The 71,246-nt window shown below is 38.7% G+C and overlaps 6 protein-coding genes, 1 long non-coding RNA gene and 1 other non-coding gene across 9 annotated transcripts in view; 3 read left to right on the forward strand and 5 right to left on the reverse strand.

The window, feature by feature from the left end:
- The first annotated feature begins 4,343 nt into the window (after positions 1-4,343).
- LOC140838932 (cellulose synthase A catalytic subunit 8 [UDP-forming]) lies at positions 4,344-13,625 on the forward strand. Its single transcript, XM_073205559.1, has 25 exons — positions 4,344-4,512; positions 4,710-4,809; positions 5,409-5,470; positions 5,796-5,852; positions 6,186-6,245; positions 6,349-6,405; positions 6,674-6,716; positions 7,057-7,134; positions 7,233-7,539; positions 7,631-7,784; positions 7,882-7,982; positions 8,616-8,674; positions 8,982-9,170; positions 9,401-9,480; positions 9,637-9,688; positions 9,781-9,922; positions 10,014-10,280; positions 10,472-10,817; positions 10,943-11,080; positions 11,278-11,403; positions 11,481-11,693; positions 11,778-12,045; positions 12,138-12,337; positions 12,431-12,784; positions 12,879-13,625. Exons 1-25 carry the CDS (start codon positions 4,420-4,422, stop codon positions 13,464-13,466), a joined length of 4,134 nt encoding a protein of 1,377 aa, XP_073061660.1. The 5' UTR covers positions 4,344-4,419; the 3' UTR covers positions 13,467-13,625.
- A 1,276-nt stretch (positions 13,626-14,901) lies between these two features.
- LOC140838741 (receptor-like protein 51) lies at positions 14,902-16,519 on the forward strand. Its single transcript, XM_073205263.1, has one exon. It carries the CDS (start codon positions 14,948-14,950, stop codon positions 16,238-16,240), a length of 1,293 nt encoding a protein of 430 aa, XP_073061364.1. The 5' UTR covers positions 14,902-14,947; the 3' UTR covers positions 16,241-16,519.
- Positions 16,520-18,486: 1,967 nt separating this feature from the next.
- TRNAE-CUC (transfer RNA glutamic acid (anticodon CUC)) lies at positions 18,487-18,559 on the reverse strand. Its single transcript has one exon. It is a non-coding gene; the product is annotated as a tRNA-Glu (tRNA).
- An 891-nt stretch (positions 18,560-19,450) lies between these two features.
- LOC140837740 (uncharacterized) lies at positions 19,451-21,599 on the reverse strand. Its single transcript, XM_073203852.1, has 2 exons — positions 20,905-21,599; positions 19,451-19,914 (listed from the first exon to the last, which is right to left on the reverse strand). The coding sequence occupies exons 1-2, from the start codon at positions 21,306-21,308 to the stop codon at positions 19,695-19,697; spliced, it is 624 nt and encodes a 207-aa protein (XP_073059953.1). The 5' UTR covers positions 21,309-21,599; the 3' UTR covers positions 19,451-19,694.
- Positions 21,600-46,240: 24,641 nt separating this feature from the next.
- Positions 46,241-46,696, reverse strand: LOC140838933 (uncharacterized). The gene has a single exon (XM_073205560.1). The coding sequence runs from the start codon at positions 46,694-46,696 to the stop codon at positions 46,241-46,243; it is 456 nt and encodes a 151-aa protein (XP_073061661.1).
- Positions 46,697-52,535: 5,839 nt separating this feature from the next.
- Positions 52,536-57,197, reverse strand: LOC140838934 (uncharacterized). Its single transcript, XM_073205561.1, has 8 exons — positions 56,303-57,197; positions 55,771-56,158; positions 55,406-55,464; positions 54,781-55,321; positions 54,549-54,600; positions 53,565-54,122; positions 53,073-53,456; positions 52,536-52,673 (listed from the first exon to the last, which is right to left on the reverse strand). Exons 1-8 carry the CDS (start codon positions 57,195-57,197, stop codon positions 52,536-52,538), a joined length of 3,015 nt encoding a protein of 1,004 aa, XP_073061662.1.
- Positions 57,198-66,404: 9,207 nt separating this feature from the next.
- Positions 66,405-67,504, forward strand: LOC140838743 (uncharacterized). The gene is made up of 2 exons (XR_012119652.1): positions 66,405-66,835; positions 66,924-67,504. It is a non-coding gene; the product is annotated as an uncharacterized lncRNA (long non-coding RNA).
- A 71-nt stretch (positions 67,505-67,575) lies between these two features.
- The window catches only part of LOC140838742 (probable LRR receptor-like serine/threonine-protein kinase At5g45780), a 4,411-nt gene continuing 740 nt past the window's right edge, over positions 67,576-71,246 (reverse strand). Inside the window, exons 4-12 of one of the 2 annotated variants that reach the window (XM_073205265.1) lie at positions 70,968-71,111; positions 70,802-70,873; positions 70,659-70,718; positions 70,007-70,077; positions 69,785-69,928; positions 69,345-69,683; positions 68,798-69,189; positions 67,921-68,236; positions 67,576-67,770 (exon numbers count right to left, since the gene is read on the reverse strand). In XM_073205265.1, the coding sequence (XP_073061366.1) occupies positions 67,925-68,236; positions 68,798-69,189; positions 69,345-69,683; positions 69,785-69,928; positions 70,007-70,077; positions 70,659-70,718; positions 70,802-70,873; positions 70,968-71,111 (1,534 nt within the window). In that variant the 3' untranslated portion in view covers positions 67,576-67,770; positions 67,921-67,924. Of the gene's footprint in view, positions 68,237-68,797; positions 69,190-69,344; positions 69,684-69,784; positions 69,929-70,006; positions 70,078-70,658; positions 70,719-70,801; positions 70,874-70,967; positions 71,112-71,246 lie in introns of both variants that reach the window. The other variant, XM_073205264.1, reaches the window with a different exon arrangement.

Here is a 71,246-nt window from a genome sequence, read left to right on the forward strand (position 1 = left end):
AAGCTCTATATGGGAGACGATGTAGATCACCGTTATTCTGGGATGAGATTGGTGAGAGACAATTGACTGGACCTGAAATGATACAGGAAATGAACGATAAGGTTCAGTTGATTCGGCAGCGGATGAAAGCTGCTCAGGATCGTCAAACGAGTTATGCGAATAAACGAAGACGACCCTTGGAATTCCAGAAAGGTGACAGAGTATTTTTGAAAATATCTCCCTTTAGAGGCACTGTTCGATTTGGTATGCGAGGAAAGTTATCTCCTCGATATGTTGGGCCATACGAGATTCTGGATCGAGTTGGTGATCTTGCGTATCGATTGGCATTGCCACCAGCTCTATCTGCTATTCACGATGTGTTTCATGTTTCTATGCTGAGGAAATATGAACCGGATCCATCACATGTACTTGCACCTGATGAGGTTGAACTTGATCCTTCTCTTTCCTATGTTGAACAACCTGTTCGCATTATGGATCAAAAGGAAAAGATATTGCGAAATAAATCGATTCCTCTAGTACGAGTGCAATGGACACGACATGGTGTTGAAGAATCAACGTGGGAATTGGAGAGCAAGATACGAGATTCGTATCCGCATTTGTTTGATTCTATGACATCTGTTCCATTGTATTCGATGTATTTTGATCCTTTTACTGATTTTAGTTTTGATATGTACTATAACTGGTAACATATGTATGTTTGCCCAGGTTATGTATATAATGATGTTTGAGATTTCGAGGACGAAATCTTTTAAGAGGGGGAGAAATGTAAGGACCGTGTATCGTATTATCGTAAATCTTAAATGATTATCGATAATTAATGAAATTGTCATGGATTGTGTATTCGATGTATATCGTGACAATGAATTGAGAAATGAATATTGTATATGAATTGACGTTGTACGAATTTGATTTGAGAAGCCGGACGCCAATATAGTACAAAAACTAATGTATTGTACAGAACATGTGGCGCCCGAGCGGTAGAAAATTACCGCCCGAGCGCCAGGGTAAGTGACATTTATGTGCGGGCAGAACATGCCGCGCCCGAGCGGTAACTTTTGACCGCCCGAGCGCGGTACAAACGAAGTTCGGGGGCAGAGTGTCTCGCGCTCGGGCGCGAGAATTCTACCGCCCGAGCGCGAGGGCGGTAAGGATAAGAATCAGAATTTGGTTCTTTCTCATTTCATTTCACCGATAGTAACTTCGAGAAAGTTGAGAGAATTTCGAGTTCTTTCGTCCGAATCGACTTCGAAACGCTGTCTAAACGCGAAACAAATTATATATTTGTGATCTTCGCGTCGAGGTCTTTTGACTGAGGTAATTTTCTTCTAGTTCCAGCAGCTTGAAATATCAAAGTGCTGGAATAGCATGTATTTGAAGTTGAATTTCTGATATGTAGTAGAATAACCGACAATAAACTCGTATTCGAAGTCGGTATTGAATTATGATATGATTTTGATTTGATATGAATTTTTGAAGTTTCAAATAATATTTGAAACTCATATTAATGATTTTGGAGTATGTTATTGATTGAAAGGAATATGTAATTGATGTAGATAAAGTGTATCTTCCAGCTACATCAATTGGAACGAAGAATTGAGGTATGTTGCGACCGGGTAACATACGACAGGTATCTGTATTATATGATATATGATTGGATTGATTGGATTGGATTGCAATACGTGTCTATGTGCCTATTTGATGATTTGATGTGGCATACATGACATTGAGATTTGAGTATCGATGTACAAAATAAATGTTTTGTTAACACACATCATTTTATGCATACATCGATACATGACATGCACGTTGAGCTATGATCCTTGGATATCCTGATATGATTGAATTGGATTCCGGGGTTTGTGAACACAATCGCTATGCCGGTATTATATGACCCGTAAAACATAGACAATTGTGGCCCCATATGATTGGATATGAGATGTTGGATTGATGGCGCTTCGTCGACGCTATCATATGTGTATTCCCATATCGGCCGGTGTGCCAGCTCGAGCATTGATTTGATTTGATAGCGATTCGATTGATTCTGACATGTGCTCAGTGGATGGGCATTTGACCTGATACCTCCACGACATACATGCATTGCATACCATATATCATTGTTTAGATATCTGTGGTATATATGATTGGTTGTTCCATACGGAGCTTTGCTCACCCCCAAGGGGGGCTGTTGTTGTCTTTGTGTGTGGACAATGGCAGGTACTCCAGGATATCAGGAGACCAGAGAGGGTACTTCTGGTGGGAGCCACAGCTTGGGCTGAGGTTTATGTTTATGTCTTGTTCCCAGTATATATGTGTATGTATCTATATACCGGGGCATGTCCCGAGGATATGAGATATTTGTATGTGATTGGTTGTGATTACGTGTGGGCATGATTATGACGTGAGATGAGATACTATTTTTTAGTATTAAAATAAAATGACTTGGGCTCATTGTAAAGAAAATTTAAACTTGTTTTCCGCTGTGATTAATTAACCCTAATCAGATTGCATAGTAATAACGATTAGGAGCTAAGGGCCCCACATTTATAATTCATTGTTTCAAGTTGAAAAATCCAAATACACATGGAGAACACACTGATTGATTTCACCATGCATGGCCGTGTGCAATGCATTTTAAAAAGAGAAATAAATAGTCTATGAATGTAATCAAATTATCAAAATGGTAATTTATTACATTTTTTTTTGATAAGAGTAATTTCAGAGTATTTCTAGTTTCTTCGTTTAGAAATAAAATATTAAAATAAAAAATTTAATATACAAGTTTTTGAATAAATAAAAATTGTAAAATAGTTAATTTCGGGAATCCATTGTTGGAATATCAAAGTTTATTGGAATTTTTATATTTTTATTTTTAAAATATAAAGATGTACGTTGTCTTAAAATAAATTAGATGATCTATTTTTTCAAATAATTTGTTCTATTATAGGTGTATTCAATCTAAACTTTTAATGACTTTTATGGAATTTGAAAATCTAGAGGTATTCAATCTAAACTTTTAATGACTCTATATATGTTTAGTGGTATTCAACATGGATTTTGGTAGAGTTTTAAAAAGTCACGTGGTATTCAAACTTGACTTTTTAAAACTCTCCGTAAGTCAAGAGGTATCCAAAAAATCCATAGATTTTCAAGGATTCTTATTTTATTATTCATGTACAAACCTTGAAGCCTTATGTACAATTACAGAAAATCTAAAATATTCTTCCACCTATACCAAAGATTTTGATGGACTTTTTTTTTCTGAAAAATACGCCATCTCTCCTCTATCTCCAGCCATCTCTAGGGTTCTTCACTTTCCCAAAAAAATTCTTCTATTCAAAGGTATGATTGGTCATTCTTGAATTTATTATATTACCAATATTTATGTGTAAAAATAGATGAATTGTTGCTTTTTTCTTGAATCATTATGATTATTGTATTTCATAAATTTTCTTTCATCTCATAAAAACGATGAATGATCTGACATGTGATGAATTGTGTTTTTTCTTGAATCATTATGATTATTGTATACCAAAGGAGTGTCGATTTGAAATTCAAGATGGCCCCTCCATTTCCATATACGACCCAAACAGAGCTTGTATTGGCTTGTGCTGGATTACACAATTTTCTTCGAAAGGAGTGTCGATGTGATTAATTTCAAATTGAACCAGATAATGAACTCAATTGTCTTCATCGGCACAAGTTTATGAAGATGACAACTTTGATCAGTTATTTGATACTCAAGAACAACAACGAGCAAGAGCTAATGTATGGAGGGATACCATAGCCAATAGAATGTGGAGCGATGTTGATTAAATTGTCAATAATGATTAGATTTTTTTTTTATGTAAAAAAGTCTACTTATTATTTTGATTGTTCATTTTAATAATTTTTTTTTATGAACTTATAAAAATATTGTTCATTAATATGTTGAATTGACATAAAGAATTGGAATTTTGATTTCAATAAATTGAATAGTTCATTTGTCGTTTTTCACAAATTAAATTTATTTAACTTTTAAGTAAGTAAAATTTATTTACATTTTCATAAATAAAAAAAATTTAAAATTGAATAGGTCATACATGTCCAATAATTATTTAAAAGAAATTAATAAAAAAAATAAATCACAATTATAAAAGTTTTCAAAAGCCTACAAAAATCTTGAAAAAAGTTTATAAAAGTCTATGAAATATGTTTTACAATTCCATGAGATTCTATAAAAGTCAATCAAAATTCATCAAGTCCACCTTTAAAAAAAATCATTAAAAATTAGAATGAATACATCCTCTTATAATTTTTTTATTTTTTAAACCAAAATTTTGTTATTTTACAAACCCTAAAACAGATTAAACAATTAACTTCTAATCCCAAGTCACGAAATAGGAATACAAGGGAGGTTCAGGGGCTGGGAGACTCGTAGTGATGGAACCAAGAAGATTGCGAGGCCACTCCGCTGCTGCGACTTCATGTATCGCTTCTCGCCTCCGCCCTGGAATTATAGCCACCGCCGGGGAGGTCTCCCTCCTGCTTTCTCTACTCGTAAACTAATTGGAATCATGCGTGTTATTCTGTGTTTATTTTTTAATTTTGTTGAGAAGGATGCAGAAAGTTTTGATTTTGAGGAATCTATTAGCGTTTTTGGATCTATTTTCCTTTCTTGATTATATATAGAGTTTTTAGTCTCTTGATTGGTTTTGTATGTGCAACAACAGGATGGTTTCGTCTGCTGGTTTGATTTACGGTGCAAAGATGTGTTATTTAAGATGGATGTAGCGAATGGAGTTCCTGTTTCATCGTTATGTTTCAAACCAGGTTAGTACTTTCCTTCCGTTTTTCCTTTTGTATACTAGTTTCAACGACCTTTCTATTTCTGCATCCTTAATATTCTTTCGTGATCCATGCTTATACTTTAGTGCAAAGCTAGTTGACATGGTTGATAGAGCAGGAAGTCTGTGTTTGTTGTGGCTTTTTTCAGAGACTAGTTTATTCTGTATCACTATTAAGTATCTGATGGCTCCATATGATTTTTCATCGTTTCTTGCGAACTTCAACTAGATGCAGGGAATATTTTTGTGAGATTTTGATCGGGAAATTTCCCTATTTAATTTCTGCACTTATAATGGGCTATGTTTTGGTCAATGAATTTTTGAAGAATTTCATTGATTTAATGTTTGTAAGGACAGGTTGGGAGGAAAATTTCAATTGATGATGTACATTTGAGACTGTTTTCCTTTCCTGATAAAGTTCACTATCTATACTTCATCTGCGTAATGAGTACTTGAGGTGACCTTTTCTATAGATCAGCAAAACGAAAAATATGTTTTTCAGCACAGATTATGAGAAATACGTTTTGTTGGAGAATTTCCGTGCAGCCTTCTTGGTAGTGTGATATGTCTTTTTTGCATGCGCAGGGAATGAAGATATCGTCTATATTTCTGCTGGCAATGAAGTCAAGTGTTTTGATCTCCATATGGTATGCTGTATGCATTGATTTGACCTTGTTAAATTGTTTTTGGAATGTTTTCTCAAAAGTTTACAAATTAATTTATCTGATTTTTGAGCAATATCTCTTCTGTTTGTGTTCTGGCTTGTTCATAAATGCCCTAAGATGTTTGCATACATTCTCTTTTCCAAAGGTAAATTTTTTGAACTGTCCCTTGTGCTTTCTACTAATAATATGCATTTGATTTTAATATACTAGTCATGCGAGTTGCTTGATTTGCTTTCTAAAACTTTTATATGTTGTTGCATGCCTGATGTTAACAATGACACTAATCCGTCGACTGTTACAATTAAAGACAGATTCATCGAAGCAAATCGAATGCTACGACTATAACAAGGATGAGATAAATCAGGTATAAAATCTAAATGTTTGTATTATTTGAATTTTTTGTCATGACATTGTTTGTTTGTTGGCGTGAAATTTTTCTGCATTTCTGTTACGAGGATAAACTATACACTGGTTTTGAAGTGAAAGATAATCGAAAGAACTGAATTTCATGATTGGGTTATGTTTAGCTTTACTTATGTCTCAGGATAGGCTGCATCTTCGTAGTAAACCTTCAGCTTTCTTATCTGAATTTTTTTATCTATCCATATTGATGTAGACAATCAATATTTTTCCCTAGTGCATGAAACTAAAACATAAATATGAACATGTTACTGATATGTCATTTACACAATTGCAGATTGCTTTCCATTCAAAGTCACCGTTCCTTGCTGCGGCAGATGATACTGGAGATGTGAAGGTATTTTTATTTGACAGAGAGGTTTTACATCCATCACAGGAGTATGCCACTTGCAATGTTTAGGGAGCTGTAGCTGAGACAATGACTCTTGTCTTTGTTGTAGATCATCGACACCCAACAACGATGTATGTTCAAAACTCTAAGAGCTGGCCACAAGAGTGTATGCTTCTTTTCATAAGATATTTTGTAATGTATTTCTTTAGGAAGATTACAGTTTATTTGGTCGTATTTTATGGGATTTTTATTTTCCCTTCAAACGTTAGATGCAGCGTTCTGATCTCTTGATCTTATGGAAAGCTTGTTGACCTTAAACTTCTCTCAAGGTTGATGTCCCTTAGATTCGATATATATTATTACATTACTTAACGGTTTTAATTTTTTTTTTCATATTATTTGCTAACTTTTGTAACATTTACTCTCATCTTCAGATTTGCAGCACTGTTCAGTTTCTTCCTTGGAAGAATTGGGAAGGTAAATTTTGTTTATATGCATGAGATGATGTCAAGTTCATTTGGTCATTTGTTCAACCTTTTTAACACCTGTGTGGGCAGGAAAAATCCTAGTGATAAAGTATCTCACAATCATTTGTCTAGTTGATAAAGAAAGTTGTATTTTCAGTAGTATTCTATGTGTCGATATCTGTTTTGCATCATTCTAGACTATCAACTGTCTTGAATATTTTTTGAGTTAAATAATATGATATTCTGGCTGTTAAGTATTCATGTTTTAGTTGCTATGCTATGTGCCTATGTCTAATACATCAGTGTTTTCTGTTATTTCATTTTAATTTTGTTTGTGGTGGTTGTTGCAGTCATATCTGGGGGTCTTGATTCAAAACTTGTGATATGGGACTTCTCCAAAGGACGACCAAATAAAATCATGGACATGGGTATAAATTCATCCTATATGTTCTCCTCATCTGTTCTCCACGTTCTTCCGTTATATTCTTTTTTTCATTAACATTTGTTATTGAAATACCTGATACAGGCAACAAAGGTGATGCAGGACAATGTCTAAACCCAGCTTTTATCCATAGTCTAGCAGTTCCTGAAGTAGACATGGTTGATGAAGTTGGAAAGATCTGTGTAGTGGCTAGGGGTGATGGTGACATCAGTATACTCAATGTGGATACTGCCCCACTTAAATCCAAAACTGTAAAACCTAAGCTAGGAACCAAATCTAAGTCGACATCAAAAGATGCTGAAGCTTTTGGTTCCCAGGATCAAGATCGAATTGATAGAGGACTGCATTTAGACTACTCAATTGGTGGACACACTGCTGCAGTATCCTCCGTGTAAGTTATGCTGTGGTGTTGTGCTTGTTTGTTGAAATCTAATTGTTGTAAAGGATTTTGTATTCGTAGTTGATAAATAACATTCTACCAGGGCCTTTTCTATGTTTGGAGAGAAAGGGAAGTTTATCATTTCAGGTGGGAATGATAAGTCTATAAAATTGTGGGATTGGTCAAAAGCTTACGAGGACGGTCTGGCTGGCCATGGCGACCAACCTCTACGCTTGAACATTAATCTGAAAAAAAAGGTGGGTGAACACAATCTTCTCCTTGGTTATTTGATTGCCAAGGATCTTATTTTTCCGGTTGTCATTGGATTGTTCTGATTGTTTTTTACTTTCTTAGGTCAATTGGCTCTGCACCACTCCCTCTGATTCAGAAAACCTTATTGTTTGCGACACATCCAGCGCAGTGAAGGTTTATACCGTAGGGTGTATCAGTGCGCAGCCTTAGGGTCTGTGTGCAGCTATTGGAAAGCTTGAGACGGGCCTTTTTGCACATGAAATTTTCTAGGCTGTGTTTGCTAATGTTTTAGTTTGCGGGTTTGAAATGTATTTGATGTCCCCTTTAACGGGTGTACTTTATGATTTATAAGATCGTTGAAACTAAAATTACTGGTTGACTATTTTCCGCAAGATATTGTGAGATTGCGTTGCATAGCTTTTTGATGGTGTCACTGGGCTTTGGTCTATCATTTGTGTGAATGATTTGTATTCGCAACTATATCTGCATCTCTAAAATGGTGCTTAATGTGGGGATGAATATATCAATGCGGTACCGTCATATTTTTTACCTTCTTGGCCTAAAACACAAATATAACTACAAAGTCATTTTCCCGCAGCAAGTATTTTACTAATCGTAGAAGGCATATATGTTCAGTACTCGCGTTGTATGCTGCTGGAGTCCGAAATGTGCATAAAGAATATTAAAATACCTAGATAACCAAAAAAAACCTAGAAAGAAACCAAAATAGTTAAGTTTTCGAGCTCAGAGCAATATTTCCGCGAACATTGCTTGAGTTTGATTGTAAAAATGTGGGTGATATAATTGCTCAACACTTTAGTCAGCCTTATTTTCAGCATTTCTGTGTATTTTGGTTTGGTCCAAAGTAGCTTAAACCTTAAGGATTGTTGGTTGGGTGAGTTGAGATGTAGCAAATCCCAACTGCAATTTTACTTCAAATTCCCGCAAATTTTTAAATCTTACTGTCAAGAAAACGACATTGCTTCCTTCTTTCCCTCCGGGTTTACAAATACGTGACACCAACACCTCAACCCACATCTGATTCAACATCCCTTTTCCATCTTTCGAATTCCAATACAAAAAAAGCTCATACTTCGCACTGATTTCATATCAAGCAATACGTTTACTTTTTATAAAGTAGCAAAACAAAAATTTGGATTTCAAGTGCAGAGGAATTCAGTAAAATTACAACCGGAGGTGAGAAGTGAAGATGATGGAGCCTGGGGTTCTTTCATGCAGCACTTGTGGTGAAAAACTGGGATTGAGTTCAAATGGTCGATTGTTTGTGGCTTGTCACGAGTGCAATGATCCCATCTGTAGGTACTGTGTGGACTACGAAATCAAGCAAGGACGCAACACGTGCATGCGGTGCGGCACTCCTTATAATAATGGTACTAAATCTTGAACATTATTTCTCCGTGCTTAATTGTGTCTCCGACCCTTCATGTCAAAGGGCTCTGATCAGTCCCTGCAGAAGTTCAAAGTTAATGATATGCTTCCTTGTAACTTCTCTTCGATTGCGGCAAAAATCTGCCCACTGTTTGGACCTCTAAAGAAAAAGAATCTCACTTTTATCTCAAATTTGTAAAAACATTAACTTGTTGAGCGATGAAATGAACAGATGGCAAGGAGGAGACTGATAGTGGAGAAAAAGAATCTGGAAATCATATGAAAATGGCATCACGTCTTGATACAGTGGAGGTATTGTTCACCAAAATCGTTCAAACTGTTTTGAAGTTAAAAGACCAATATATTTACTTGTAAGATGAGGAATCGGTGTATTTCATTGTTTGTTAAATTGGCGAAGACGATTAAGCTTAACGCATAAAATCTTTTTATGGGTTTGATGTTTTGCAGGATACTGGAATTCATGCTAGAAATATTAGTACTGTTTCTACAGTTGACAGTGGTGTGTAAAATATTTTTTTCATGATAGTATGAATTCTCCATTTATATTAGTGAGTAAAATTTTATTGAAGTAGTCTTTTCTCATCTATGTAGAATACATAGATGATTCTGGGAATCCAATATGGAAGAATCGTGTGGAAAGTTGGAAAGACAAGAAAAACAAAAAGAAACATGCAACAAAGGAGAAAACAGAAGCACAAATTCCATCCGAGCAACAAATGGAAGAAAAGCCGCAGTAAGTATACTGATACAAGGTTGTGAACTTCTTGAAAAAAGCCGTGGATTTTGGATTTTTTTACTTGGGATAAAACACAAACTTATTGCAGATCAATCGACGCTTCACAACCACTTTCAAGAGTGGTTCCACTACCCAAATCCCAACTCACACCATACAGAATTGTAATCATTATGCGACTGATTATTCTGGCCTTTTTCTTCAATTATCGAGTAACAAACCCTGTCGATAGTGCATTTGGGCTGTGGCTCACTTCAGTAGTTTGTGAGATCTGGTTTGCCTTTTCGTGGGTGCTGGATCAGTTCCCTAAGTGGTCTCCAGTTAACAGGGACACATACATTGATAGGCTATCTGCCAGGTGTGCTCTCTTTTGATCCTTGATGCTTTTATTTGTCTTTGCTAACATAATATTTCTCTTCTTTTCATCCATTCCTTTTGTTATAAGTGGCTGAACTATCACAAATTAGGGATTTTGATCAAAGGTCGAAGCAAATATTTCTTGAATATATAATCTTTATGAAATATAAATTTTATTAACTGCTTGTCTAGGTACGAGCGAGAGGGGGAACCCTCTGAGCTTGCTGCAGTTGATTTTTTCGTCAGCACAGTTGATCCATTGAAAGAACCTCCTTTGATTACTTCAAACACTGTTCTTTCAATTCTGGCCATTGATTATCCTGTCGATAAAGTCTCTTGCTATGTATCTGATGATGGTGCTGCTATGCTAACTTTTGAATCTCTTGCGGAAACTGCCGATTTCGCAAGGAAATGGGTGCCTTTCTGCAAGAAGTATTCCATTGAACCAAGAGCACCTGAGTTTTACTTCTCACAGAGGATCGATTACTTGAAGGATAAAATACAACCTTCTTTTGTCAAGGAACGCAGAGCAATGAAAGTAAGTACAAATCTACATCTGTACACAGCCTCCAAGATCTAGTTAACAATGAGATTGTTTTTATTTGTCGATAAGATCAACTTAGCTGAATAGTCTTTTTGCGGTTTCTGATTTTTGGATTTTAGAGAGACTATGAAGAGTATAAGGTCAGGGTCAATGCTTTGGTAGCAAAGGCTCAGAAAACGCCAGATGATGGCTGGACCATGGCCGATGGAACAAGTTGGCCTGGAAATAACACACGTGACCATCCGGGAATGATCCAGGTTCAATATAATGGTTTAAACTCAGGATTTTGTTGTTGAAGTTATTTATGAATTAACACCAACATTTTTTCTCTTACATGTATCGTTGTTGACACTGTAATCTAGATTTGTGCTTCTTCACAGGAGCTTCTGTTGGGAAAAGTAAGCCTGACTGAAAACTAACCTAATGATCACAGCCTTTCCTGTTTCACCTTCAGGTGTTTTTAGGGAATACTGGCGCACATGATATAGAGGGTAATGAGCTTCCTCGGCTAGTTTATGTCTCGCGGGAGAAGAGACCCGGCTATCAACATCATAAAAAAGCCGGTGCTGAAAATGCTCTGGTACTGATAGTTTTTAATTTTTTTTATGTGTTTTATTTCATGCTTTTAATAATGACATTTGGTCTCTTTTCTTTAAGGTGAGAGTATCTGCCGTTCTTACTAATGCACCTTATATCCTCAATCTTGATTGTGATCACTATGTTAACAATAGCAAGGCAATTCGTGAGGCAATGTGTTTTCTAATGGATCCCCAAGTTGGTCCAGATGTATGTTACGTGCAGTTTCCTCAGAGGTTTGATGGGATAGACAAGAGTGATCGTTATGCCAACCGAAACACAGTTTTCTTTGATGTAAAGACTCTTGAGCTATTATATCTAGACCTGTTAGTAGAAACTAGAAAATATTAAGGCAGCTGGTAAATATGTTTCTCACAGGTTAACATGAAAGGGCTGGATGGAATTCAAGGACCGGTTTATGTGGGAACAGGATGTGTTTTTAACAGACAAGCTCTCTATGGCTATGGACCTTTGTCTCTTCCCACGATACCAAAGGCCTCTTCTTCATCTTGCTCCTGGTGTGGCAGTTGTTGCTGTTGCTGCCGTGGAAAGAAGTCTGTAAAAGAAAAGAATCTCTCAGAAGTCCATCGTGATGAAAGAAGGGAAGACCTTAATGCTGCCATTTTTAACCTCAGAGAGATCGAAAGTAAGTTTCTTGAATCTTGATGTACCGGATTATTAGGCATCAAATGTGGAATCTTCAAATAGTAAAGTGCATCTATTTGGTCAAATCTGTAGGTTATGACGAGCATGAAAGGTCATTACTCATCTCTCAAATGAGCTTTGAGAAAACTTTTGGCTTATCTCCGGTTTTTATCGAGTCTACATTGATGGAAAACGGAGGAGTAGCCGAATCGGCTAATCCATCAACACTGATCAAAGAAGCGATCCATGTCATAAGCTGTGGGTATGAAGAAAAGACTGCTTGGGGTAAAGAGGTAAGAAATTTAAATCTTTTTAGTATCTGAATTATCTTCCTCACGTGCTGATAATTCACTGGCTTGAATATGCCAAACGTTATGTGTTTGTAGATTGGTTGGATATACGGGTCAGTCACTGAGGACATATTAACCGGTTTCAAGATGCATTGCCGTGGATGGAGATCGATCTACTGCATGCCCTTAAGGCCAGCGTTCAAGGGATCAGCACCAATCAACTTATCTGATAGACTGCACCAGGTTCTAAGGTGGGCTCTAGGATCTGTCGAAATTTTCTTGAGTCGACACTGCCCTTTGTGGTATGGATTTGGAGGCGGTCGCCTCAAATGGCTCCAACGCCTTGCGTACATCAACACCATTGTCTATCCTTTCACATCCCTCCCACTTGTCGCATACTGCTCATTGCCTGCCATTTGCCTTCTGACCGGGAAATTCATCATACCAACGGTAAAAATCTCACCTTAATCTTTCAAGCTAGATTCAAACATCTGCCATTTTTTTCCGTGTTTTTAACTGATCTTAGGCGTGTTCCTTGGTTTAGCTCTCCAACCTGGCTAGCATCCTATTTCTTGGGCTCTTCCTTTCCATCATTGTCACTAGTGTGCTCGAATTGAGATGGAGTGGCGTAAGCATTGAAGCATTGTGGCGTAACGAGCAATTTTGGGTCATAGGAGGCGTCTCAGCTCATCTTTTTGCAGTCTTCCAAGGATTCTTGAAAATGCTTGCTGGAATTGACACAAATTTCACCGTGACAGCAAAAGCAGCAGACGATGCAGATTTTGGTGAGCTCTATGTATTCAAATGGACGACAGTTTTGATCCCTCCAACGACTATTCTAATTGTGAACTTGGTCGGGGTCGTTGCTGGATTTTCGGATGCATTAAACAGTGGATATGAATCTTGGGGCCCTCTATTTGGTAAGGTTTTCTTTGCATTTTGGGTTATTCTTCATCTCTATCCTTTCCTCAAGGGTCTGATGGGTCGACAGAACCGGACTCCGACCATTGTTGTGTTGTGGTCTGTTCTTTTAGCATCTGTTTTCTCTCTGGTTTGGGTAAAGATAAACCCATTCGTAAGCACAAATGACGCTTCCACAGTTGCTCAAAACTGCATTGATATTGATTGTTGAGTTTAAGATGATGTAAGGGTAAAATTTAGCAGCCAAGAATGCTTGTTTTTTTAGGTTAATGTTGTAATAAGTTGGTTTTGGTTTGGGATTTCAAATCTCGATTTGATACTAAAAAAATGTGCCAATGCAAAATTCACATGCACATGCGTTACCGTTGAATCCGGTCGTTTATAAGTTTTTATTTTATTACCCCTCTGGAGTCTTACAAGTGCCTGAGTAACAGACATCGCGTAGAACTTTATTTGAATACATCATTTTAGTCGAGAAGCAAAATTTAAAATTTAGGGTATAGATTATATTCAATTTTTAATAAAACCATGATATATTGAAATTTAACGATTCTTTTAACTGAGAAATATTGTAACGATCACGGGTTATAATCTGACCTGACATGAGACTTAGCTCATATTCATACACCATTGCTGGTCATGGCCCATAGATTGGTGCAGCATAGGCCGTATCTCATACCATATACCATCACTCATAGAATATCTTCCTCTGGAAATTTCTTTTGACTCTCTCAACACGTTAAAACAAGACTTCTTAGAGTGAGATATTCTATGAATGACCGTACATAAAATGAACTACGATTCATGCTGGACTAACCTATGACCCATGACAAGTAATTATACATGAACATAAGTTGAGCCTCATGTTAGCTCCGCCTACTACCATAATCATTACAAATATAAGGCACCGCTTAGTGCCAAATATGATGTATGAGTTAATTACATATATTTATGTTATTCAATAATGGACTCAAATATTAAATAATTAAAATTTTAAATCATTACATTAATTTATATCATATCATCTCACGAATATATAATTTGTAACTAAATAAAAATAGTCCATTCGTAGGGTCAAAACTATGGCGTAAAATTAAACCCAAAGTCTCAAAATCTCTACTCAAAGTAGTTTATATAATTGTTGCATAAAGAAAAATAATTATGAAACAGCCTTCTATATGAGGATCATATCTTATAACATAATATCATATTTTTACAACTTTAATTAATTAATGAAAAATCTCTGCTTCTGCATTTTCTTTATTTTTAAAAACAAAAATTTGTGTGAGACGGATCTCTTATTTAGGTCACCCATGAAAAAGTATTACTTTTTATGCTAAGAGTATTACTTTTTATTGTGAATATGGATAGGGTTGACCCGTCTCACAGATTTTGATCCGTGAGACGGTCTCACATGAGACTCGCTCATTTTTAAATACCCCTCTGAATCTTACATTTGACCCTTTGACTTATGTTACTGTAATTCTATGATCATTGAATTACTTTTATGCCCCTTTTTGAAAGGCAAATCCTTACCCTTACCCGTCACTCGAGATTGAGATTTGTGTAAATATATCAAAATCTAAGGGTTAAAAGATGTCCATCCAACTGTCACACACCTTCTTTAAATATGCATATATTATAAAGTAGCCTGCCAGAGCTCAGCTCACGGTATACTGAATCTCAGCAAGAATGTCCCTATATCCTCCCCTCCTCTCCTTGTTCCTCCTCATCTCCTCTACAGTCTCCGCCACCGCCGCCGCGACGGCGGCCGTCTCCCCTGTTTCATCTCCTTCCGCCTCTCCGACCCCAAAACTGCCCTCCCCCTCCCCTATTTCCACTTCTACCCTTGACCCAGAACAACGAACAGCACTCGATTCCCTCAATATCCCAACGCCCAAGGACCCCTGCTCCCCGCAGCCTCACCTCTCCTTCGCCGCCACCTGTGACTCCTCCTCCCCCTACCGACACATCCTCTCACTGTCACTCTTCAACTGCTCAGACGACGTAGCTCTGTCCTCCACCGCCCTCAAGTCGCTCTCCACAGTCACTTCGCTCAGCTTCCTTAACTGCCCCATTCCCGTCATTCGTCTCCCCACTGAGTTCGCCTTGAATCTTCGGTCATTCACTTGCATCAACAGCCTGAAGAAGCTCACAGGGGTCTGGCTCAGCAGGCTGGAGAATGTTACTGAGTTAACTGTTTCAAAAGCTATTGTAACTGCTAGTGGCCCTTCTATCATACTCAACAATATGAGATTCTTGCATTCTGTTACTCTCTCACATGCAAATCTCTCCGGTTTTCTCCCTAAACATTGGCATCCGAATCTTACTTTTGTCGATTTATCTGCAAACAGTCTGAAAGGAGAGATACCCCTTTCCTTAACCCGCCTTGAAAATCTTGTGCACCTGAATCTTTCATCTAATTCCCTTGATGACACGCTTCCCAGCACAATTGGAGACTTAAGCGCCTTGCAGAATCTTTCTCTGGGGTCAAACTCGTTATCAGGTCCAATCCCGCAGTCTCTAGCTGAATTGTCAGGGCTGATGCACCTTGATCTGGGTTCTAATCAGCTGAATGGGACGATCCCGAATTTCATACGAGATATGAAGAGTTTGAAATACTTAAATCTTGAAAGGAATAATTTTCATGGGGTATTGCCTTTCAATGCAACATTCATACAGAAATTGGAGGAGCTCAAGGTTGGTGAAAATTCCAATCTTTGTTACAACCACACAACATTGGGATCAAAGTTGAAGCTTGGTATTGCTCCTTGTGATAAACACGGGTTGCCTGTGTCTCCTCCGCCGGCTAAGGATTCTTCTGATGATTCGAGTGATAATTCTGATGAATCAGATTATAGTGATGTAGAGGACAAGAAGCATCACCATGGACCTAGTAAGATTGTTCTCGGTGTTGCAATTGGGCTTTCTTCCATTGTCTTTCTCATTGTTTTCTTGATTCTTTTATCTAGATGCTGCAAATGAGTTTGTGACAAAAGATTGTTCGGTTGTTCATTTAGCTTAGGAGATTTGTTGGTTCAACGTCATAATTGTTCAATTCATTCCTTATTTATGTAAAAGAAATTTCAGAAAGAGACGAGGGGGAAAGAAAAGGAGGATTTTTTTGAGCCTGATTAATTTCACTTTTATTTTTTAATGGTATGGGTATTTGATTTATCACATGGCGAAAATCGTGTTGATTATGTAGAAACATGCTTCTCTTGAGATGTAAGAAATTGCCTACTCTCATTTTTGAACACTTTCTCCTCGGCCTTTGATTTTGCCTTTTTGTTCTTTGCTTTTCTGGATCTGCCATGTTTTGATTCCACCATGCACGGAGTGTATTTACATTTTGATTGAAGCCAAATGAACTATCAAGTTGTTTCTGGTCATGTGTACGACACCGCCGTTGATTATAGTATCAGGCTTGGGGAAAGATTTAGCATGGCACTACAGATGCAGAGTGCTCGAATCTGATTGTAACTTCATAGCTAAAATCAATGCTCTTGTTGAGATGCAAATGTCATGATTTTCATCCTATTAAAACTTTCATAACCCAAAATTAATGATTTTGTTGAGACTTGAGACACAAATATCATTGCTATTCATGATGCTATGAATATGCTATAAGAGCTACTGATGCTCAAGTGCTTGAATCTGATCACGTCATTCGCATGTGACGATCGCGATGGTATGATGTTTTACATCATAATATATTAAACGCCTCTTCTCCGAGGATAAATGTATAGTTGAGATGCAAACCTTGTTATCCTTCTTGCTTGTATGACTGTGAGACGTCTGCTTAACAACTCACTAGTCCGCTTAGCTTACATTAGATCGCTAGGCTTCTTAGCATGGATCTGCTTACTAGTTCTGTAGGAAAGGGTCGATTTGACATATTTTGGGGTTGCATTTTGGTACTTTCGATTTCTTTTCCTTTTCCATGGACATGTTTTACCTACTTAAACATTCTTGTTCTTAAAAAAATGGAAGTCCCTTCAAAGGCAATTCATGGTACGGCATTGGAATTGCATTCCAATAAAGTAAACATGATGTAGGTTGTTTGTTAGAATTGATACTTTTCATGTTCAAAATCATAAATACTTCTAAAGGTTTTTGCATTATATCCTTATGAGGAATTCATCCATTTGTTTCTCACTCGAACCCTCGTAGTTCCTCGAGTTCATGTAAACTTGATATAATTAAAATTATAATGAAATGAAATGGAAAAATGATTTTTTCATGCTTAGTCTCAAGCCTTGCTATTAGTTTTTGGTGGTGGGAAGTTGTTATCATTAGTTACATGTAATAATCAATATTGAATTCTAAAAAGAATAATAATAATCAATTTTGATTACTTTTACATGTTAAACATAATTATTAGTGTTACGGATTCATAATAATACCAAGAAAGTTGATGACATTGATTTGCATTAACAGTAGAACGTTTGGGTATGGGTTTGGTTGGTTAAGGGATCAATTTTCTAGTTTGTCTCTCACATTGGAAAACTACATCTGATCAACCACTGAATTAAAGATCGAAATACGAGTAGGTCTCATGTGAAATCGTCTCACGGATCTTAATCTGTGAGACGGGTCAACCCTACCCATTTTCACAATAAGAAGTGATACTTTTAGCATAAAAAATTATACTTTTTCATGGATGATCCAAATAAGAGATCCGTCTCACAACTACGACCCGTGAGACCGTCTCACACAAGTTTTTGCCTCGAAATACAGTTTCATGCCAGATAAGATTATTGTTATATCTTAATTATTGTTATCTTTCTTATTTTACTAACATAATATATATATTGTAATCATGAACCCAATAATGGAGTTGATGTAGAAACTTGTACATCTTTAGATGCCGACGACCCCTTGCTGGCTGCCGTAACTCTTTTAACTTTTGCATCTTAAGTTATGCACCTTTACCTGCCTGATAACTACATCTTAATTGGAGTTCTATGTTTGGTCATTAGTTTTAAATTTTGAATTGAATTTTCTGAGAGAGAAAACAATAGGCAAGAAAGGGAGTAAATTTCCATCTCCACAAAAAGAAGAAAAAACAGCACAACACAAGATTCATTAACAATGAGCTTGGACTCATCAGAGGACGGGCTTCTGTGCTTTTGGTCGCTCATTAATGAGCTTGGACTCATCAGAGGACGGGCTTCTGTGCTTTTGGTCGCTCTGTGTGAGCGACCAAAAGGGAATGAAAAAATAATAAATTCCGTTGCCGGGACTTGAACCCGGGTCTCTCGGGTGAGAGCCGAGTATCCTAACCAACTAGACTACAACGGATTTGTTGGGGAACCATGACTTATAAAATTAATAAACCATTAAAAACGTTTTTTTTAATTTAAATTCTTTCTTTGTAGTTGAATAAATGGTCCTTAAAAAAATATAGATTTAATGTCATATTATCCAGTTTCTTGTGAGATTTTACATCCAGAGTTGCAAGAGTGTGTGTGTGTGTGTGTGTGTGTGTTTTAAAGAAAAATGAAACCTCTTTCATTAAATTAAGCCAACTTTGATGAGAAATATCACATGAAATCAACATTTTTATATGAATAATTATTGAAAGAAAAGTGATTTATTTCCTTTATTTAAACATTTAACGGCTTCGAGTTCTTAAATACTTAGACATGATATCTTTTGTCTCCAAGTTTTTTTTTAAAAATGTAAATCTAATATAATCATCCTTAAATTTCCGGTTAAGTATATAAGATGATAAAGACAGAAAGAAGTCCATATTTTATATGAAACTGCTAGTTTGGTCCTATAGTCTATATCAAGCCTTTAGCATAAATTTATGAAAAATCAATCAATTTAAAATAAAAGGAAATTTTTAGTTTTTGGGATTTGAATTTTTTTAATGGATTTTAAAAATAATATTTCCTATATTTTATTATCTCCACTATATACTTAATATGCATAGCATTTATCATCTTAATTTAATTTTGTTCATTTTTAAAAATTATATTTTAATAATTTTTTAGAGTATTACATTAGTTTTGATACGTTGTCTGCCCACTGTCCATCTCTACTTCTATATTCAATAGATGAGTGTCACCTCACTTGTGAGGACGATCGAAGATGAACAATGTGGATGGACATCATAATATTACAAATAACAAATTTGGTCACATTGGTCTATACATACAACTAACACGACCATCGATTGCTCTTGCATGGGCATGTCAAAGAACGATTTTGTATGTTTGTTTGACCATTTCATCAGTGAATATTCAAGATATTCTATTTTAACACTGTAATACTTCAAACAGTCAGCAAATAATGTCTCCACCATCTACATAGGTGAACTTACTCTTTTGTTGATCTCTGAGACTCAGCTGAAGACTGCGAATGCAATGGCGGCTGAACCGTCCACAACGAGAGTGTAATTAATGTTTTTCTTTTATTTTTAGTCGCCTCGCTAAAACATATTTACACGAAAAAACCAAGGGACGACGAATGCAATCACCAAGCATGCCATCAAGAAGTTACATACTTGTTGACCTCGCAAACATCTTCTGCTGCCCTCTGATGAAACACGACTAGGATCTGTGGAGCTCCTATCGTTCCATGCTTCCATGAATCCATAATCACTGACACCTTTGATATTTTTTGCAGTGTCGCCGCAGATTTCACATAATCTGTAAACACATATCAAAACAATCATATACAATGAAAGTGAGGAAAATGAAAAGTGCCTCTCTAAGAAAAGTACGTTTAAAACTCATATTTAGCAGAAGAGAGTACTATGATTTACAATTGGAAGCTTTACACTATGGCAAAAAAACTTGTGTGAGACGGTCTCACGGATTGTAATTGTGAGACGGATCTCTTATTTGGGTCACCCATGAAAAAGTATTACTTTTTATGCTAAGAGTATTACTTTTTATTGTGAATATGGGTAGGGTTGACCCGTCTCACGGATTATGATCCGTGAGACGGTCTCACATAAGACTCACTCTTACACTATAAGACCTGTGGAAGGACTCAAAATATTTGAGAAGGATCTTGGCTTCCGTTTGTACTCCTAATCAGGGGGCGGAGACACATGCTTGTTTACCCGGGTTTTAGTCGGGATGGCCCAATTTTTTTAAAAAGAATGTATATGTAAATTTTGTATAATTTTGAAATAATATGATATTAGGCCGGGTAGATCAGTTTAAAATATTAAAAGATTCTAGAGTATAAAATTTCAGCCCGACAAAACCACATTTCTGGCTTCGTCACTGCTCCTAGTAAAACTGAATTTTCATTTTAAGATTTCTCCCCATATGAAGAGCTGTTGCACATTAAAGTTGAAAATTCTCAGATTTTACAATTCATGTTTTCACATAGATGCTTCCTTTTGGACTATGGGTGTTTTGCTTGTAGTTTTCCGAGAATTTCAAGCCTGACCAGTCCTCTTTCACCATATCCTAAAGTAAATTCTTATACACTTCAATTCATATAAACAATTGAGTCACAATTTTAAACAAGGACAAGAAATTATCATCCTAAAGAAATATGAACAAACACAAGATCACCTACCTCAGGGAGAACAGAGATCTCCATTGATTTGACAGACGTGAAATTAAACAAGAAACGAATTTCCCACATAAATCAGTAAAAATATAAAGAAAAATCAAGATTACCTATTTCCTCGGACTCTAAACCAAGCCTTGGCACAATCCAAATGCGCAACTCCAATATCACCTGTACATCTACAACCAAGCTCGATCAACCCCGTCAAGCTCTTCCCACTAAATTCCTTCGCACTCAAATGACATATTCTACAAACCCTTTGGTTATAATCCCCCATAGCATCGTTGCAATTAACATCAATGACAAAAGACGAACGCTTATCTTCCATTTTTTCCGTCTCATCCACTGGTGCTGCATTATTCACCGTCGTCCCATTTACCTTCGAATCTGGATCTGCAATTTCATGTTCTCCCACTTTGATTACATCCCCCAGATTAGCTGAATTACTCGACTCATCACCGCTTGCAGTATCAATATGCACGCTTCGATTGATTTCTCTCAACTCAGGATCCATCAACGTTCACACAGCAGTTCACAAATCAAACCCAATACTTCAAAATGACAACCCACATAATCCCGTAACAAGGAACAAGAAAATATGTAACCCGGAGATGAAGGTAAGAGGGGGAATACTTATACCGAATACGGTTGACTCAAAGATTGAGACAGGGGTTGAGTACTGTTGGATGGTGACACGTATAGAGGAAATGGATATAGAACAAGCTGTCTTGATGAATAGTCTGAAGTTTCTTTACACTGTCAAGTTCACCACTTTCACTTTGAAAGTTGACACCATGCACAACGCAGTAATTAATGCGAATGGAACTGCGTGTATGTATGTATATATTATATATACATACATACGATCAACGGAACTCACACATTTTGATAACCATGGATGAGATATTTGTCTTAAAGATGATATGGAATTTATACATATTATTTACTTTAGTTTGTATGAAAACAGGGGAGGGCTGTAAATTTATGGATAGTTTAATTCAAATTGAAGTAAAGTCGGTCATCACATATGAATGAGTAGCACATAAAGCGTGGTTACGAAATGATTGGAAAATTTTCTTTCACTTTTCCCCTCATTGTGGAGAAAATTAGATAAAATTTCATGAAGCTGAATTACATCCATAGTCAATGACTTGCTATTTAAAATGTTTTTGCTGTCCTTTTTCTAAAGGATTTTAATTCATAGCTTCACAATCAATATCTTGCCATATAAACATGTAGGAAATAATTTGTGTGAGACAGTTTCACGGGCCGTATTTTATAAGTTATCTATGAAAAAATATTACTTTTTATCCTAAGAGCATTGCTTTTTATTATGAATATCGGTAGGGTTGGCCCGTCTAACAGATAAAGATTCGTGAGATCGTTTCACAAAAGATCTACTCGTAAATGAAAACGAGGAAGAAGGACTAATTTATGAGAGGCCAGCTGGAGTTCATCGAGCTTGTTTATGACACAATAATCCCACTTTTCATCGTTTTTCAAAGGCTACAGACAGACAGTTTGTCTAATTACAGTACATAGAAACAAATAATTGACTTAAATATTTTATTACTTTAAATCTCATATACTATTTTTTTTATTTGAAAATCTTATTAAATAAACGTTATCAAATAATGGACAAATTGCATTAGTTTAAGATTTCTACCTGACATGTTACCAATGCATGTTTTTATATATCAAAAGAAAAGAAGACATTATTACATTAAATAGAATCCACATTTTATTATTTAATTTTTATGGATGTATGATGTTGAATTAAAGCAAAGGCGAAAAGGGCCTGCGATAATGTCTGTGGGTGCCAATCCATATTAACCTCAGTTCGTGCCAATGATAAATGCACTAATTTCAATCAGTTAGTGGTCATGTCTATTAATACTCTAAGTTATCGTTTAGTTTTTGACATCACACATATATACGAGGATAAGTAATAATTTTTAATAATAATATATATATAAATAATAGATAATATAATGTTTCATTTGATTAATTAATTATATTAAATTTGAGATAATAAAATATTATCGTTTTATCATTTGAAAATATTAATAAAATATTTATTAAATGTAATATTATAATTTCAATTTAATGATTTAATTAATGATTTGATTGATGTAAGATAAATTATTGATAGATAGATAAATAATATGGTGCATCAAACATAAGATTAGATTGAATAAAAATATAGATAAATAATATAGTGAATCAGACAGTACCTAAAAGTTTAGATTTTGGTTACGAACCAAGCGAGAATTAGCGGGTATGGATGATAGATAAAATTTGTGTTTTGTGCTTTTATTATATTGTATAAAAATTATATATTGTTTGTATCAATTGCACAAAAAATAGTGAAAAAATATAAAATTTAGAGCCAAATTTTAGATATTGAATTTGCATAAGTCAATGTATTATTTATTTATTTAATTTGTACATTTATTTTTAATAGAAATTACAACATAAAAAATTTCGAAAATAATATTACGTAAACACTGAATAGATATTTGATAATAAAAATACATTAATGAAATAACATTTCTTGATATATAATTATTACAAAAAATATTTAAAAATAGATTTTTGAATAAAAAAATATATTTTCATTAAAAATAGTAAAATTAAAAGAAAAAACGTTTAAAATATATATTTATCTATTATAATTATAAAATGTAAAAAAATGATTTTTCATTGTAAATTTTCCATTTTATGATTTTAATGCAATTTGATAATTATATTTTTAGTTTAGTTTATAATTAAGTAATAAATTATTGTATCACAAGAAGATATATGAAAATGAGTAGGTATTTTGTGAGACGGTCTCACGAATCTTTATCTGTGAGACGGGTTAACCTTACCGATATTCACAATAAAAGATAATAATCTTAGTATAAAAAATAATATTTTTTCATGGATGATCCAAATAAGATATATGTCTCATAAAATATGACCCGTGAGACCCTCTCACACAAGTTTTTGCCTATGAAAATAATGCGATAATAAAATAACATGATAATATATAATAATATGAAATTTAATACTAATATATTATATGATTTTTAACTAAAAATTGAAAGTAAAGAGTTTAATAAATTATTTAAAAGAATTGATATAAAAAAATTATGAATGTTAATATATTAATAATTAAAAGAATTAGGAGAGTTCATGAAGTATCGTAAGAAATTTAAAGTTTTTAGAAGCACTTCTTTTAAAAAAATTATATATCAGACAAATTTATAAATTCAAGAAACAAAATTTGGAAGTATTTGAAACATCTACTAACAATGTTTAAGATTTAGACATTAGGGGTATAAAGGTAAACAAGGTCATTTTTTTCAAGAATAGTGAAACCAAAATTAAAACTAAAATATTTTCTTGGCTTCAATTATAAAATAAACTATCAAAATATAAAATTTGATGCATAACTAGTAAATAATTAGTTTCACAGTCTCATATATTGTATGACTATTTTATTTAATATTTAAAAAAATTATATCTAAGAGAAATTTATAAATTAAATATATATAATTTGGTAGCATGTGATCTTTTGATTTATAATTTTAAATATCTATATATATATATATATATATATATATATATATATATATATTTTAATTATTTATAAAAATTTTGAAAAATAAAAAAATCCACAATCAAGTAAGTGATAGAAATATTGCATATATTTTGATTATGATACAACTCTAAAACTTAAAAATCAAATGATTTCAATGATCAACACTACAACCAATTTGATATTAAAAATAGATCATAGAAAACAAATAATTTGAAATATCCAATGTTATATATATACTTTTAAAAAAATTATTCATTAACTAATGTATATGAAATTACTTGATTGTAAATTTTTTTTACGTATTTATATCTATTTTTTTCTTTCAAATGAGATAATAAATATACATATAAAATTTTTATGATGTAATACATATATCATTTTAATTTTGATTTTAAAAGATAGTTAAAATTCAAAAAAAAATGAAAATATATGGGGAAAAAAGAAATAGTTGTAAGAAATATATATGTTATATGAATGATTATTTTATTAATTTGTATAACTAAAAATTTATATGCAACTGTCTGTCAAAATAAATCGTCGATCAAAATCATAAGTATATAGTGCACATCAAATATATATTAAAGAGCAATTAAAAGACACATAAGTTATATTCTACTATAAAAAAATATGACATAATCCTTATAATAAATATAAATTAAAATGATAACTGATTAGTATTTGTCAAAGTAGCTTCTACATATGATATTTTAATATTTTTATTTATTATTTCGAAATTAACTAATTCAACAAATACAAAAAACATAATTATTTATGAAAGTTTATTTCTTTTATTATAATTCAAATTTTATGGTGAAATCATGCCGGTAGTTTAAAATTTATATTTGATAATTATTGTATGAGTTTATTTGATTTGATTTTATATTTATCATATAATATTATTTATATGTGTATTTTATTACATATGTTGATTTATTTATTATTTCAAAATTATATTTAACAAAAAATTAATAGTCGTCAATGTAGCATACAAAAGATCGATTCTGATATAAAATTAATTATCTATGATATCTAATTCTGAAAACAAAAGGTAAATGTTAGACATGAATTTTATTGTGGCGATGATAACTAAGACCAGTAGACCAGCAGACCAGTACAATAGAATAACTTTTCAGTAGCTGCTGATCTACTATAACTAAACCAGTAGAAAGGGATAACAATACAAAACCAGTAGAGAACGTTTTCTAACGTTGCTATCTTAATTGTTACCGTTAAAGAGTTCCTAGTACTAGTATTAATTGCAGCATTAAATACTATACGAAGTCATTTAATGCACTTTACCCAATTAAGTATAAAACAAGACTGATTGTTTTATAGCTTTTCTGCAGGAGCTTCTTTCGGTATTAAAGCTGATTATATCAGTTATCTGAAGACATACTCTGATTGTGAACATTGAACTCAGTCGATTATATATACTTGGATCAAATCCTTGTTCGACACGACACTTCGCTTATTATCATTCTTCAAGGAACAAAGCTTCTCTCTTATCAGACGAATATCGAAATTCCTTGAGTAATCAAAAGTTCAACACAAAGAAAAGTAGCACACGCTTCATAGCAAATATCTGATCTTTCGAAGATCATCTTTTGCTACTGATTTTTACACTCTTCACAATCTTTACATCATTTACACTTTATCAAGAAGAGTCTGTAATCTGAAAAGAGTCTTTTCAGAACTTTGTGTTTCGTATTCTTGTGAGTTGAGAAACTAAGAGTTTCAGTATGCCGAAGTGTAAGTCCTTCTGAAGTGGGTGTGTACAAGAGTTGTACTGTAATATCCAAAGTCTTTTAGTTATACCTTCTGGAAACAGAAGAAGGGGAGACGTAGAAGAGTTTATCTTCGAACTTCCATAAACAACTGCTGCCTACTGTTTTACTGTTTTTCAAACTACTTCATCAGATTGTTTCCGCACTTTTTATTGTAATCAGGTGAAAGTATTCGCACAAGATCAACTACTATCCTTAATAGGATTTTAGTACCTCATCAGAACGAAAAACGAGTAGAGTTTATTCACCCCCCTCTAAACTCAACTTCGATCCCCAACAATTGGTATCAGAGCAGGTTATTCTTGTTTGTGAAAAACTACAACAAATGGCACACTTCAGCAAGATCCCTATGTTCTCTAAGGAAGATTTTGATGTCTGGAAGATAAGAATGCAAGCTCATCTTGCAGCACAAGATGATGACATGTGGTATGTCATCTCAGATGGTCCACTGAAAATCTTAAAGCCTAACACAGCTGTTGCTGTTACTGACGGTGCACAACAGATGGTCGAAAAATCAAGAAGTGAATGGACCAGTGAAGATAAGAAAAAGGCCAACCTTGATAATGTGGCGAAGGATATATTGTATAAAACGCTCGACAAGAACACTTTCAGCAAGATTAAAATGTGTTCTACTACAAAGGATATTTGGGAGAAGCTCATCCAGATATGTGAAGGAAATGAGCAAACGAAAGAAAACAAACTGTCTGTAGCAATGCAGAAGTTTGAAAATCTGAAAATGAGAGCTGGTGAAACTCTAAACGAGTTCGATGAAAGATTCAGTAGCCTGGTCAATGAGCTAGTTGCTCTGGGTAAAGAGCATAGCAACAGAGAGATAGCCCTCAAGGTGATGAGAGCTTTACCCAGAGAATGGGATGTTAAAACAATGGCTATGAGAGTATCCAAAGACATGAACAAATTGGAACTGCACGACTTATTTGCAGATCTGAAAGCCTACGAGTTCGAATTGGAAGTAAGAAATGGAGAAAAGCCTTCAAGCCTACCTACCAAGGCTCTTGCTGCTACTGCTAATGCTACTGCTTTTACTGCTACTGCCACTACCTCTTCTACTGCTGCTGCAGTTGCACCTCAGGCATTACCTGCTGTGATCATTGACAATACAATGGAGAAGACTGCTGAACAAATCAATAGTGATGCTATGTCCTTATTTGTAAAGAAATTCTCCAGGTTTATGAAGAAGAACCATCGAACCTATCAGGGTCCCAATCGCAACTTCAAGAAAGATTCACCATCTGGTGATATGGGATGCTTTAACTGTGGAAATTAGGTCACTTCATTGCTGATTTTCCTAAACCAAAGAAGGATGACCAAAAGAGAAAGGATCACAAGAGGAATGACAAAAAGTCCAGAAGAGATCGAAAAGCGATGATTGCCAAAGAAAGCAAATCTAAGTGGGCGGACTCTAGTTCTGAGTCATCTGACTCAGAAAGTCATTCCAGTGACAGTGATGCAGAAGAAGTCAAATGTCTAATGGCGGACAATGACTCAACCTCGACATCTGGAGAGGTATTTGATTTTGACTCTAATGAATTTACACGAACTGATTTGATTGATGCACTACATGAAATGGTAAAAGAGTATTCCAGACTTTCTCAATCATTTGAAGAAGTTAAGATTGAAAATCAGAACTTAAAGAATCAGAACAGTAAGTTAACTTGCTTGCAAGTAGACAGCTGCAATGATTTACAAGTTAAGATGAGTAAATTAATAACTGAGAATGAAAGAGCCAAAGCAGATTATCAGAAGGTGCTTTCTGAAAACCAGAAGTTGTCGCTACTGGTGAATGCTTGGAACAAGTATTCTGTTTCATTGGAAAAGATGAAAGAATTACAAAAACAGTCAGGAGATAGGAGTGGTCTCGGTTTTTGTAATAATGAAGGCACTTCTGAAACGAATATTAAGCCAACACTAGAAATATGCAAAGGGAAATACATTCACTTTGTGAAATCCAGCGTGGTACAGGAACCAGAAGTACCTACTGCTTCAGTTGAAAGGAATGTAAATCTGACGAACAGAAGAATGCACTATGGTCTGGGTTACGTTAAACCTAAGGAAAAAGTTGACCAGAGTTCTAGATTCAGAAAAGAATTCAACTCTGGAAGACAACATCCTATGAAGGTTAAAAACTAACAGTACTACAACTCTAAACCTGTTCAGAAGATATACAGACTGGAAAACAGAAACAGAAGGGAAGAACAACATTTTGATATGCATACTGTTAGAAATAACAGACCTTCTGTTGTACACACATCTTTGGATACCCGAAGTACAAAGTCACCAAGAATTGTACAAATGTGGGTTCCCAAAGGACTGATAAGGCTTGGACCCAAATAGATTTGGGTACCAGATACTAAAATTTGTGTTTGAATGAACAGCAGAAGGAAGCAGAAATCAGTAACTCTACATGGTATCTGGACAGTGGATGTTCCAGACACATGACTGGACAGAAAAACCTACTTTCTGAGATAGTGAGTTGTACTGGACCAAAGATAACTTTTGGAGACAACTCAAAAGGTAGAACCATGGGTAAGGGTAAGATTATCCATGGTAACATCACTATTAATGACGTGTTACTAGTTGACAATCTTTGTTACAATTTAATCAGCATTAGTCAACTATGTGATAATGGTTATTCTGTAGCTTTTCAGAAGCATTCGTGTATAGTTAGAGATTCTGCTGAAACTACTGTGTTAACCGGAAAGAGAGAAGGCAATACTTACAGAATCTCTTGGAACTCAAATCATGTCAATACTCCTACATGCTTGGTTGCTTCTCTTAGCAATAAACACTGGCTATGGCACAAGAAATTGAATCATCTGAATTTCAAGTCAATCAATTATCTCAAGAAGCAGAATATGGTTGATGGATTACCTGATATTAATTTTGTTAAAAATCATGTTTGTTCTGCTTGTCAGCTTGGGAAACAGATAAGATCCAGTTTCAAGAACAAAGATAGCAAATCAACTTCAAGATGTCTGGAACTACTGCACATGGATCTTTTTGGTCCTATCCCCATCATGAGCTTAGGGGGAATGAAATATACTCTTGTTGTTATTGATGATTTTTCTAGATTCACTTGGGTAATATTTCTCGCAGGAAAAGTTCAAACCAGTAGTCTCTTGATCAAGCTTCTGAAAAGGATTCAAAATGAAAAATCTACTACCATCATTAAAATCAGAAGTGATCGGGGTACTGAGTTCACTAACAAGTATCTTGAGTTATATTTGAATGAAAAGGGGATTCATCATGAATATTCAGCTGCCAGAACACCTCAACAAAACGGAGTAGCTGAGAGGAGAAATAGAAGTCTAAAAGAAGCTGCTAGAACAATGCTAGCAGATGCAGACATATCTCAGCGCTTCTGGGCTGAAGCCATCAATACTGCTTGTTACACGCAAAACAGATCTATGGTCAACCAAAGGCACAATCAGACCCCTTATGAAATATGGAAAGGGAAGAAGCCTAACGTATCTTATTTTCATGTGTTTGGTTGCAAATGTTTTGTACTAAATAATGGAAAAAATCATTTGACTGCATTTGACTCAAAATCAGATGCTGGAATATTTCTTGGTTACTCTGCTGTAAGCAGAGCTTTTAGAATCTTCAACAATAGAACTCTTAATGTTGAAGAATCGATTCATGTTGTCTTCGATGAAGACAGTAGTGCTGAAATTTCTAACATATCTGATTTAAGTAACAGGTTAGACATGATTCACTTGGAAATTGACAGTGAAGATGATGTAGAAGCAAATACGAAGGATCTTCAAAATCCAGAACCAGACATACCAATAGTGGAACCAGAAGTACAGAACTTGGATCTACCAATACCAGCAGAAGATGTTCAAGAACCTACTACTGGTTCTGTAGAAGACAATCTTAACATATCAAATCAGGAAGATGTCCATTTAAATCCGTTTATCTGGAGAAAATCTCATCCTCCAACATTGGTTATTGGTAATCCAGCAGCGCCTTTGAGAACCAGAAGGCAAATGCTTAATGAATACATGCATGCTGCTTTTATATCTCAGGATGAACCAAAGAAAATTGAAGAAGTTCTTCTGGATCCTAGTTGGATTGAAGCCATGCAAGAAGAGCTGAATCAATTCAAACGTAATGAAGTTTGGTTTCTAGTACCTAGACCATCTCACCAAGCTGTCATTGGAATTCGGTGGGTATTCAGAAACAAACTCAACGAAGAAGGCACAATGGTGAGAAATAAAGCTAGATTGGTAGCTCAAGGCTTCAGACAAGAAGAAGGCATAGACTTTGATGAGACTTATGCACCAGTAGCAAGGCTCGAAGCAATCAGAATATTCTTAGCCTTTGCTGCTTTCAAGAATTTCAAAGTATATCAAATGGATGTGAAAAGTGCTTTTCTGAATGGTCTCTTACAAGAAGAAGTTTACGTCGAACAACCTCCAGGTTTTATCGATAATTTCTCTCCTCATCATGTATTTTAATTACACAAAGCATTATATGGTCTAAAACAGGTACCTAGAGCATGGTATGACACTCTATCACAATTTCTTATTGATCATGATTTTACCATTGGAGCAGTAGATAAAACTTTATTTATTCTAGTCAAGAATAAGCACATTCTGTTAGTACAGATCTATGTTGATGACATTATTTTTGGGTCAACTAACCCCAAATTATGTGCAAAGTTTAGAAAATTGATGCAGGATAAATTCAAAATGAGTATGATGGGAGAATTAACATTCTTCCTAGGATTACAGATTAAGCAATCAGAGACTGGAATCTTTATAAATCAAGCCAAGTACACCAAGGAGCTTCTGAAAAAGTTTGGAATGGAAGCATGCTCTGCTGCTTCTACTCCAATGAGCTCATCTATTAAACTTGATAAAGATGAAAGTGGTATTCCAGTAGAGGTAACTCAGTATCGAGGTCTTATTGGTTCATTATTATATTTAACTGCCAGTAGACCAGATATCATGTTTGATGTTTGCATTTGTGCTAGATTTCAATCTAACCCCAAACAATCTCATTATACTGCTGCTAAACGTATTTTGAAGTACTTGAAAGGAACTCAAAATGTCGGCTTATGGTATCCCAATGATTCATCGTTAAATCTTATTGGATATTCAGATGCTGATTATGCAGGTTGCAAACTAGACCAAAAAAGCACAAGTGGGTTTTGTCAATTTCTTGGTGATAGGCTGATATCCTGGTTTAGCAAGAAACAGACTTCCATAGCCACATCTACTGCAGAAGCAGAATATCTGGCTGCTGGAAGCTGCTGCTCTCAGATACTATGGATTCAACAACAGTTAAGAGACTATGGGATTCAAGCCTCCGAATCACCTATATTCTGTGACAATACCAGTGCAATTGCAATCACACAAAATCCAGTACTTCATTCCAGAACGAAGCACATAGACATCAGACATCACTTTATTAGAGATCATGTGCAGAAGAAGAACATTCGTCTGGAATATGTTTCTACTGATCAACAAACAGCAGATATCTTCACGAAACCCTTACCAGAGAATAAGTTTTCTTACTTTCGTAATTCTCTTGGTTTGATAGATTTAACTTGATTATTTTCTGTTATCTTTGTTAATTTTATTCTTACTCATTTATCGTATTGAACTAATAGTAAGATTTTTGCAGAAAAGCAGAAGGATAGTCAGATACGTAAACTGGAACTTTATTAGAAACCATTTCAGTACATTACTCGATGCAAAAGTAAAAACAGTAGATCTTCAATGTTATTTAACCAGTAGCGTTACATTTGGCTTTTGTCTTCAGTAATAGGAGTTCTCTGTAATTTGCTTGCAAAGTACTTCAACAGGAACAAGAGAATCCAGCAAGCTCAAGGCCTAGAAAGAATCTAGCAAGCTTAGGTCTTGTCAGCACTAATGTATTTTTTAGATGCCTTACAGGGCATCATAGAGGATTTAAGCATCATCAATCCACCAGCACTCTCTTATTGCATTAGCATGCTTCTGGAAGAAATCGATGCTACATTTCAAACTCAATCGAAGCAACAGATCTGCTTGACTGTGGAAACTACAACTCCAGGAGTGTATTTCAAGGATCATTACGAAAATAATGATATCCTCAAACTTCTCTCTGGACAGTTTTGCTTCGACTCCTGAATCAAACTCTAACTCTCTTTTTACTTGAGTTTTCATTTTTTAAGTTCATCTGTTTAACTTTGTTCAAGATATGCAGATATTTATAGAGGGAACAAAGACTCTTGCGAATCGCAAGATTGTGTAGTGACCCGTTCCAGAATCACCTACTAATCAAGAACTAAGCATGCGATTAACTTAATTAAAAACAATCAGAAATAAAGGCGGAAAACTGTCACCAAAAGATAGTTATACAACCCAAACGAAATCAGGACAACTCAAAATATATTCGGTACAACCATATCGAATAGAATAGTACTGAAAACTAAACCAACCAGCTACTCACTGTCCTCCTCCTGCTCTTCCTGAGCCATCCAACCTGAGGCCTGCCCCATTGGAATGGGGTGTCCAAGATAAACAAAACCGAGGACGTGAGCGATAAGAACACCCAGTACAAAAGCATGAGTATACAAGCCTATATGAAATGCACATGCTATGATATGATACCAGGGTAGTCAAGAAACAGGAGTAACAAAGGATCTCAAAATGCTCAGTCTAGAGGCGCCAAGTGGATAGTGCCGCGCGGTACTCCTCTGGGTCACTGCATCCACTACAAGAACAGACGTGGACCTAAAATGTCCCGGATCACCGAAGCCCTCCGGACCCGTCGGCCACTGTGTACTCTCGGTGTCCATGCGTCCACAAGACAAGACAGGGCTGAGCGGCCCCACAAGATATAGCTTATCTCGAAAGAGATACAGCTCAACAGTAAGGCTATCTCGAAGGAGATACGGCTCAACATGAAATGCAACATGCATCATAAAACGTGACATAATAGCATGCATCATATGACATATATCAATGCACCACATAATCATGCAACACATATAAGGATGTATACTCGACCAGGATATCTCGGATAGTACTTTCGTACCTCTATCACAGCAAGCCTAGCCTTACGCAACACCGCTAATCAGGTCTAGAACAAGCCTACGCATCAAAAGCATACCCAATGAACAATACTACCATGCTCGACTAGCAAAACCAGTACCACCAAAGGTTTAGGGTTTACCTTCGTCCGTCGACAGCCCTTTGATGTTGATTGCCTCGTAACTCAGGCGTCACTACGCTACTAATCCTGGTAGCTCTTGGCTAACGCTCGACCGACAAACTAACCCTAGAAACCTTCCAAACCTCTCAAAATGAGACACAACTTCAAGAATTGACAAACCAAAATGAGGAAATCCGAGCACTATTTATAGGCTATGTTCGGATCCACCGAACCCACTTCGGAACGTCCGAACTCCCACGTGTCCATCGGCTCTTGACACCTCATGATCGGATCCACCGAACCTACACTTCGGATCATCCGAACTTGCATGCAAACTGACGTGTCGATCAACTCTTGACACCTCATGATCGGATCCACCGAACCCACTTCGGATCGTCCGAACTCTTCGGTGCTACCGAACCATCTTCGGTCCGTCCGATCATGACCATGGTCAAAATTACACATTAAACCTTCTTAATCACCATTAATCCGTTAAATACCCAATTTGGAATTCGGGCTACTACATTCTCCCCCCCTTAAAAAGATTTCGTCCTCGAAATCAAGTTTATAGGATGAACAAAAACTGAAATAACAACATTGTTATTATAACTCAATTTGTTGTTGAACACAACTGATATTTGGATTACAACGGAAAAACACACACACCTCCATATTACAACCATAGTACAACTCAAAAGAGCTCTGGATGCTCCGAACGCATACGACTTTCTAACTCCCAAGTGGCTTCTTCAGTGCCTCTGCGCTGCCACTGAACTAAGACAAGAGGAATGATCTTATTCCGCAATACCTTGTCTTTGCGATCGAGAATCCGCACTGGTCGTTCCACGTAAGACAAATCCGAATTTAGTTGAACTTCAGAGGGATGCAAGATGTGAGACTCATCTGCTATGTATCGTCTCAACAAAGATACGTGGAACACATCATGAATACTTGATAGGTACGGCGGCAATGCAAGTCTGTAAGCCAAATCCCCCACGCTTTCCAATATTTCAAATGGACCAATAAATCTCGGAGACAGCTTACCCTTGAGACCAAATCTCAAAATCCTGCGAAAAGGCGAAACTCGGAGAAACACTTTCTCACCTGGCTGAAAATAAAGAGGTCGACGTTTGGTGTTCGCATAACTAGCCTGTCGATCCTGGGCGATCTTAATCCGCTTCTTGATTATTGTAACCTTATCAATAGCCTGCTGGACTAACTCCGGTCCCTCAACATGTCGTTCCCCAACTTCATCCCAAAATAATGGAGTACGACAACGTCGCCCATACAACGCCTCAAATGGTGCCATACCAATACTACGATGATAGCTGTTGTTGTACGCGAACTCAATCAAAGGCAAATGATCCTGCCAAGCGGTTCCGAAATCCATCACACAAGCTCGCATCATATCCTCAAGTGTACGGATAGTCCTCTCTGTCTGACCGTCGGTCTCTGGATGATAAGCCGTACTCAAACTTAGTGAAGTGCCCAATGCTGACTGGAAACTACCCCAAAATCGTGAGGTAAAACGAGGATCTCTGTCACTAACAATACTGACTGGCACTCCATGCAAACGTAAAATCTCTTGAATATACAATCGAGCCATACGATCGAAAGTGAAATCACGGTTATATGGCAGAAAATGAGCAGACTTGGTGAGTCGGTCCACCACTACCCAAATAGCATCACTATTCCTCGAAGACAATGGTAAGTGAGTAATGAAGTCCATCGCGATATGCTCCCACTTCCATTCGGGAATAGGTAAGTTCAACAATAATCCTCCCGGTCGACGGTGCTCTGCCTTAACCTGCTGACAAACAAGACACTTGGAAACAAACTGATAAACGCTGCGCTTCATCCCTTTCCACCAAAATCGTGTCCTCAAATCTTTATACATCTTGTTGCTTCCTGGATGGACACTCAACTTGCTTCGATGGGCCTGAGATAAGATCTCTTCCCTCAAAGTATCATCCTCTGGTACCACAACCCGATTAGACAAACACAGAAGACCATTAGACTGATAATGGAAATTGCTATCTCCACCAACCAACCGAGCTAATCTCTGAGTCTTGAGATCAGACATCTGAGCATCTCGAATCCGAGCGAACAAAGCTGGCTCAGATAAAATGGTAGCAACACGAATGCTCTCCATACCTTTCCGATGTTTGAAATTAAAACCCAACGAACAACAATCCTGGATAGTACTAATCATAGCACTGGTCTGAAGTGCAGAGACTCTCACCTTGCGACTAAGAGCATCGGCTGTGAGATTCGCAGAGCCTGGATGGTATTTGATCTCGCAGTCATAATCTTTAAGTAGATCCATCCAACGACGTTGTCTCATGTTCAACTCAGCCTGAGTGAACAGATACTTCAGACTCTTATGATCAGTAAAAATTTCAAACTTAACCCCGTACAAGTAATGACGCCAGATCTTTAGCGCAAACACAATAGCAGCTAATTCTAGATCATGAATAGGGTACTTCTCCTCGTGAGGTTTTAACTGCCTGGATGCGTAAGCGATCACATGACCATTCTGCGTCAACACACACCCTAATCCTTGAAAAGAAGCATCGGTGTAAACACTGAAACCATCAGATCCTGACGGTAACACCAAAACAGGTGCAGAAGTCAGAAGTCGACGAAGCTCTCTGAAACTATCTTCGCACTCAGATGACCACTCAAATGGAACATCCTTCCGAGTAAGCTGCGTCAATGGTCTAGCTACCTGAGAGAAATTCACGATGAAGCGACGATAATACCCTGCCAGACCTAGAAAACTACGGATCTCAGCCACCGTCGTAGGACGTGACCAATTCAGCACTGCTTCGATCTTGCTGGGATCCACAGAAATTCCTTCCTTGGAAATCACATGACCAAGGAATACTACACGATCAATCCAGAACTCGCACTTACTCAGCTTAGCATACAATTGCTTCTCGCGAAGAATCTGCAACACAATCCTCAAGTGTTGGATATGCTCTTCCACACTGTGAGAATAAATCAAGATATCGTCGATGAAAACCACAACAAACTGATCTAGAAAATCCCGAAAGACTCGATTCATCAGATCTATGAACACCGCTGGCGCATTCGTCAATCCAAATGGCATAACTAGAAACTCGTAATGCCCATATCGAGTACGAAATGCAGTCTTGGAAATATCATCATCTCTAACTCTCATCTGATGATAACCCGATCGCAAGTCAATCGAGTAAACAGAGGTACCCTGAAGCTGATCGAACAAGTCATCGATACGAGGTAATGGATACTTGTTTTTGATCGTCACACGATTCAGCTGGCGATAATCAATACACAATCGCATCGATCCATCCTTTTTCTTGACAAACAAGACTGGAGCTCCCCAAGGTGAAACACTCGGGCGAATATAACCTTTATCAAGAAGATCCTGCAATTGCTGCTTCAATTCTCTCATCTCTGATGGAGCAAGACGATAGGGGGCACGAGAAATCGGTGCAGTCCCTGGCATTAACTCAATGCCAAATTCCACCTCTCTAACCGGAGGAAAACCAGGAATCTCATCTGGAAAAACATCAGGAAATTCACAAACCACTGGAATATCCTCTATACCAACACTACCTGTGGATGAATCAATCGCATAGATGAGGTAGCCTTCCCCGCCCGCCTCTAAAGCACGACAGGCTTTCAGAGCAGATACCACTGGCATCGGAGGTCGCGCTCCCTCACCATAGAAAAACCAACTAGAGCTCTCAGTCGTACGAAACTGAACAAGCTTCTGGTAACAATCCACGGTAGCTCGGTAGGTAGTCAAAAGGTCTATACCTAGAATACAATCAAAATCTTCCATCTCCAGGATCATAAGATTCGCAATCAATTCGTTACCCTCAAAATCTAAGGGACAACCCATCACTAGACGCTTCGCTAACACCGAATGACCCATCGGAGTAGAAACAGAAAGAATGACGTCTAGAGAAACATACGGTAACTTATGACGCTTAACAAATCGTGCAGAAATGAATGAATGTGATGCTCCGGTATCAATAAGAACAAAAGCAGGGATACCGCATAAACGAAAAGTACCTGCTATGACTCTCTCCGTTTCATCTGCAGCCTGATCCTGGTTCAGCGCAAAAACCTGACCTTGGGCACGAGGTCGAAGATTTGAACTACCCACTGCCTGACCCTGCCTCCTCTGCTGAACAGTCGTCTGAGATCCGGAATCAGATCCTGCTCCACCTCGTAATTGAGGACAATTCTTCTTGAGATGACCCATCTCTCCGCACTGAAAACAAGCTCCCGCGGCTGATCGGCATTGCTCCGATGGATGGTTCTTCCTACAATGCACACAAGAAACCTTCTTCTTACCAAAGCGGAAAACACCGCTAGACCGTGATCCAGATCCAGAAGAAGAAGAACCAGATTTCTTGAAAGACTGAGATCGAGGGCTCAAAGTACTCGGAGGTCTAGAGGAAAGAATAGCCCTACCACGCTGGAGACTGATCTCTGCCTGGCGACACCGGTTCACTAACCCATCATAAGAAGTAGGATTATCACAGACAGTGACTCGATCAAAAATCTCCTGGTTAAGACCCTGAAAGAAATGGTCATACTTGGCCTCAGAACTGCCACTGATATGAGGGGCAAAGGGTAACAACTTGAAGAACTTCTGCTGATATTCATCAACAGACATACTCCCCTGCTTAAGATTTAGGAGCTCAATCGTCTTTGCCTGGCGAAGGGCTGGAGGAAAATACAGCTGCATGAAAGCTGCACGGAAATCGGCCCAAGTCACCCTACCCTGAGACTGGACTATCGGCGCAGAAGTCGATCGCCACCACTTGCGCGCACGGCCCTCGAGAAGAAAACTAAGGGTCTCCATCCTCTGCTCCTCGGTGCACTGGAATGCACGGAAACAACTCTCCATGCGCTCTAACCAATCCTCAGCATCATCGGGAGTCTCACCGCCGACTAAAGGCTTAGGCCCCATCTGAATGAAACGGTGCAAATCAAAACGCCTAGAACCATCCCGACGATGACGATGTTCACGATGACGCCTACGATCGTCCTGGTCACCCCAACGACCTACACTTCCCTGACTACTCTCATCACCAAAGTGGTCAGCCATCGCTACAAGATAGAATGGGGAAAATGGTAAAATGGTCAACGAAAATCCCAAAACAGAATCTATATCCCAAAATCGTAAGCATGCTCTGATACCATAAATGTAGTGACCCGTTCCAGAATCACCTACTAATCAAGAACTAAGCATGCGATTAACTTAATTAAAAACAATCAGAAATAAAGGCGGAAAACTGTCACCAAAAGATAGTTATACAACCCAAACGAAATCAGGACAACTCAAAATATATTCGGTACAACCATATCGAATAGAATAGTACTGAAAACTAAACCAACCAGCTACTCACTGTCCTCCTCCTGCTCTTCCTGAGCCATCCAACCTGAGGCCTGCCCCATGGGAATGGGGTGTCCAAGATAAACAAAACCGAGGACGTGAGCGATAAGAACGCCCAGTACAAAAGCATGAGTATACAAGCCTATATGAAATGCACATGCTATGATATGATACCAGGGTAGTCAAGAAACAGGAGTAACAAAGGATCTCAAAATGCTCAGTCTAGAGGCGCCAAGTGGATAGTGCCGCGCGGTACTCCTCTGGGTCACTGCATCCACTACAAGAACAGACGTGGACCTAAAATGTCCCGGATCACCGAAGCCCTCCGGACCCGTCGGCCACTGTGTACTCTCGGTGTCCATGCGTCCACAAGACAAGACAGGGCTGAGCGGCCCCACAAGATATAGCTTATCTCGAAAGAGATACAGCTCAACAGTAAAGGCTATCTCGAAGGAGATACGGCTCAACATGAAATGCAACATGCATCATAAAACGTGACATAATAGCATGCATCATATGACATATATCAATGCACCACATAATCATGCAACACATATAAGGATGTATACTCGACCAGGATATCTCGGATAGTACTTTCGTACCTCTATCACAGCAAGCCTAGCCTTACGCAACACCGCTAATCAGGTCTAGAACAAGCCTACGCATCAAAAGCATACCCAATGAACAATACTACCATGCTCGACTAGCAAAACCAGTACCACCAAAGGTTTAGGGTTTACCTTCGTCCGTCGACAGCCCTTTGATGTTGATTGCCTCGTAACTCAGGCGTCACTACGCTACTAATCCTGGTAGCTCTTGGCTAACGCTCGACCGACAAACTAACCCTAGAAACCTTCCAAACCTCTCAAAATGAGACACAACTTCAAGAATTGACAAACCAAAATGAGGAAATCCGAGCACTATTTATAGGCTATGTTCGGATCCACCGAACCCACTTCGGAACGTCCGAACTCCCACGTGTCCATCGGCTCTTGACACCTCATGATCGGATCCACCGAACCTACACTTCGGATCATCCGAACTTGCATGCAAACTGACGTGTCGATCAACTCTTGACACCTCATGATCGGATCCACCGAACCCACTTCGGATCGTCCGAACTCTTCGGTGCTACCGAACCATCTTCGGTCCGTCCGATCATGACCATGGTCAAAATTACACATTAAACCTTCTTAATCACCATTAATCCGTTAAATACCCAATTTGGAATTCGGGCTACTACAGATTGCGACTGTTCATTTTCAACGGCTCAGATTGAGAGATGGCCAAGAGTCACTTGTCGCAATCATGACCACTTATTAATTGCATTTACCGAGGGGGAACAGTATTTTAGTCAGACTAAGAGTTTGACACATTTTCAGAAAACAGAGAGAATGTTTGTCTTTTCGATAAAACTTCAAGTCTGCTGGTTTTTGTCAAAGTGCTTAAATATTTCAGCACCCTGAAACTTCCAGCAAACGTTAACATAAAATGACAAATCCTCTTCTGATTTTTTTAGTAACCGTCTGGACAGCCCGCCCTTTTTCAAAATTTTCAAAATCATTCGTATATCTGACAGTTTCTGCAAAACTTTTCAAACACTCAACCAAGAACATACTGACACGTGTCTTTATGTTTATTTGACGGCTGTATATCTATTTCAAATTTCACCTTTTCACCTTTATTGTTTCATATCTATCGTTATTCAGCTACTGCTTTCTCTCATATCATCTCTAACTACTGCAAAGTTTATCTAATTTTATCTACATATAGAAATTGTTGGAGCATACACTCTTAACGCTTATCAAGTTAACTTTGCTTCGGTTCTCAACATCAAGGATGAGAATCTCATGAAAATGTTTCAGGATATTGAAAAATCGGGACTCAGGAAATTCCTGGAAGCACCAGCAGTTATTTACAAAAATGCTCTTCTAGAATTTTACGCTAAAGCAACATTGCATGAAGGAAGGATTGTTCATACTCAAGGAGATGCATCTATCTCTATTGATGCCGCACACTTAGGAGCAACATTCATCCTTCCACTTTCAGGTACGTCTGAACTTTCTGATATTTCCAAGACAGATATGTCTGTTGCACTCAGCTCTTTCTCAGCATCTGGAGAAGAAGTGTCTCCTTCTTGTCACAAAAAATTGCTCAAAATAGAATATCAGATTCTGGCCAATATTGTGGCAAAAGCTATTTTGATCAAAGCTGGCACCTTCGACAAGTTGACGAAGGAGAAGGTTCAAGTAATGACTGCCATCTCTAAGGGGATTAAGGTGGACTGGAGTCATTTTATTTTCAGAATTATGAAGGATATGGTTGTCAGGAGGAGTTCTGGTTTTGCTGTTCAGATCAGCGCTATTGTTGCACGTTTTCTTAACTGCTCGCAAGCGCACGATGTCAAGTTAGAGTAAAATGTACTTTTGAGTACAAGTATCGATCCCACGAGGAGTGTAAAAAAAATGTATATCAATTCTTGTAATTAAAATAGCCTCAACTTTATTTAGAAAAATCAATAATCAGTTTTGTTTGTTTAAACGAATTAATTGAAAGCAAAGAATAAATTAAGTCACCGAATCGAGAGATAATAATGAGAGAAAGTATCTAGAGAAATGATTTCACAAAGTTTCCACGATAATTATTCACAGTTTAATTTATATTCCTGAATTCCAATCGATTAATGGCCAAGAACACTTAGATTGTTTTATTCCCCCTTTCCCAAGTGACGAATAAAGTGTATCTATCAACTTTGATTCAATTATTCCTAATTAGAATCTACGGTTCATAGATAAGCGCATACAATGTTCTTACTAAGCCTCGCTAAAGTTATACGCCTTCCGAACGCTATAAACATTCAACGATGTGTCTCTAATGATCTATAATCCTAGTCCCTCTCCCGAGTTATAAGATTAATCAAACAACAAACAATTTATGGCCAGTAAATTGCAGTGCAGTAAACGCAGAGAACACAATTAAACGAAAACAGAATTCAATCAATAAATAACGGTGTCAAATCATCGTTTCAACAGAGTTACATCATTCTCCAGAATGAGAATTTAGTTCATCACGAAATCCAAGAGAAAACAAGACATGTTTATGATTCTAGACATGTTTACGCAATAAAATAAAGAAACAAAGGAAAAGATAACAAATCGAAGTGTCGTCTCTGTCCCCAGATCCGTCGTTCTTCGTATTTGCGATGATTCTTCGCACTCTGAATCTCTATTCCGTGTATGTGCTCTGGTTCGCGTGTCTTTTTCTCCAATGACGGCTCTCCACGGCGGCCTCTTCCTTTTTTTCTTATTCTGACCTAGATCGCGCACTTTATAGTTTTCTGGATCGCGGCGCGCGCGGTGGCGCGACAAGTGGCGCTGGGGCGCGCAAGCTCCTGCTCTTCTTGCCATGCATGTGTGCGCGCGGCAGCGCAAGAAGTGGCGCGGGCGCGCGCTTGTCTCGGGTTCCAGCTCGTCTCGCTGCGCGCGGCAGCGCGAGACTTGGCGCTATCGCGCGTTGGTCTCGGGTCTTCAACATGGCACTTGGGCGCGCGGGTGCGCGAGAATTGGCGCGGGCGCGCGGGACCCTCGGGTAGACGCCTTGCGTGATGTGCGCACGCGGCAGCGCGAGATGTCGCGCGGTAGCTGCTGTCCAAGGTAATGGCAATGACCCTTGTTTTCTTGGTTACTTGGCTTCGTGCCCTCTGTTTCCTTCATTCCTGAAATGACAGCAAAAACAAACCAAAAAACGCATAATACTGTTCGAAACACGCATAATTCATAATGGATTCTAATGTAATTTAAGCGCAAAAATTGCACTTATCAAACCTCCCGAACTTGAATTTTTGCTAGTCCCGAGCAAAATAAAACTAATAAACAAGAAGGAAATGCAACTACTACAGTCATGGATATGCGAAAAGTGATATTGGCCTCCGACTTATCTGATAAAACGTAGTTCAATGATTTCTCAAGAGTCACGTGTGTGTGTGATATGTGAATGTTCGTTTACCCCATCGAATACTCAAATAGAGTTGTTATACCCATCCGCCTTACAGACTCAAGAGATCATCAACTCAGTGCACTCACAATTCATTAAAATGCAATTTCACATTCATAGATCACAAAGGACTTTATCGGTAATTAATTTGCTCAAAAGATATTCAACAAACATGTAAACCAAAGAGGAAATCACACATTGAGATGCCCGCATGCAAGTGACTAAAATTTAAGTTGATGACAATGTTTTTCAGGTATCCATAGGCTTGACTTGAGCAGCTTTTCTCCACTAGTATATTGGGTAAATGTGACAAGGTTAATAGGTCTTGTAAGCTTGTAACGTCAGGCTACGGCTCATGGCTACAATAAAGAAATGGAATTCAAAGTTTGAGAGAAATAATCATTTCATTCACCATCTCTTTATTGTTTTCCTCTCAATCATATCACTCATGTTTTACATTTTTTTTTTCCACCACTTGTTTGATTCTTTTCATTGTTTTTCATTCTCTTTTCTTCGCCAACTCCCCTTTTTTTTTTTTTTTAAGGAGTATTCGAATCATTACAACACCGATGAATTTATTTCTCTCAAAATCAGGTAGGAAAATAAGTGTATAAGCTTCATTTGGTAGTTGTTGTGGGATTTTAGAACAGATACAAGTAGGGGCTATTGTGTGTCATTGACACACGCCACTTGATTTTTAGCAAGCTCAAAATGGGTCACTAGTGATATTTCATGTTCATTTGGTAGGCTCGAAGGCTCAACGGTTCCAAAGATCGCCTAAATCATCCCTATGTCACATATTATCCGTATTTCGCCTCGAAAAGTGCTCAACCAAGTTCTAGATTACCGTCAATCCATTAATCATCTCGTATAAACTAATCACATGCATTTGTTCAAAAAATGATATGCGAGGTAAGTACAAAAGGAATTTTAAAACATCTCAATTTCTTCAAAGCTCAACGGGCTACAATTGACAGTAACAAAGAACACAGGCCCAAAGATGTTGTGAAGAAGTGCCTAGATCGTTTCTATGTCTGCAAAAGTGTCAATTAATGTCATGCAAGATTACCAAGATTCAGATCTCCATCGTCTATTTAGCACCACAGGCACGCAACTTGTCTCTAAGCAACAATAGTATGAACAAACACGACAGTGCAAAATATTTGTGACTCTCAAGGCATTATGAACACATATATAATTAAAGACCACAATTCAATTTTCATCATCGGCCACACATTTTACTTATCCATGACTTTTCCTAACAAAACTAGCATGCAGAAATAAAATCTAAAGAAACAAATGCAAACTTAACTAATGAGCAAAAATTTAAAAGAAATCACAAGCAGGAAATTTCGCCCCTCCCAAACTTAAGATATGCATTGTCCTCAATGTATAGAAATAAAGAATATGACAAAACATACCTAGCGCCCGAGTGTCAGAACTCGGGGCTCGAGTCATCGTCCATGGTCTCGTCCTCATCATCATCATCTTGTGGTGCGTACTGTGGTGGCCAAGGTGGAGGTGGTGGCCAAGGTGCATCCTCGGGTCTAGTCGGTGGAAAGCGCTGGGTGAAAACCGACGTGAAATCCATCATATGTGTCATAAAAGCATCAGTTCTGTGTCGATGTGCAGCCTGCTCACGGCGTTCGACCCGCATATCCTGTTCCAATCGGAACATGCGATCTCCCAAACTTGATCGAGGGCGTGATGGTGGTGGCGGATTGCGTGCTCTGGCCCTCTGGTTGTATTGTGCTCTTTCCGCTTGTCGTTCTATATCGGATTCAAAGCGTGAACGATTGACCTCAAATACTATGATTGGGCTCTTGGCTTTCAAGATCTGTTCATCGTCTCCCCATCTCACACCGGCATAAAGACATAAGGCGGTGATAGTGTGTGCACAAGGGAGGCTGACCGTCATGAGTCCCGTGCCGGCACGCATGATATAGCTGTGAATGAGCTTCCCAAGATCAACGGTTCGCCCAGTCATGATGGCGTAAATCAACGCCACTTTGTCTTTTGTAATTTCAGTCTGATGGGAGGAGGGCGTAATCCGTGAGAGAATAAATGATGCCCAGTGGCGTGGGTCACGCAGTAGATCAGATCTCTTCAGTGTAACCGGGGAGCCCTGATTCAGTCTCCACTCTGCACCCTCGATGCATAAAGTCGTTATAATCCGCTCGTAGTCCACATCTCCAGTGATCAACTCTGTGTATCCGTCATTATCAAAATCCGGCAGATTGTAGATGGCATTAATGGTGGCCGAATCAAAGTAGACGAGTTGCCCACGCACCAATACTCCGTATTCCTCATGTCTGATTCTCAAATTTGCATAAAATTCACGGACTACGGGTATAATGGCGTCTGACGGAGATTGTGCTATATCGACCCATCCACGTCGCACAACTTCCGTAATTATATCACAATCCAGGTGGGTCATATCAAGCCCTCGTTCAGGGATGAGAGATCGAGACACGGTGTTTTCATATACCCGAGAGGCTTCCTCGTTCCAAAATTTGTTCGCATCGTAGGAACGAGAGGAGGAAGCCCCATCCTTTGATTTTTTACGAGGAGCCATAATTATCACTTGGTATCAACAATAATACTCAACAAATCGAGAGCACAATTCTACCAACACAGCTAGAATTCTGAAACTTATCCCCAAACAATAATATTGTGGAAGGAACGGTACCCTTACTTGAAGCAAATGACTAGACAGAACACCGGCGGCTTGGACGGAGGCGGTGGCGCTAGAAGGGCGGCGGCTGAGAGGCGGCGACGGCTGAGAGGTGGCGGCGTGCGGTAATGGTGGTTGCTTGTGGTGGTTGGGTGTGTTGAAGTGTGAGGGAGGTGGAGAGGTAAGTAGATGGTGGTGTTGGAATGAAGATTTTTGAGTGGGGGAGGAGTTTGATATGAGAAGGAGGATGGATTTGTGAGGGGGAGGCGGCTGAGTGGTGAGGGAGAGAAGAAATTAGGGTAGAAATTGTGAGGAGGGGTATTTAAAGTGGTGAGGTCGAACGCGTCGCGCGGGCGCGCGAAAAGTCGCGCTATCGCGCGTTGTCCTCGGGTCTGTCAGCAATAATTGAAGGCGCGCGTTCGCACGAGATGTCGCGCTACCGCGCGCGAGCTTCTGTAAATGGGTGATAAAGGTCACGCGCGAGCGCGCGAGAAGTCGCGCTATCGCACGTGACCTACTGTCTTCGTGCAAAGTTGCTGTGCGCGCGATCGCGCGAGACATGGCGCTGGGGCGCGCGAGCTTCTGTAAATCCAAGGGGTCCTTAGCGCGCTGCCGCGCGAGATGTCGCGCTTGGGCGCGCATGCGTCTGTAGATCCAATATTTTTTTTTTTTTTAACACCTGCAAAATAAAGTGATTCAAATTAAAAACTTGACTAAAGAAAATTACAAATATTAATTATGAAATTGAAATGAAGTAATGAAGCAGAGCGAATGCGAAAATAAATAACTGCGGGTTGCCTCCCACACAGTGCTTGGTTTAACGTCATCAGCCCGACGGTACCCTGTCTGATCAGATCAACTTGTAGCTGTCGATATTTCTTGCTTCAGTCCCATAGTAGGGTTTAACTCGCTGTCCATTTACTTTGAAAGTTCGTCCGTCATGGCACTTTAGCTCGACGGCTCCATAGGGGGACACCGTTTCCAAGACAAATGGCCCTGACCATCTTGACTTTAACTTACCAGGGAACAACTTCAGACGAGAGTTGTACAGCAGTACCTGTTGTCCTGGTTTTAGCTCCCTTCGAACTATGATCTTGTCATGCCACTTCTTGGTCTGTTCTTTGTAGATCTTTGCATTCTCATAGGCGTCATTTCGAAATTCGTCCATCTCGCTCAATTGCAGCTTTCTAACCTCGCCAGACGCTTTCAGATCAAAATTCAACTTCTTCACGGCCCAAAATGCCCTATGCTCCAACTCCAATGGTAGGTGGCATGCTTTTCCAAATACAAGCCGGTAGGGAGACATCCCAATAGGCGTCTTGAATGCAGTTCTGTAAGCCCATAGCGCATGTAGTATCCCGATGCCTAATTTGAGTTAATTATTAGATTAAATATTATTTCGGTAGGATCGGAAGGACCGAACAGGGTTCGGATCGTCCGAAGACAGGTGGCTGGACACGTGGAAGACATGCAAGGTTCGGATCGTCCGATCAGGGTTCGGATCGTCCGAAGACAGGTGGCTGGACACGTGGAAGACATGCAGGATTCGGATCGTCCGATCAGGGTTCGGATCGTCCGAAGTGTGCCGGATCGGATCGTCCGAAGTTGATCGGATCTACCGATCATTGTCTATAAATAGAGGCTCGAGGCTTCATTTGTTACTCGCCAATTCCGAGTGTTCCAGAGCGTTTTAGTCGTTTCTTATGGGTTTCTAGTCTTTTCCCGAGGTTTAGGCACTAGCGGGGAGCTACTGGTTTTGTAGCGGAGTCGTGCTCTAGTTGGGAGCTAGCGGCATCAGTGGGCTGACTACGGACGCAGGCTTGATTCTAGGGCTGATTGCTAGGATCTACTGGTTTGAGGTACGAAAGTACTATCCGAGATAGCAGGATTGAGTATGCTTTACTATGTGTTGCATGTTTATATGTTGCATTATTATCTGTCATATGATGCATGGTTTATTATGCGGCATTTGCATAATCATGTTGAGCCTGATTATCTTTGAGATAGCCTGTTGAGAGGGTGCTCAGCCCTCGTTTGTTGTGGATGGTTGGACCCCGTTGGCCGACGGTGGTCAGGTCACCGGTATATCCACAGGTTTATTTTGGTATGGGAGCCACCTCCTGGTGCGACGGCGCAGAGTGCTACATACCTTGACGTCATTTACCTGAGCAGTATTTCGTTATACCCAGATCCTGGTATCCAGTACATTTTGCATACATGCATGTCATAGTCTTGTATACTCATGCTTTCGGTGCTGAGCGTTTTATGCTCACGTCCTCGGTTTATCTCTGTTTTGGACACCCTATTCGATGGGACAGGTCTCAGGTTGGACGGTCCAGGAGGGAGCGGACAGGGAGCTGACAGAGGTTGACCTGTAGTTGTTGGTATTTGTTCTTGGAATTTAGTTCGATCTGGTTGTTTAAGTATTTTGTACTTACAGATTCGATTGGGTTGTATTACTGTTTTTCCGCTGTTTACCTGATTCAGTTTTAAATGTTAATTTTGCATGCTTAAGTTCTGATTAGTAGGTGATTCTGGAACGGGTCACTACATTTATGGTATCAGAGCATGCATTAAGATTTTGGGATTTGGAACTGTTCTTTTGGGTTGTCCTCTAGAATTTGAGGGTAATGTTTTAACTGCTAATTTGATGATTCTTGCGATGGAGGATTTTGATTGCATTCTGGGAATAGATGTACTGACTGTGTTTAGAGCTACTGTGGACTGTTATCAGAAGTTTGTGCAGTTTCGTCTAGTTGAGGGCGACAGTTGGTTTTTCTATGGAGAGGGAGCGCGACCCCCGATGCCTGTGGTTTCTGCTCTGAAAGCCTGTCGTGCTTTAGAGTCGGGCGGGGAAGGCTACCTTATCTATGCTATTGATTCGTCCGCAGATAGTGTCGGTATCAGCGACATTCCAGTGGTTTGCGATTTTCCGGATGTTTTTCCCGAGGAGATTCCTGGTTTTCCTCCCGTTCGGGAAGTGGATTTCGGCATTGATTTAGTGCCAGGCACGGCACCAATCTCTAGAGCTCCTTATCGTTTAGCTCCATCAGAGATGCAAGAATTGAAACAGCAGTTGCAGGATCTTCTTGACAAGGGGTATATTCGACCCAGTGTGTCCCCGTGGGGAGCACCAGTTCTTTTTGTCAAAAAGAAGGATGGTTCTATGCGGCTCTGCATAGATTATCGGCAGTTGAATCGTGCTACGATAAAGAATAAGTATCCGTTGCCACGGATTGATGATTTATTTGATCAACTGCAAGGTACCTCTGTGTATTCCAAAATTGATTTAAGGTCTGGTTATCATCAGCTTCGAGTTCATCAGGGAGATATATCGAAGACTGCATTCAGGACCCGGTATGGGCATTATGAGTTTCTGGTTATGCCTTTTGGGGTGACGAATGCACCAGCAGTTTTTATGGATCTGATGAATCGGGTATTTCGGGATTTCTTGGATAAGTTTGTTGTGGTGTTTATAGATGATATCTTAATCTATTCGCATGATCAGCAAGAACACGTACAACACTTAAGGATTATTTTACAGACACTTCGCGAGAATCAGCTTTATGCGAAGTTGAGTAAATGTGAGTTTTGGATTGACAGGGTTGTATTCCTTGGTCATGTCATTTCTAGCAAGGGAGTTTCAGTTGACCCGAGCAAGGTGGAAGCGGTATTGAACTGGTCGCGTCCGACGACAGTAGCCGAGATCCGCAGTTTTCTGGGATTGGCTGGGTATTATCGCCGTTTCATTGTCAACTTCTCTCAGATTGCTAAGCCACTCACTCAGCTCACTCGGAAAGATGTTTCATTTGAGTGGACATCAGAGTGCGAAGAGAGTTTCTTGGAACTTCGCAGACGTTTGACATCTGCGCCTGTTTTGGCTTTACCGTCTGGATCTGGTGGTTTCAGTGTTTACACCGATGCCTCTTTACAGGGACTAGGGTGTGTTCTGATGCAGAATGAGCATGTGATTGCTTACGCGTCGAGACAGTTGAAGCCTCATGAGGAAAACTATCCTGTTCATGATCTGGAATTAGCAGCGATCGTTTTTGCTTTGAAAATCTGGCGCCATTATCTGTATGGTGAGCGATTTGAGATTTTCACTGATCATAAGAGTTTGAAGTATCTGTTCACTCAGGCTGAGTTGAACATGCGTCAGCGTCGTTGGATGGATCTACTCAAGGATTATGATTGTGAGATCAAGTATCATCCAGGATCTGCGAATCTCACGGCCGATGCTCTTAGTCGCAAGGTGAGATTGTCAGCTCTTCAGACTTGTGCTGTATCTGGGATTATTCAGGATTTCTGTTCGATGGGATTCAATTGTAAGCATCGGAAGGGAACAGAGAGTATCCGTGTAGCTACTATTTTGTCTGAGCCGGTTTTGTATTCTCGGATTAGAGATGCTCAGATGTCTGATTCTAAGGTTCAGAAATTAGCTCGGTTGGCTGATGGAGATAACACTTCTGGATTCCACTATCAGTCCGAGGGTCTTTTGTGCTTATCTGGTCGTGTTGTTGTACCGGAAGATGACACTTTGAGGGAGGAGATTTTATCCCAGGCTCATCGTAGCAAGTTGAGTGTTCATCCGGGGAGCAACAAGATGTATAAGGATTTGAGGACTCGATTTTGGTGGAAAGGTATGAAACGTAATGTTTATCAGTATGTCTCCAAGTGCCTAGTCTGTCAGCAGGTGAAGGCTGAGTATCGACGACCTGGAGGTTTGTTGCAGAATCTTCCTATTCCGGAGTGGAAGTGGGAGCATATCACGATGGACTTCGTGACTCACTTGCCTATGTCTGTGGGGAATAGAGATGCTATCTGGGTGGTAGTGGATCGGCTTACTAAGTCTGCCCATTTTCTTCCGTATAACAGAGATTTCACTTTCGATCGGATGGCACGGTTGTACATTCGGGAGATTGTACGGTTTCATGGTGTGCCCGTGAGTATCGTTAGTGACAGAGATCATCGATTTACATCTAGATTTTGGGGCAGCTTTCAGCAAGCCTTGGGCACTACCTTGAGTTTGAGTACTGCATATCACCCAGAGACTGACGGTCAGTCAGAGAGGACTATTCGTACTTTTGAGGATATGTTGAGATCTTGTGTGATGGATTTCGGGCCAGCTTGGCAGGATCATCTGCCACTGATAGAGTTTGCATACAACAACAGTTTTCATAGGAGTATTGGTATGTCTCCGTTTGAAGCATTGTATGGTCGACGTTGTCGTACTCCTCTGTTCTGGGAGGAAGTCGGAGAACGACAGGTCGAGGGTCCAGAATTGATTCAGCAGGCCATGGACAAAGTTCTTGTGATCAAACAGCGGATTAAGACTGCTCAGGATCGACAAGCGAGTTATGCGAACACCAAGCGCAGACCTCTTCATTTTGATGCAGGCGAGAAAGTGTTTCTCAAGGTATCACCTTTTCGGAGGATTCTGAGATTTGGACTTAAGGGTAAGCTATCTCCGAGATTCATTGGTCCTTTTGAGATCTTAGAATGTGTGGGAGATTTGGCCTACAGATTAGCTTTGCCACCGTATCTGTCTAGTGTTCACAATGTGTTTCATGTGTCTTTGTTGAGACGATACGTAGCTGATGAGTCTCATGTTTTGCATCCGACAGAAGTTCAGCTGAATCCGGATTTGTCTTTTGTAGAAAGACCGGTTTCGATCTTAGACCGGAAGGATAAGGTACTGCGGAATAAGACTATTCCTCTTGTCTTAGTGCAGTGGCAGCGCCGAGGTACTGAAGAAGCTACTTGGGAACTAGAGAGTCGCATGCGGTCAGAGCATCCAGAGTTGTTCTAGTTGTAGTATTTTCAGTTATGATTGTAATTTCAGTTGTACTTTCAGTTGTAATTCATTCTTAAGTTGAATGTATTGTTGTTCAGAATTGTCATTTTTCAGACTCGATTTCGCGACGAAATCCTTTTTAGGGGGGGAGAATGTAGTATCCCGATGCCTAATTTGAGTTAATTATTGGATTAAATATTATTTCGGTAGGATCGGAAGGACCGAACAGGGTTCGGATCGTCCGAAGACAGGTGGCTGGACACGTGGAAGACATGCAAGGTTCGGATCGTCCGATCAGGGTTCGGATCGTCCGAAGACAGGTGGCTGGACACGTAGAAGACATGCAGGATTTGGATCGTCCGATCAGGGTTCGGATCGTCCGAAGTGTGCCGGATCGGATCGTCCGAAGTTGATCGGATCTACCGATCGTTGTCTATAAATAGAGGCTCGAGGCTTCATTTGTTACTCGCCAATTCCGAGTGTTCCAGAGCGTTTTAGTCGTTTCTGATGGGTTTCTAGTCTTTTCCCGAGGTTTAGGCACTAGCGGGGAGCTACTGGTTTTGTAGCGGAGTTGTGCTCTAGTTGGGAGCTAGCGGCATCAGTGGGCTGACTACGGACGCAGGCTTGATTCTAGGGCTGATTGCTAGGATCTACTGGTTTGAGGTACGAAAGTACTATCCGAGATAGCAGGATTGAGTATGCTTTACTATGTGTTGCATGTTTATATGTTGCATTATTATCTGTCATATGATGCATGGTTTATTATGCGGCATTTGCATAATCATGTTGAGCCTGATTATCTTTGAGATAGCCTGTTGAGAGGGTGCTCAGCCCTCGTTTGTTGTGGATGGTTGGACCCCGTTGGCCGACGGTGGTCAGGTCACCGGTATATCCACAGGTTTATTTTGGTATGGGAGCCACCTCCTGGTGCGACGGCGCAGAGTGCTACATACCTTGACGTCATTTACCTGAGCAGTATTTCGTTATACCCAGATCCTGGTATCCAGTACATTTTGCATACATGCATGTCATAGTCTTGTATACTCATGCTTTCGGTGCTGAGCGTTTTATGCTCACGTCCTCGGTTTATCTCTGTTTTGGACACCCTATTCGATGGGGCAGGTCTCAGGTTGGACGGTCCAGGAGGGAGCGGACAGGGAGCTGACAGAGGTTGACCTGTAGTTGTTGGTATTTGTTCTTGGAATTTAGTTCGATCTGGTTGTTTAAGTATTTTGTACTTACAGATTCGATTGGGTTGTATTACTGTTTTTCCGCTGTTTACCTGATTCAGTTTTAAATGTTAATTTTGCATGCTTAAGTTCTGATTAGTAGGTGATTCTGGAACGGGTCACTACAGCGCATCATCCAACTTCAATGCCCAATCCCTCCGGTTTGTGTTGACAGTCTTTTCCAGTATCTGCTTAATTTCCCGGTTGGATACTTCAGCTTGTCCATTTGGCTGCGGATGATATGCTAGTGCCACCTTGTGCTTCACATTGTATTTGGCCAATAGTGAGTTGAAAATTCTATTGCAAAAATGTGTACCTTCATCACTTATGATGGCCCTCGGTGTTCCAAACCTGGTGAAAATGTTTTTCTGTACGAATTTCGCTACAACATGAGAGTCATTAGTACTGGTGGCGATTGCTTCCACCCATTTCGACACATAATCAACAGCTAACAGAATGTAAGAATAGCCAGAGGAAGGGGGAAAAGGTCCCATGAAATCTATGCCCCAAACGTCAAAAAGTTCCACTTCCAAAACATTTGTCAGTGGTAATTCGTGACGCCTAGAGATGTTTCCTAACCTTTGGCATCTATCACATGATTTCACTAAGGTATAACTATCCTTAAACAAACTAGGCCAGTAAAAACCAGATTGTAATACCTTAGCTGCTGTTCGTGATGCTCCGAAATGTCCACCATATGGTGAAGAATGACATTTCTCCAGAATTTGTTGCGCTTCGAAATCCTCTACGCACCTCCTAATCACTTGGTCAGCACACCTCTTATACACGAACGGATCGTCCCAATAGAAGAACTTTATATCATGGACGAACTTCTTTTTCTGATGGTAGCTCATATCTGGGGGAAGGGTTCCACAAGACAAATAATTAGCAATATCAGCAAACCAAGGAAGTACAGAGTTTACCTCAAAGAGCTGATCATCTGGAAAAGTTTCTTGTATAGCTCCCTCTTCTTCCTTCTCCTCTCGCTCAAGTCTTGACAGGTGGTCAGCCACTTGATTTTCACATCCCTTTCTATCCCTTACCTCAAAATCAAACTCTTGGAGCAACAAGATCCACCTTATCAAGCGTGGCTTTGCATCCTTCTTGGCAAATAAGTATCGGATAGCTGCATGATCAGTGAAAACTATTACCTTTGTACCTACCAAGTAGGGTCTGAACTTGTCAAAGGCGAATACTACTGCGAGCATCTCCTTTTCGGTGGTTGTGTAGTTTTGCTGTGCAGCATCCATGGTACGACTTGCATAGTAGATTGATCTGAAGAATTTATCACGTTTCTGTCCCAACACCACACCCACTGCATAATCACTGGCATCGCACATCAGCTCAAAGGGTTGCTCCCAATCCGGCACTATCATGATTGGTGCAGTCACCAATGCTTTCTTGATCTTCTCAAATGCCTGCAGACAATCATCATCAAAAATAAAGGTGGATTCTTTTTCAAGCAAATTACACAGAGGTTTAGTAATCTTAGAAAAATCTTTGATAAATCTACGATAAAACCCGGCATGCCCTAAGAAGCTCCTTATTCCCTTGATGTTCTTTGGCGGAGGGAGTTTTTCAATTGCAACCACCTTGGCTCTGTCAACCTCTAATCCCTTAGAAGATACTTTATGTCCAAGAACAATGCCCTCTTGGACCATAAAGTGACACTTCTCCCAGTTAAGAACTAGGTTCTTTTCTTGGCATCTCTACAAAACAAGGGATAGGTTATGTAAACAGTGATCAAAAGAAGAGCCAAATACCGAGAAGTCATCCATGAAGACTTCCATGATGTCCTCCACCATGTCTGCAAAAATGGCCATCATACACCTCTGAAAAGTAGCAGGTGCATTACATAGTCCAAAAGGCATCCTTCTAAAGGCAAACGTGCCATAGGGGCATGTGAATGTTGTCTTCTCCTGATCTTCTGGTGCTATGGCAATTTGATTATAACCTGAATATCCATCTAAGAAACAGTAGTGACAATAACCTGCAAGTCTATCAAGCATCTGATCAATAAAAGGCAATGGAAAATGATCTTTTCGTGTGGCATTGTTCAACTTTCTATAATCAATACATACTCGCCAACCAGTTACAGTACGAGTAGATATTAACTCATCATTTTCATTTTTTACCACTGTCATCCCACCCTTTTTTGGTACAACTTGCACAGGAGATACCCAGCTACTGTCAGAAATAGCATAAATTACACCAGCATTTAACAATTTCAGTACCTCATTCTTCACAACCTCTTTCATTGCTGGGTTCAACCTCCTCTGGTGATCCACATAAGGAGTATACGCCTCCTCCATCAAAATTTTATGCATGCATATAGTGGGGCTAATTCCCCTAATATCAGATATCGACCATCCTAAAGCAGTTTTATACTTTCGCAGCACTCTCAATAATTTATCTTTTTCATCACATGAAAGGGAGGAAGAGATAATTACCGGATACGTCGACTTCTCACCTAAAAATGCATAGCACAGGTGGCTTGGCAACTCCTTCAAATCAGGGGAAGGTGGTTTTACCTCTAGTTTCTCATTCACATTCAGCTCATCATGCGGTGCATCTTTTCTCTTTTCTTTTGGCAGCGCGTCAAGAGCCACTAATTGCTCTTTCACTTCCCAATTATCTTCATCGACAGTTCCTGCCGCACCTATCAGACAGCTCTCCAAGGGATCTCTCATTCCTGCACAATCAAGAGACATACATGAGTCTATAACATTAATGCTTTTACAAGTGCTTACCTCATTGGATCCCTTCATGGCGTGATAGATGTTAAAAATAACTTCTTCACCACCAACTCTCAAGGTGAGTTCACCCTTATGAACATCGATCAATGCCCTTCCAGTCGCCAAGAATGGTCTCCCAAAGATCAATGGAGCATCATGATCCTCTTCCATATCTAAAATCACAAAGTCAGCAGGAAAAATAAATTTATCTACTTTTACCAGTACATCCTCGACGACCCCACGTGGATATGTGAGACTTCTGTCTGCAAGCTGTAGGGTGATAGTAGTTGGTTTAACTTCTCCAAGCTCCAATTTCCTGAAAATAGAAAAGGGCATCAAATTAATACTTGCTCCTAAATCACATAAAGCTTTACTACAATGAGAACCACCAATAAAACAAGGAATAGTAAAACTCCCTGGATCTTTCAATTTTTGTGGTAATTTCTTTTGCAAGATGGCACTACACTCCTCAGTAAGCTTCACTGTCTCAAACTCTTGCAACTTCCTCTTTTTAGACATCACATCTTTAATAAACTTGGCATAGTTCGGCATTTGCTCCAAAGCATCAGCAAATGGTATGTTGATGTGTATCTTCTTGAAAATTTCCAAGAACTTTGCAAACTGATCATCCAAGCTCTTCTTCTTGAATCTCTGAGGGTAGGGTAGAGTCGGCTTATACACTGGAGGTGGTTCAACTTTGATTTCAGCCGTGGATTTCTCCATTTCACCTTCTTCAACTGTCTTCCCACTGTCCACTCTCTCTTTGGGATTCTGTACCTCTAATTCCTTCCCACTCCTCAAAGTGACTGCCTTGCACTGTTCTTTTGGGTTAACTTCCGTGTTACTAGGAAATTGACCCCTGTTCTGATCTCTCAAGGCGTTGGCCAACTGTCCGATTTGTGTCTCCAGAGATTTCATTGTGGCCCCCATATTTCCCATATGAGTCTCCATGTTGTCCAGACGAGACTCGGTTCTCGCCATCCTTTTTCCAGACTCAGTAACAAATGTTCCTACCAAATCTTCCAATGAAGGCTTTCCCTCCCCCTTTGATGTATTGAACCCCGGTGGAGGATTCAACACATTTTTATTGTTTGCATAAGAAAAGTTTTCGTGATTTCTTAATCCAGGATGATAAGTGTTAGGGGGAGGGTTACCTCTATATCCTCCATATCCACCCTGATTTCTGTTGTTGATATACTGTGCTTCTTCAGGGGTGGATAGCTCTTCAGCAACCATCGATGGACCTTCGATGTCAGATGTACTCACTTTGTTCATCGCGGCTATTTGAGTGGTCAATGCAGATACCTGAGCAGTGAGTGACGTGATGGGATCCACAGCATAAATTCCAGCTGTCCTCTTTACTCCTGCCCTTTCTGACGGCCACTGGTAGCTATTTATTGTCATCTGTTCGAGCAAGTCATAAGCTTGCTCAGGAGATTTTGCAAAGATCGTACCACCAGCTGCAGCATCCACTGTTCCTCTGGTTTGCCCATTAAGACCGTTGTAGAATAACTCAATCTGCACCCAGTCTTCAAAGCCATGGTTTGGGCATTTTCTCAACAGCTCCTTGTATCTTTCCCATGCTTCATACAATTGCTCGAATTCAGTCTGCCTAAACGTGCTGATCTCAATCTTGAACTGGGCAGATTTTGCAGGGGGAAAGTATTTTGCTAGGAATTTCGTGGCTAGCTCATGCCATGTCGTGATGCTTCCCAAGGGAAGCAATTGTAGCCATCCTCGTGCTTGATCTCTGAGAGAAAATGGAAACAAACGCAGTCTAATAATATCATCAGAAACATTATTAATCTTTACTGTGTCCGTTATCTCCAAGAAAGTTCTCAGGTGAACATGAGGATCAGATGTGGCTGTTCCAGCAAACTGGTTTTGCTGAACCATATTGATTAGAGCGGGCTTCAACTCGAAGTTGTTAGCATTGATGGTCCCTCGAGCAATGCCAGAATAGTGGTTAGATAGCATTGGTCTAAAGTGATCTCTGATGGGTCTAGCCTCTGGCTGGATGTGTTCATTATTCTCCCTGTTTTCTGCCATTGCGTTAATCTCTTCCCTCCTTGCTTTCCTTAGTTTCCGTGCAGTTCTTTCGATCTCCGGATCAAACAAAAGCGGCTCAGAGCTTTTCGATCTTCGCATACACTGTCAAACAAAGAAAATAAATGAATCAATACCCAGGAAATGAAACAAAGAGATCTAAATTAAAATTTAGACTAATTGGTAACAATATTGATATAAATTTAAATTTAGACACTCCCCGGCAACGGCGCCAAAAACTTGTTGCGCGTTTTCTTAACTGCTCGCAAGCGCACGATGTCAAGTTAGAGTAAAATGTACTTTTGAGTACAAGTATCGATCCCACGAGGAGTGTAAAAAAAATGTATATCAATTCTTGTAATTAAAATAGCCTCAACTTTATTTAGAAAAATCAATAATCAGTTTTGTTTGTTTAAACGAATTAATTGAAAGCAAAGAATAAATTAAGTCACCGAATCGAGAGATAATAATGAGATAAAGTATCTAGAGAAATGATTTCACAAAGTTTCCACGATAATTATTCACAGTTTAATTTATATTCCTGAATTCCAATCGATTAATGGCCAAGAACACTTAGATTGTTTTATTCCCCCTTTCCCAAGTGACGAATAAAGTGTATCTATCAACTTTGATTCAATTATTCCTAATTAGAATCTACGGTTCATAGATAAGCGCATACAATGTTCTTACTAAGCCTCGCTAAAGTTATACGCCTTCCGAACGCTATAAACATTCAACGATGTGTCTCTAATGATCTATAATCCTAGTCCCTCTCCCGAGTTATAAGATTAATCAAACAACAAACAATTTATGGCCAGTAAATTGCAGTGCAGTAAACGCAGAGAACACAATTAAACGAAAACAGAATTCAATCAATAAATAACGGTGTCAAATCATCGTTTCAACAGAGTTACATCATTCTCCAGAATGAGAATTTAGTTCATCACGAAATCCAAGAGAAAACAAGACATGTTTATGATTCTAGACATGTTTACGCAATAAAATAAAGAAACAAAGGAAAAGATAACAAATCGAAGTGTCGTCTCTGTCCCCAGATCCGTCGTTCTTCGTATTTGCGATGATTCTTCGCACTCTGAATCTCTATTCCGTGTATGTGCTCTGGTTCGCGTGTCTTTTTCTCCAATGACGGCTCTCCACGGCGGCCTCTTCCTTTTTTTCTTATTCTGACCTAGATCGCGCACTTTATAGTTTTCTGGATCGCGGCGCGCGCGGTGGCGCGACAAGTGGCGCTGGGGCGCGCAAGCTCCTGCTCTTCTTGCCATGCATGTGTGAGCGCGGCAGCGCAAGAAGTGGCGCGGGCGCGCGCTTGTCTCGGGTTTCAGCTCGTCTCGCTGCGCGCGGCAGCGCGAGACTTGGCGCTATCGCGCGTTGGTCTCGGGTCTTCAACATGGCACTTGGGTGCGCGGGTGCGCGAGAATTGGCGCGGGCGCGCGGGACCCTCGGGTAGACGCCTTGCGTGATGTGCGCGCGCGGCAGCGCGAGATGTCGCGCGGTCGCGCGGTAGCTGCTGTCCAAGGTAATGGCAATGACCCTTGTTTTCTTGGTTACTTGGCTTCGTGCCCTCTGTTTCCTTCATTCCTGAAATGACAGCAAAAACAAACCAAAAAACGCATAATACTGTTCGAAACACGCATAATTCATAATGGATTCTAATGTAATTTAAGCGCAAAAATTGCACTTATCAGCTATGCTCAAGGATGCTGGTTTTGCCTCTACCAGTGATCTAGATGTTACTTCAGTCACCATGATTGATGCTGCAAATGTACTGGCTTTAAGGCCTAAGCCAACCGTGGCGGATTTTGTTGCGTTGAAGAAGGAAATTGGGGAAACTGCTTCTGAGGCTTCAAAACCTCAAAAGAAAATTTCAAAGAAACGAGTGGTTATTTCGACGGATTCAGACAAAACAGCATCAGAAGAGTCTGCTGCTGTTGTTCAACCAGCAGTGCCAACCCCAGTCAAGAAGAAACCGCGCACCATTCTTAAGATTAAGAAGACATCAGCACTGTCTGAAATTGAGAAAGTACCTATTCGACAGGTCTTTCCAGAAAAGGTTCCTTCTGCTCGATCAACTGCTTCTTCGACTGCACACGCTACTGCATCTATTTCAGCACCTTCTACTGCTACTGTTTTCAAGCCAACATCTGGAATAGTTATTCGAGAACCAGCAAGCGGGTCTTCTGCTTTTCGACCCATCGTGCCTATTTCATCTTCCGACAAAGGCAAAGAAAAAATGGTTGAAGAACCACCTATTTTTGGTCACAAGACCACTGTCACCACCGGCGTTGATCTTCATCTAGCCGAGATTGAGACCTCTGCAAATGATGACATGCCTTTTCTTTGATGAATGGCATACTGTCCGACTATTCCACTCTTTTGCTTACTTCAAAATAAAAGGGAATTATGGCAAGATGATGAATGCAGAAAAGAAGATTTTTCAGCTGGCAAAAACAGAAAATGCCATCGAGGCCTTGCGTAGAAGGAATTTCATCCTCGATCAGCTGAAATGTCAGAAATTAGAATCGGTTCTGAAAGTTCTTCAATCAAATTTTGATCCTGCTGTTCCTACTGCTGTTCAGGATCAAAATGTTATTATGATTCTATCTGACAGGTTAAAGCAGATGAGTGAGCAACTTCTTGCTCAAGAACAAGGCTTTGGAGAGCCTATTGTCTATCATGCTGGCCTTGTCCCAAACTTTCAACAGAATCAGACAGTTGAGGAAAGGACCACAGCCTCCCCAAAGGCTTCTGCTCTCAGTACTCCTGCATCTCCGACAAGGCCCATTCAGTCCTCATCCCTATTATCTGTACATGAACTGGCTTCAGTTGAGGAAGTCATTAAATCGATTGTCCCTTCAGTCTCTACTACTCTGGAAGCAGCACCGGCTACTTCATTGCCACCTTCTGTTTCTCCTAACCCAGGGCAACAAATAGCAGAACCAGATGCTACTTCTTTACTGCCGAATTTAGAGATGTTTTCTGCTGCTCATCAAGCAGAAATGAACATGCTTCTGGATCAGCCTTCTGCACCTTCTACTGAAGAACCATCAGATTTACAGGCTGTTATTGCACCAACGGAAGAAGCTTTGGCCTCTGACTTGGCCGTTCCTACTGAAGAAATTGCTCTTCCCATGATTGCTGATGAACCTACTGTTTCTACAATTCCAGCAGAAAGCTCAGCAGACCCTGCTCCTTCTACTGCCTTGATGGATGCTAATCTTGTTTCTACTGCGTTGACTGTCTCTCATCCTGTTCTGACTGAGACGAACTCTCGTCTCTCTGAGATTAAGCAACGCATTCTTGCGCGAACTCCCTCCCCGGAATCAGATGCTTTTAATCTGGAAGATCAGATTGAGTCTCTACAACGAGAACTCAACAACATATCTGATTTAGTGAAACGTATATCTTGAGAAAACATTTCGGAATTCAGTGGTGCTCAATCCTTCAGAGAACGAATGAGCAAACACATCTATAACACGGCGGAGACCATGCAAAAGATGTATGCTGAAACCGTCGTTTTCAGACAAGCTATCTCGAGAACTCACGGAACCATCATGCTTGCTCAAGATGATATCCTCAAACGAATCACTGATCATGATGATCTCTTTCGATCACTGTCTACTTCTGTGGAACTTTTGGATGCCAAGATTGACTCTCAAAATCAATCTATCACTGCATTGGATAATCGCATCTCTTCTCAGACCCCGTATCTGGAGATGCTAACCGATGGCATTCAAAATATTTCCGGCAGACTGAATGACCTCTTTACCCATGTGGTTGCAGCTGATGCCAAAAAAGGGGAAGATAGAGGAGATCAAGCAGGAGCTAGGCAACCAGAAGATGAGGCTGAACCTTCTAACAGAAGAGATCAAGAACTTCGGAATGAAGAAATCATTTACAGGGATATTGGAACTAATTGATTTTTTTTATCTTTTTATCTTAATACTTTATTGACATTATCCTTTTGTTTAAATGATTATCTGTTTTACTTAACGAATTTCTACTGTTTAGGTTTTGGCATCACCACAAAAGGGGAATTTGTTAGACATGAATTTTATTGTGGCGATGATAACTAAGACCAGTAGACCAGCAGACTAGTACAATAAAATAACTTTTCAGTAGCTGCTGATCTACTATAACTAAACCAGTAGAAAGGGATAACAATACAAAACCAGTAGAGAACGTTTTCTAACGTTGCTATCTTAATTGTTACCGTTAAAGAGTTCCTAGTACTAGTATTAATTGCAGCATTAAATACTATACGGAGTCATTTAATGCACTTTACCCAATTATGTATAAAACAAGACTGATTGTTTTATAGCTTTTCTGCAGGAACTTCTTTCGGTAATAAAGCTGATTGTATCAGTTATCTGAAGACATACTCTGATTGTGAACGTTGAACTCAGTCGATTATATATACTTGGATCAAATCCTTGTTCGACACGACACTTCGCTTATTATCATTCTTCAAGGAACAAAGCTTCTCTCTTATCAGACGAATATCGAAATTCCTTGAGTAATCAAAAGTTCAACACAAAGAAAAGTAGCACACGCTTCATAGCAAATATCTGATCTTTCGAAGATCATCTTGTGCTACTGATTCTTACACTCTTCACAATCTTTACATCATTTACACTTTATCAAGAAGAGTCTGTAATCTGAAAAGAGTCTTTTCAGAACTTTGTGTTTCGTATTCTTGTGAGTTGAGAAACTAAGAGTTTCAGTAGGCCGTAGTGTAAGTCCTTCTGAAGTGGGTGTGTACGAGAGTTGTACTATAATATCCAAAGTCTTTTATTATACCTTCTGGAAACAGAAGAATGGGAGACGTAGAAGAGTTTATCTTCGAACTTCCATAAACAACTGCTGCCTACTGTTTTACTGTTTTTCAAACTACTTCATCAGATTGTTTCCGCACTTTTTATTGTAATCAGGTGAAAGTATTCGCACAAGATCAACTACTATCCTTAACAGGATTTTAGTACCTCATCAGAACGAAAAACGAGTAGAGTTTATTCACCACCCCCCCCTTCTAAACTCAACTTCGATCCCCAACAGTAAAAAAGTTATGTAAGAATTTGAATATTATTTTTATTTAAATTGAATATTATGTGTTATATTTTACTATTAATATTATTATTTCATTATTTTTTATATTGTTTTGACGAGTTAGTCACAAGTATTTTAAATTGATAATTATTTGTTTTTGGTGACTGGTGTGCTTCACTTATGTAAATTATGATTTATGTATTGATAAAATCCATAATTGGTGATACACGTATTTAATGTTGATAGTGTTCACACATATTAAAGTTAACTATGTTCAAGTTCTTTGGCCCGTTGGGATCAAATTTTTTAGTATTAGAGGTTATTGGTGTATATGCATAGAATATAACGGCAAAAGAAGTTGTACACATGGACTGCATTTGCAAGGTTTCAGATGGCATGAAAGAATAGAAGGGTGGTGTACTCTAATAAATCAAATCAGACCAACACACAAATTTAGAAAGAACAATTAAAAAGGGGTCGAAAGATTCACCATTTTTTTAGACTTCCGACAAGCGACACAAGAAAGAAAAGATTGGCCTTCAAGAACTCAAATTTAAGGTAGCAAGCTAGCAGGAGTCACTTGCCAACCAAGAATGCGGCCCTACCAATATAATGTCAACGTTTTTTTCTGGTATACATCATTCTCATATTCTTTACTTTCAATCGTAAGATGCAATGTATACTATGTGAAGGGTCTATATAACCATATAAGAAGAAAACACACCTTATATTGTTTCGATGATGACTTTCTCGTAAACACTACGGGGCGAACCGTGTAAGGACACAAGCACTTCCCCATGATTCGGAGTCAGGGGAGTTTTGAGTGTCTTTCCAATGGTTAACTCGTTATTACTCACCTGAATATTATCATTATAAATCTGAAAGGATATACGTCTGGAGTTTGCAGGCTATCCTTCACCTTAAATATTTGAGTGCCAAATGGCTCCTCCAACTTTGGGAGAACAAGAATCGAAACATGAAACCATGATGGCTAACATAGAAAGTAAAAGGCATTGGATTTATTGGAAATGTTCATTAGTTACGTTTAGTTAAAGATTTGCTAAATAATTGGTCAATTGACCAAGTTTTTAGGAAATAATTTTTGAATTATTTTGAATTGATATTAGGAAGATATTTTGGTTTCTTTTTGTTTTTTTAACTCTATATAAAGAGTATTGTAATGAATAATAAAATGTACATTCCAAATACAATCTTTTGTTGCTTTCTATCATAAACTTTTATACTCCTTTTTTGTTGCTATAAAACAACAAAATTGTATCAGAGTTTTCTTCTTGAGGGACCTTTGAGTGGAGTGAATCCAAACACATAACCCAGATTCAAGAATGGAAATCGAAACAAGTTTCTCCCATATAGCACCACCAATTTTTGATGGCGATAACTATCAAGTCTGGGCTATTAAGATGACAACATATCTGGAAGCATTAGATCTTTGGGAAGCTATAGATGAAGACTATGATGTACAACCACTGTCAGAAAATCCTACGATGACTCAACTTAGGATCCACAAAGAGAGGAAGACTAAGAAGTCCAAAGCTAAAGCAAGCCTATTTTCTGCTATTTCGAGCACTATCTTTACAAGAATAATGAGCTTGGAGTTAGCAAAGAATATTTGGGATTACCTCAAAAAGGAGTACCAAGGAAATGAAAGAACCAAAAATATGCAAGTACTCAATCTAATCATGGAGTTTGAAATGCTATAAATGAAGGAGACAAACCATCAAAGAATACTCCAAACAAGTTGCTGGGTATAATAAATAAGGTGAGGCTGCTTGGTAAGGATTTTTCTGATGAACGAATTGTGCAAAAAATTCTCGTATCTTTGCCTGAAACATACGAGTCCAAAATTTCTTCGCTAGAAGAATCTAAAGATCTGTCAAGCATTTCCTTGGTAGAATTGGTGAATGCATTACAAGCTCAAGAGCAAAGGAAAATGATGAGAAGAGAAGAATTAATGGAGGGTGCTCAAAGGCAGAAAGTTTAGGAGGAGGTAAAGATGGCAAAAACAAAGATTGGACCTATCCAACATGCCCATATTGCAAAAAAACAAACCATCCTCAAAGGAGGTGTTGGTGGAGGCCTGATGTCAAGTGCAGAAAATGTGGTATTATGAGACATATGAAGAGGGTTTGCAAGTTCCAACAATCTGAAGAGGCAAAAGCTTCTACTGAGCAACATGAAGATGAGCAAATCTTTGTTGCAACAGCTTCTCATCAAGTAGCTATTCTAATGATTCATGGTTGATCGACAGTGATTGCACAAATCACATGACTAGTGACCGAGAGCTCTTCAAAGATCTTGATAAAACAATTACCTCCAAAGTAAAAATTGGAAATGGTGAATTTCTTCCAGTCAAAGGAAAAGGAACTGTGGCTATAGAAAGTCTAACAGGTTTGAAATACATTACTGATGTTCTATATGTGCCTAATATTGATCAAAATTTGCTTAGTGTTGGCCAGTTAATCGAAAAAGGCTTCAAAGTTATATATGAAGACAAATGGTGTTTGATCAAAGATGCAAAAGGTAGAGATGTGTTCAAGGTGAAAATGAAAGAAAAAAGTTTTGCTTTAAATCTCTTGGAGGAGGAGCAAATAGCATTTTCAATTTCAGAAGGCAATGCAGAATTATGGCACAAAAGGCTTGGACATTTCCACCACGATGGACTTCTATATATGCAGAAACATAACTTGGTGAAAGGTGTTCCTTTGCTGGAAGACAAGCTAGGACCTCTTAAAATGCCATCTTTAAATGGTAGTAAGTATTACATTATAATTATTGATGATCATACCAGATTTTGCTGGATTTACTTCCTCAAAATCAAATCTGAAGTCGCTAGTATATTTTGGAAATATAAAGCATTGGTGGAAAATCAAAGTGGTTGCAGGATGCAGAAAAGAAGGTCCGATAATGGGAAAGAATATACAAATAACATATTTGAAAAGTTCTGGGAGGAAGATGACATTGAACACCAACTAACAACTCCTTACACCCCATAACAGAATGGTGTAAGTGAGAGAAAAAATCGAAGTATAATGGAAATGACAAGGTTCTTGCTGCATGAGAAAGAATTGCCAAAAGGTTGTGGGCAGAAGATGCAAACACTGCTGTTTTTTTGCTAAATAGGCTGCCTACAAGAGTTTTGCAAGAAAAAACACCATTTGAAGCTTGGTTTGGTTATAAGCAAAGTTACAAGTTACAAAATCTAAAGATTTTTTGTAGTCTTTGTTTTTCTTATGTGCCACAGGTAAAAAGACACAAACTTGATAAAAAAGGCCGAACCAGGAGTTTTTATTGGATACAGTGATTCTTCAAAGGCTTATAAAATCAAACCACAAAATGGAAAAATTCTTGTGAGCAGAGATGTTAAATTTATGGAGGATAAACAATGGAACTGGGAGGAGTCTGTGAAGAAGCCATTGGAAGAACCATCACAGTATTTTGATGATGACATAGATCATGTTCCAGTTCGAGGTACAAGATCCTTATCTGATATTTATGAACGAAGTAACGTTGCTATTTTTGAGCCTGCAGAATATAAAGAAGCAAAAAAGGATGACAAGTGGATTGAAGCAATGAAAGAGGGGCTCAAAATGATTGAAAAAAATGACACGTGGGAGTTGGTGGATTAGCCTCAACACAGAAAGATCACTGGAGTCAAATGGGTCTACAGGGCCAAACTTAATCCAGATGGTTCTGTGAACAAAGCCAGACTTGTGGTCAAGGGGTATAGTCAAAGTGTTTGGAGTAGATTTCTCAGAAACTTTTGCACCAGTGGCACGCTTAGATACAATTAGAATGTTGCTTGCTTTGGCTGCACAAAAAAGATGGAAGATTTATCCGTTGGATGTAAAATCTGCATTCTTAAATGGTTATCTTCAAGAGGAGATTTACGTAGAGCAACCTGAAGGATTCCAAGTCAAGGGACAGGAGGAGAAGGTCTACTTGTTAAAAAAAGCCTTATATGGTCTTAAGCAGGCCCCCAGGGCCTGGTACAGTAGGATTGATGAACATCTTCAAAGTCTCGGATTTGTTAAAAGTCCAAGTGAAGCTACATTATATGTAAAAGGGACAAATGCTGACTTAATTATATTTTTGTTTATGTGGATGATCTTCTTGTTATAGGAAACAACGAGGAAGTAATAAAAGAATTTAAAGTTGAAATGCTCAAAGTATCCGAGATGACAAATCTTGGTCTAATGTCCTATTTTTGGGTATGGAGGTGAAGCAAGATCATGATGGAGTCTTCATAAATCAAAAGAAGTATGCAAGGGAAATACTCAAAAAATTTCACATGGAAGATTGCGAAAGCGCCAGCACACCAATGAATGAGAAGGAAAAATTTAGCAAAGATGATGGAGCAGAAAAAGTTGATGAAAGCAAATATAGAAGCTTGATTGGTTGCTTGATGTATCTTACAGCCACTAGGTCAGAAACAATGTTTGTTGTAAGCTTACTTTCGAGGTTCATGAATTGTGCTAGTGAAGTGCATTTTCAAGCTGCCAAAAGGATTGTAAGATATATCAAGGGCACAACAAATTAAGGCATCAAATATTCTTACTGTCAGTTTTTTAAGCTTCATGGTTTTTCTGATAGTGATTGGGCAAGTTCTCTTGATGATATGAGAAGTACAACAGGTTTTTGTTTCAGCTTTGGATCAGGGTTTTTTTCGTGGTGTTCAAGGAAGCAAGATGTGATAGCTCAAAGTACAGCAGAGGCAGAATATGTAGCAGCCAATGCTACAGTAAATCAAGGAATTTGGATAAGAAAAATACTTTCAGACTTACACATGGAACAAAATGAAGCAACACATATTCATGTAGATAACCAAGCTGCAATTGCGATTTCAAAAGATCATGTTTTTCATGGCAAAACCAAGCACTTCAAGATCAAGTTGTTTCATTTAAGAGAAGTACAAAAGAATGGTGAAATTAAATTGTGTTATTCCAAGAATGAAGATCAAGTTGCAGATATATTAACCAAAGCTCTACCAAAAGCTAGATTTGAACTGTTGATAAACAAATTAAGTCTATACAGCTACTAAGGCAAGGAGGAGTGTTGGAAATGTGCCTTAGTTACGTTTAGTTAAAGATTTGCTAAATAATTGGTCAATTGACCAAGTCTTTAAGAAATAATTTTTGAATTATTTTTGAATTGATATTAGGAAGATATTTTGGTTTCTGTTTTGTTTTTTTAACTCTATATAAAGAGTATTGCAATGAATAATAAAATATGCATTCCAAATACATTCTTTTGTTGCTTTCTACCATAAACTTTTATACTCTTTTTTTGTTGCTATAAAACAACAGGCTTTTATCACAAAATAAAACTAGGACAATACAGTTTTATACATGAAAAGTGAAAACTATGGCAACGTTATCTGATATACAGAAAGTAGATATGGACACACTAAACAACTGCCAGATGAATATGTTAAAGACTCCCGATCTGCAGTTTATCAGCACCAGAAAGTAGATATGGACGTACGAATGCAGACCTGAGAAAATTTTGTAGTCCAAAAATGGAAAATTCAACTTTTGTACCAATAATTTATGTATTGATTAATTTGACCTAAATCACCAACTAGCAGTCCACAAATCAAGGATGGAAGCAAAAACAACAGCCTGAAGATGAGTCCGATGAATACTTGATTATCGAGGCCCTGAGAGTTCGATTGCTTCAGCAACAAAGGACGATTCTTCGCGGGCTTGGCTAAAGTTGCAAGGAAAACTAAATGTTGTGCCTTGACATGGATCAGCTACACCTGGTGACTCTGTAGGCTCTCTTTCTCCAGAAACTAAGATCTTCAAGACTTTTGACATTTTTGGCCTTTGGTCCGGACTTGATTGAGTGCATTGTAGAGTCAGTCCTACAGCCTTCTCTAATTCATCTGCATTGAAACATCCCCTAAGGTTTTTATCCACAAGCTCTTCCAATTTCTTGTCCTCATACAAGGTTCTAACCTGTGGGAATCAACAAGAAGATTTAAAAGTCTCGACTTGAAAATTTTGAATGATTAACTCAAAGAGCGTAAATTCTATAATCTTGACCAAAAAGGTTTATTTATACTTGTATCTATACTAATCTACACTGCTGTAAAAATTTAAAGGGAATGTCTATCTTCACAATTGTTAAACCGGCTCTTACCACAATACCCAAAGCTAAGAGAATCACTCATTGTGCAACTCAGATATTAAACTATAAACAAAGTACTTCGCTTTGATGGTTTTATTGCATAAACAGATACGGTGCAATTCTAACACCCCAATAAGAAAAATATTAAGCATGTGACACCAAGATTAAGTAGTTATCATCACGTACGAAACGGTATCGCCAATTCCCAAAGTCAACAAAAATGAAAGGGAATTAAGAAGGCCATATTTGTAAAATCAACACAAAATTTGCATACCATGCACGAGCAGTCTATATTTGTAACTACAGTCTACAACAATCGTAATATCAAGTTGCATAGAAATATTGCATGCCCGATTGCTAGCCTTTTGAAAGGTCAAGTTTCTTCTTACCCAATCAAGGATCGTTCCTTTCTGAACTTGTACATTGGCAGCATCTAATGCCTTCTGTCCTGTGGTGAGTTCTAAAAGCAGTATGCCAAATCCAAAGACATCTGTTTTCTCAGAAGATTGACCAGTTGAGAGATACTCGGGTGCAATATGTCCCACAGTACCTCGTACTGCAGTCGTTACATGTGAATCCCGAGGATCTAAGAGCTTAGCAAGGCCAAAGTCACCCACAACAGCTTCAAAACTTTCATCAAGTAGAATGTTTGCTGCTTTGACGTCCCTGTGAATTATTTTTGGATTACACTGTTCATGTAAATACAGAAGACCACGAGCTGCCCCAACTGCAATGCGCATCCGTTTACCCCAATCCAAAGACGGATTCTCATGGCAAGGGTCTATCAAATAAAAATGGAAATTTTAAACCATCAAGCTCACAAGGAAATAATCTATAAATTTAGAATTGACAAGTCAAATACATTAACTAATAATATGATCAAAAACACGAGCTCAACTAACTAATAATATGATCAAAAACACGAGCTCAACAAACCTCGTAAGCGATCCGCAACACTTCCATTCGGCATAAAAGGATAAACCAGCAGCTTTTCAGCAGGAGTCATACAGAAGCCATACAAACGTAAAAGATTCCGGTGCAAGGCCAAGCCTATCATCTCCACTTCAGTCTGAAACTGAACTTCCCCTGTGAAACTAGGATCTTTCAATCTCTTGACTGCCACTACTGTCTTATTCGGGAGAAAACCTTTATAGACGACTCCAAATCCTCCTTGTCCAATTATGTTTCTAGAGCTGAAGTTGCTTGTTGCAACTTGTAATTCGCACAAGGAAAAATGTTTCAAATGACCAATATTGAACTCATAACCTTGCTGCACTGAATTAAAAAGTGACAAGGGAATTTAATAATCATCTTCATTTTGATTTTAATGAAGCAGAAAAAATGAGAGAGACATGACGAAGTACCATGGGAAGTACCATGGGAAGTACACAAAACACGAAATCTATACCAACGCACCCAACATATGAGCAGTGAGATAGAGATGACTAGTGCACAACTGACTCCGGCAATAACAGCTATAATTATATGATGATGGCCGACTTCCGTATATGAATTAGTCCCTGAAAGACAGATTATACCAGTTTCTAACACTGCAGAGACCATATATAAGAGCGGTGTTAAAAGGTGCAATATTTTACCGTTCACTGGGTTCTGAGAAGCCATGCAAATTTCTGAGGATGAAGAGCAGAGGAAAATGTTGCCTGAAACACTGTAATAAAAAGCACCACTTCAGTAGACTTGAACAGGATAACAAGAATATTTGGCAGTGCACTGTCTGAAACAGAGATGCCCAATTGGTTTGAGATGCAAATGACAAACGCAACTTCCATATCCACGTAAAAACAAATCTATTTCTTCAATTCTACATGTTTAGGTACATTCCACTTCCATTCAAATTGTGCACATGAAAATTCACCATGGTAAACAAAAGTAAAGGAATTTGGATGTGATGAAAGTCTCCAAACATCAGTTGGTCAAAACTTGGAATAAATTTTCAAGTCAGAAACAACTTTGAGCAATGATTTTCCAGTTTAAGCATTTTTAAAGGACTGAAAATATATGAAGTAATATAAAAGAAAAATAGTAAACAATGAGCATGCAGCATTGTTGCTTCATGAAAGAAAAGTGCACAAAAAGAGAGTCCTTATGGAACAGTTAGAAACAGATATACAGCACAATGCCATTGAAGTTTGTTCAAGCATAATTAATTGTCCTGATATTGAAATTCTTTAAGATAACACTCATTTGCCTATTATCCATAAATAGCTATAAAATCTCATTCAATCTGACCTGTAATCTTTAGCAAGTATCTTAGGGATGGGACCACTTAGGTTATTAAATGACAAGTCCCTGCAAAAATAATGGATTTCTTTTACTGTGTGTATTAATTCACATTATCACACTTGAAATCACTTCGGGGTCAGAATGCATACAAGAATGAAAGACCTGTAAGGTTTGCTATGGATGTAGGAATTTGTCCAGACAACTTGTTTCTACTTAGCCTCCTGAAAATCCATGTCAAATTATTATAGCAATTAAATTAAACCAAACTTGTATTCTAACTAAAACAAAATCCAGATGCATAGCATCGAAACATACAAGTAATTAAGATGCGGTACACAACCAAGAGAGCTTGGAATTTCACCAAAAAACTGGTTTCCAGAGAGGTCCAGTGTCTGTAACTCTGAGAGCTTTCCAATGTCTGAGGGAACAACTCCCGTCAACTGATTATTCTGCAACAGCCTGCAGATACCGACTTGAATATACGTTATTGATGCATCTTATGTTAAGAAAACAAATCAAGAAAGAGTGGTTGACTGGTTCATTATCGGAAAATTTTCCTTAAGCACTGAAAATTTAATTCCTGATAATTTGAAT

This window comes from Primulina eburnea, chromosome 8, assembly GCF_022965805.1.
Source record: "Primulina eburnea isolate SZY01 chromosome 8, ASM2296580v1, whole genome shotgun sequence".
Taxonomy (NCBI): Eukaryota; Viridiplantae; Streptophyta; class Magnoliopsida; order Lamiales; family Gesneriaceae; genus Primulina; species Primulina eburnea.

What these genes read in the sequence shown, in the direction of transcription:
- LOC140838932 (XM_073205559.1), top strand. Translation starts at nt 4,420, where the DNA reads ATGGAACCAAGAAGATTGCGAGGCCACTCCGCTGCTGCGACTTCATGT. An exon ending in TTATAGCCACCGCCGGGGAG is followed by an intron (nt 4,513 to 4,709) that starts GTCTCCCTCCTG and finishes GTGCAACAACAG; the next exon opens with GATGGTTTCGTCTGCTGGTT. An exon ending in TAACCTCAGAGAGATCGAAA is followed by an intron (nt 12,046 to 12,137) that starts GTAAGTTTCTTG and finishes TCAAATCTGTAG; the next exon opens with GTTATGACGAGCATGAAAGG.
- LOC140838741 (XM_073205263.1), top strand. Translation starts at nt 14,948, where the DNA reads ATGTCCCTATATCCTCCCCTCCTCTCCTTGTTCCTCCTCATCTCCTCT.
- LOC140837740 (XM_073203852.1), bottom strand. Translation starts at nt 21,308, where the DNA reads ATGGATCCTGAGTTGAGAGAAATCAATCGAAGCGTGCATATTGATACT. An exon ending in TTTAGAGTCCGAGGAAATAG is followed by an intron (nt 19,915 to 20,904) that starts GTAATCTTGATT and finishes ATGTGTTTACAG; the next exon opens with ATTATGTGAAATCTGCGGCG.
- LOC140838933 (XM_073205560.1), bottom strand. Translation starts at nt 46,696, where the DNA reads ATGTCTCCCTACCGGCTTGTATTTGGAAAAGCATGCCACCTACCATTG.
- LOC140838934 (XM_073205561.1), bottom strand. Translation starts at nt 57,197, where the DNA reads ATGGCAGAAAACAGGGAGAATAATGAACACATCCAGCCAGAGGCTAGA. An exon ending in AAGAAGAGCTTGGATGATCA is followed by an intron (nt 55,465 to 55,770) that starts GTTTGCAAAGTT and finishes TTCTATTTTCAG; the next exon opens with GAAATTGGAGCTTGGAGAAG. An exon ending in TATAAAACTGCTTTAGGATG is followed by an intron (nt 54,601 to 54,780) that starts GTCGATATCTGA and finishes TATTTCTGACAG; the next exon opens with TAGCTGGGTATCTCCTGTGC.